This window comes from Heterodontus francisci, unplaced genomic scaffold (assembly GCF_036365525.1).
Source record: "Heterodontus francisci isolate sHetFra1 unplaced genomic scaffold, sHetFra1.hap1 HAP1_SCAFFOLD_64, whole genome shotgun sequence".
Classification (NCBI taxonomy): Eukaryota; Metazoa; Chordata; class Chondrichthyes; order Heterodontiformes; family Heterodontidae; genus Heterodontus; species Heterodontus francisci.
The window spans coordinates 5,638,730-5,710,818 of NW_027140221.1; positions in this window are offsets into that span (position 1 = coordinate 5,638,730).

The window sequence follows — 72,089 nt, forward strand, 5'->3', positions numbered from 1 at the left end:
GAGGTCTGCACGAATGTCCTACAGGAAGTGAGTCCTCTGCTGTATGTGACTGTGCAGCCTCGCAGCCAATCTGTCAATGGAGGAGGCCATTCGTGCACCATCAGAGGCAATGTCGAGCTCAATACTTGGGTAGACGCATCTATAATTGAAACTTGGTTGTGTATAACCGCTGTCATTCCTGCCAAATGTGACGATACTTCTCGCTGCAGCTCCAGAAATGTTCTTGTATATGCCAATACGAGAGGCATATCATGAGCCCAGGGCTCAGCATGAACCTGCCCACACCAACCCGCCCCCACCCCCCCACCGACCCCAACCCAACTCTCCGTGACGTTCCTCCGGCTGTGAGAGCCCTGGGCTGCCACAGACTCCATCAGCTGCACAATCCCTTATGTGCTGCGATCCCCAGCTTCTCTGTCCACATCTACAAAGTGTGTTAAACACACTGACGTGTATCTGTCTGCGCTGGTGGAGGGTGGCGAAGTATGTGGTGACGCTGGGTCCGCTAAGGCTCACTCCTCCCCCCTCGGAAGTGGCAGGAAATGTTGTGAATTCTGGAGCTCTCTGTTGGGTCTCACCTTAACCTGCATGGTGGAACAAAACATCTAAGAGTCAGGGGCATGCCCTCACTCTGTAGCAAGCGCCTCAATGATGCAGACCTGTGAGTACATCGCATGCCTCAAGAGCAGCCTGACCGATCGGGGCTGCTGTTGTTTCGCGCACCATTGAGAATGTACTTACTCACTTGGGAAGGTTCTCGCTCTCCCGATCTGCAAAGCTAAGCCCATAATTGGGCTGGAAAGCTCCATGGCTTCCATTTCCATTGGCATGAGCAGCTGAAGTAAGGGGACCCCAGCTCCTGTCATTGCAAGCTTCTTATGATTATTTGCCATCTTGCCTTGCAGACAGTGGGAAAGGGAGCTGCTGGACCCCGAGCAACATTGCAACACATTTGCTGCAGGCAAAATATTTGCCAGCATTGGGGGCATACAGATGGGTCCTGCATCCGGGCCTCTCCCAAGCAACTTGCAGTGTTGCACTAAAGCAGGGTGATTCATTCACTTCCCTCCATGGCAGAATGCTGACTTTCATGCTGCATTCCATGGCCTTTTGCCAAGGTCTATATTTGGGGGGTGGGGCCTCCTTGATAATTCTTCTCTCAAAGCACCCTCCTACATCTCCAGAGGCCGAACGCGTTAAATAATACCAACTTCCGCAGCCCTGATAAACTCAATGAGTTGCTTGAGGGACTGTCCACATGTCCACTGAGTAACACTGTGGCTGCTGACCTCCTCAGCTCTCACCAGTCATGCCTGTTTGGATTGAGTGGCAGGGATGCACCTTTTGTCACTCGGAAAAAGGTTGGCTCTCGCACCCCAGAGAACCTGAAGGAGCACCTGGAGCAAGTTATCAGTGAAGTGTGTGGCTGCATGCGGTCCCCCATTAACCATTCATTGAGAATTGTTGCTGTCTCCACCTCTTCCAGGCCTTGCTAGTGCAGATTGCACTGCAGACCGGGAAGCCCTTTATTAGTATAATAAAAGCAAATACTTCAGATGCTGGAAATCTGAAATAAAAACCAGAAATGCTGGAAATAATCAGCAGGTCTGGCAGCATCTATGCAGAGAGAAGCAGAGTTATCTTTTCAGATCAGAAACCCTTCTTCAGAACTGGCAAATATTAGAAATGGAAAGGTTTTTAAGCAAGTAACGCGGGGGTGGGGCAAGAGATAATAAAGCTAAAGGCGTTGATAGGACACGGTCACAGAGAATAATTGACCAGAGGGTCATGGAACAAAGGCGAACGGTATGTTCATGGTGTGCTGAAAGAGAAAGCGTTAGTACAGATCAGCTGTGAATGACTGCAAAGCATAGCGCATATGAAGTAAAAACATAAAAAATAAAATTGAAAAAACAAAACAGTGGGTAAGCACAGTGGAAACAAACTAAACAAACCGAAAAACCTAAAATAAAATAACCAAATAAAAAGAAAGAAGAAATAAAAAAAAACTAAGCTTAAAAAGGGGGACCCGTCATGCTATGAAATTACTGAACTCAATGTTCAGTCCGGCAGGCGGCTTTGTGTGCCAAATCGCTAAATGAGATGTTGTTCCTCGGGCTTGCGTTGATGTTCACTGGAACACTGCAGAAGCCCAGGACAGAGATGTGAGCATGTGAGCAGGGGAGTGTGTTGAAACTGCCAGCGACCGGAAGTTCGGGGTCATGCTTTTGGACTGAGTGGAGGTGTTCCGCAAAGCAGTCACCCAATCTGCGTTTGGTCTCCCCAATGTGAGCAGCGAATACAGTATACTAAATTGAAAAATGTCCAAGTAAATCGCTGCTTCACCTGAAATGATTATTTGGGGCCGTAGATAATGAGGAGAGAGTAGGTAAATGGGCAGGTATTACACCTCCTGCGATTGCAGGGAAAGGTGCTATGGGAAGGAGATGAGGAGGTGGGGATAATGGAAGAGTGGCGCGGGTGTCGCAGAGGGAAGGATCCCTTTGAAATGCTGACAGGAGAAGACAAGGGAAGAGGCGTTTCGTTGTGACATCACGCTGGATGTGGCGGAGGTGGGGTAGGATGATCCTTTGGATCTGGAGGCTGTTGGGGTGGAAAGTGAGGACAAGGGGAACCCTGTCGCGGTTGTGGGATGGAGGGGAAGGGGTGAGGGTAGAGGTGCGGGAAATGGGCCGGTTGAGGGCCCTGTCAACCACAGTGGTGGAGGGTGGGGATCCTCAGTTGAAGAAAAATGAAGACATATCGGAAGCACTGTCGTGGAAGGTAGCATCATCAGAGCAGATGCGTCGGAGTTGGAGAAACTGGGAGAATGGAATGGAGTCCTTACAGGAGGCAGGGTGTGAAGAAGTATAGTTCAGATAGCTGTGGGAGTTGGTGGGCTTATAATGAATATTCGTAGTCTGCCAAACCCGAGAGATGGAGACAGAGAAGTGGAGGAAGGGAAGGGTAGGTGTCGGAAATGTACCATGTGAAGGAAAGAGAAGGGTGGAAAGAAGAAACAAAGTTCATAACGTTTATAGTTCCTGGAAGGACCAGCAAACGGCAACGACACGGTCATGAATATACCAGAAAAAGAGTTGGGGGAGGGGGCCTGAGTAGGACTGGAACAAGGAATGTTCAGCATATCCCACAAAAAGACAGGCATGACTGGGACCATTGCGGGTACCCATAGCAACACCTTTTACTTGGAGGACGTAAGTGGAGTTGAAGGAGATGTTGTTCAATGTGACAACATATTCAGCCAGGCGGAGGAGGGTGGTAGTGGATGGGCACTGGTTGGGCCTCTGTTTTAAAAAGAAGCGGAGAGCCTTCAACCCGCCCTGGTGGGAGATGGAGGTGTAGAGAAATTGGACGTCCATTGTGAAGAAGAGGCGGTTAGGGCCAGGAAACTGGAAATTGTAAAAATGACGTAGGGCGTCAGAAGAGTCACGGATGTAGGTGGGAAGAGACTGGACCAGGGGCGAAAGGATAGAGTCAAGAAAGGAAGAAATAAGTTCAGTGGGGTAGGAACAGGCTGAAACAATGGGTCTGCCGGGACAGTCCTTTTTGTGGATTTTGGGAAGGAGATAGAAGCGAGCTGTCTGGGGTTGCAGGACTATGATACTGGAAGCTAAGAGGGAAGATCTCCTGATAGATGAGATCAGTGACAGTTCTGTGTAGAGTGGCTTGATGTTCGGTGGTGGGGTCATGGTCCAGGGAGTGGTAGGAAGAAGTGTCTGAGAGTTGGCGCTGAGTCCCTGCAAGGTAAAGGTCGGTGGTCCAGACAACAACAGCACCACACTTATCTGTAGGTTTGAAGACAATGTCGGGGTTAGACCTGAGAGAATGGAGTGCGGCAAGTTCAGAGGGAGGCAGGTTAGAGTGAGTGAGGGGGGCAGAGAAATTGAGACACCAATGTCTCGCCGACATCAATGGAAAGATCAAGAGCGATTAAGAGGCCAGAGAAAGGGCTGGGGGGTGGTGGGATGCTGGAGGCGGGCGAATGGTTCTGAAGATCTGGACGAGGACCCCTGATCAAAGAAGTGAGCCTGGCTGCGAAGGCGACGGAAGAAGAGCTCATCGTCATGCGGAGCACGGACTTCATTGAGGTGGGGGCGTAATGTTATAAAACGGAGTCCTATGCTGAGTTCAGAACGTTCAGCATCAGAGAGGGGAAGGTCAGAAGGTATAGTGAATACACGGAAAGGGGTCAGATCAGAGGGTGTAGGGTCAGAAAGAAGTGAAGGGGAAGAAGGATCTGGAGGGGCAATAGTCCCCATCAGCTGCTGGAGCATGCGTTCCTTAACACCTGAAAGGAAGACAAAAAGTTTTTGTTAATGCGTCGGATGAGACGAAGGAAGAAAGGAAACTGCGGAGTAGAACAGCTTTGCGATAAGGTGAGGTGGTGCTTCTGGAGAGAGAGGTGCAGTGTACATATAGTGATGCATAGCACTGAGTGTGGATCTCAGGATGTGGCGAAAACAACAGTCCGAAGAACATTGTATTTCTCGGAGATACATGCAATCCTGGGTGGATTCAAAACACGAAGAATGAAACTTCAGTTGGAATCCACGTGGAATAAGTCCGAGACGGAGATAGTCACTGAGGAAGGAGATGTGGCTATCAACCACCAGGAGGGAATAGAAAGCAATGAAGTTCAACAAGGTTAAAGAGACAAATGAAAATTCTGTCAGAGAGAAGACCAGAACTTCTTCAAGGTAGACATTCCTGGAAGAGAAGTGGCAGTGAATTAAACAGTAAAATAAAAGCAAAACATTGCAAATGCTGGAAACCTGAAATAAAAACAAGAAATGCTGGAAATACTCCGCAGATCTGGCAACATCTGGACAGAGAGAAGCAGACTTAACGTTCCAGGTCTGAGTCCCTTCTTCACAACTGGAAAATATTAGAAATGTAAAATCCCTTTAATAGTGGCTGATTTAATTGATGGTCTGTATTAGACTGATTGGCTATATTAATTTGAGAGGCTGTGTTCGGTAGAGGGTCTATAGTAATGTGAAGTAATGTATTACCTTGAGATGCCACATACATTTGAGGGGCTGTATCAGTTTGGGAGGCAGATTTAGTTGAAGATGCTGTTTTAATATGAGGCAATGTGCTAGTTTAAGCGGATGTATCAGTTTGAGGGCCTTCATGAGCTTGAGGGTTAGCATTTGTTTGAGGGATTGTATGACTTTGAGGGACTGCATTAGTCTGAGGGTATGTATTAGTTTGTGGGTCTGTGTGAGTTTGAGGTGTGTTATTTTGCGAGATGTTACTTGAACGGACTGCATTATTTTGAGGGGCTGCATTAGTTTGAGTCAGTTTTAGTTGATGGTGCTAGATTAATGTTGAAGTAATGTATTAGTTTGAGGGACTATATGAGTTTGAATGGCTGTAATAGATTGTGGATCTGCATGTGTTTGGAGGTGGTATTTTTTTGAGGGACTGTATTAGTTACAGGTGCGGTACTTGTTTGAGAGGTTGCATCAGTTTGAGGTGCTGTATTAGCATGAGATACAGCATTAGTATGAGGGATTGCATTACGTTGAGGGGCAAAATAATTTTGAGATGCTGAATTAGTTGAAGGGATTGTATTCATTTGAGGAGATGTATTAATTTGAGAGGCTGTATTATTTTGGGGGTCTATGTTAGTTTGAGGGGCTGCATTATTTTGGGGGTCTATGTTAGTTTGAGGCGCTGCATTATTTTGCGCCTCTGTGTTAGTTTGAGGGGCTGCATTATTTTGAGGCTCTGTGTTAGCTGGACAAAGAACAAAGAACAAAGAAAATCACAGCACAGGAACAGGCCGATCCAAATCCTCTATCTAAACCTGTCGCCTATTTTCTAAGGGTCAGTATCTCTTTACTTCCTGCCCATTCATGTATCTGTCTAGATACATCTTAAAAAACGCTATCGTGCCCGCGTCTACCACCTCCGCTGGCAATGCGTTCCAGGCACCCACCACCCTCTGTGTTAAGAACTTTCCACGCATATCCCCCCTAAACTTTTCTCCTTTCACTTTGAACTCGTGTCCCCTAGTAATTGAATCCCCCACTCTGGGAAAAATCCACTTGCTATCCACCCTGTCTATACCTCTCATGATTTTGTACACCTCAATCAGGTCCCCCCTCAACCTCCCTCTTTCTTATGAAAATAATCCTAATCTACTCAACCTCTCTTCATAGCGAGCGCCCTCCATACCAGGCAACATCCTGGTGAACCTCCTCTGCACCCTCTCCAAAGCATCCACACCCTTTTGGTAATGTGGCGACCAGAACTGTACGCAGTATTCCAAATGTGGCCGAACCAAAGTCCTATACAACTGTAACATGACCTGCCAACTCTTGTACTCAATACCCCGTCCGATGAAGGAAAGCATGCTGTATGCCTTCTTGACCACTCTATTGACTTGCGTTGCCACCTTCAGGGAACAATGGACCTGAACACCCAAATCTCTCTGTCCATCAATTTTCCCCAGGACTTTTCCATTTACTGTATAGTTCACTCTTGAATCGGATCTTCCAAAATGCATCACCTGGCATTTGCCCTGATTGAACTCCATCTGCCATTTCTCTGCCAACTCTCCAGTCTATCTATATTCTGCTGTATTCTCTGACAGTCCCCTTCAGTATCTGCTACTCCACCAATCTTAGTGTCGTCTGCAAACTTGCTAATCAGACCACCTATACTTTCCTCCAAATCATTTATGTATATTACAAACAACAGTGGTCGGTCTGTCTTACTTTGAGGCTCTGTATAAGTTTCAGGCTCTGTGTTAGTTTGACTGTATGTATTATTTTGTGGGACTGTATGCGTTGGAGAGTCTTTAGCAGATTGAGGGCCTGTATTGGTTTGAGGGTGTGTATTAGTTTTAGGATCTGTAACAGACGGAGGGCATGTATTAACTTGAAGGGCTGTATTAGTCAGAGGGCTGTATCCGTTGAAGGGGCTGCATTCGTTTGAGGATCTCTATTTGTTTGAGGGGCTGTATTAGTTTGACCAACTGTGCTAGTACGAGATACTGCATGAGTTAGAGGCGCTGAACTGGTTGGAGGGACTGTACTTGTATGAAGGACTGTATTAGATTGAGGGGATGTATTAGATGGAGGGTCTGCATTGGTTTGAGTGTCTGTATCAGTTTGAGGGGCTGTGTTAGTTTGCCATGCTGTCTAGATTAGAGGGGCTGTAAGTCTTGAGAGAATGTTAGTTTGAGGTGAGATGTTCGTTTGAGGGACTGGATTAATTTGAGGTCCACTATTAGTTGGAGGGACTGTGTTAGTTTCAGGTGCTGGATTGGTTTGAGGAGCTGTATTAGTTTGAGGTGTTGTATTAATTTGGGGTGCTGTATTATTGTGATGTGCAGTATTACTTTGAGGGATTGCATTAACTTGAGAGAATGTATTCGTTTGAGCTGCTGTATTACATTGAGGTTCGACATTAAGTTTAATCTGTAACCCATTGAAATAAATTGCACATTTGTAACTGAATTGCGGCATATAACGAGGGCAGCTACATCCCAGAGTACAGTGCTGCAGTTAAATGGACAGGATTAATAATGAACAGGAGAATAAATTCACAGTTGACAGTTAAATTGAAAAGTCTACTCAATATACATGGGAAATGTTACAATAAGTTTCTTCTGTGTTAAATTACACCAGATAAATAAAACACTGGGTATAAAGTTATAATTAATTGTGTATAGTGCCCTTGAAACCTAATACACAGGTTAGACTTCCAAAACTATTTGTTAACAAAGTTACATCTAATTCTTGCACTAGATGTGATAATGAATATCTATGGGAATACATGTATAGTTAATTACAAAATTGGACATAATAATAAATGCGTAGGTATATAATGCTACAGTTAATTGTTATGTTTGACATGACAAACATTACACAGCGGAATTAACTTGCAGAAAATTGATACATTGCACCTGATAAATATTGCATTCAGTTAAAAAGGTATATGTCATTGCAAAAGAATGATAACTAAAACACTGGCTTTCAATGTGCAACTTTGGGCTTGCTAAACACTACACAGTGGAACGTATTAGCAGTTAATTGATAAATTGTACAATACACATGGAATAAAGTTAGTATCAGTTGTTAAATTGAGTGTGAGAAGCAGTTGGGCTTAATGTTAAAGTCAATTTATAAATAAATACGATCAGAACACTTGCAATTAAAATGAATGAACTTTTGAAATGACCTTGATAATGTACACATTGTAAAACATACTGTGTATTGATAAATTGTTTTGTCAACCAAAACAACATTTATAACATTGTCGTCAGTTTTTATATTTGGCTTTATACCAATACACATGGGAATAAACTCATCCAAAATTAGTAAAGTGGTGATATTAGCCTAAACACCGAGGAAAGCATTTAAAATCATATTTACATTGCTCATGACAACCATCACACAATTAAGTTTTAGCTCATTGTCGAATTAGATAATATAGCCAATGTACAGGGGAATGCAAGTACAGTTAATAGTTCAATGAGGAATGATAACCAATAGACATTCAGGTTGCACTTAATTGCGAAATGGGACGTGAAAGCAAATACAAAGAGGTTAAAAGGTGTAGTTAATTGTGAAACTGAACATGTTATCCAAGACATAGACGAACAAAGCTGCAGCTATTTGTTAAATTGGTCATGATATCGGATACACTGGGAAAAAAGTTATGATTAAATATAACCTTGAACATAACAATCAATGGGCAGTGAAATAAGGTTGCACGTAAATGACCAACTGCATCTTCTAAATGATGTAATCGTTACAAAGTTATATTTAATTGTTATTGTTGCTTTGATAACTAATGAAAACATGTTTAATATTACAGCTATTTGATAAATTGTACATGCTTTCCAATGCACAGGGGAACAGAGCTAAAGTTAATGTTTTTTTTAAATTGCAGATGCTAAATAATGCACACGGTGTAAAGTGACATCTCAGTGTTTCTATTGCTTTTGATAACTACTACACAAGATTTATATTTTTGGGAAATTATTGTGTCGGCTTCTTCACAATGCACATTGGTATAAACTAACTTTTAATTGCTAAATTGGATTTCATAACAGCACATAGAGTATAAGGTTACAGTTAATATTTACCTTGGTCATGACAACCGTCACAATGGGAATCAAAATATGCTAAATTAACGAAAATGACAACTAATAAATAGTGTGATTAATTAACACTAGATTAATAGATTGTATACCATAACCAATGCACAGAAAAATAAAGTTGCTGTTGATTATTAAGCTGAGTTTGACATCCAATAAAGTACAGAATAATGATATCCTCAATTGTTAAATTGAATTGTACAAATATACTGGCTAATAAACGTGCTGAATATTTACGTTCAACTTGATAATCTGCATATGGAAATACTGTTATAGTTGATTTCTGTTTGGAAAGCGAATGCAGAAGTTTTACAGCTGCAGTTAATTCTTACATTGGGCTTCATACCAAAACATATTCTTCACATTGTATTGTTAAATTTGTGTTGCTAACAAATGCAGAGGGGAATAAATTCACAATTAATTGTTGCATCGATCAAATCAGCTATTACACAATTCAATGAAGTTACAGCCAATTGTTAAATTAGTCAATACAGCCAAAGTACAGGGAAATACAGATACAGTCAATTGTTAAAATGCACATTATAGATAATACACATGTTATGAAGTTACAGTTAACTTTCAATTGGGGCTTGATAACACTACGCAGAAGAAAAATGTTTCCATTAATTGTTCAATTGAATGCAACAGAAGGACTGGCAAATCAAATCATTTATTTGCTAAATTGTTCTCGATAATGAGTGCACAGCGTACAATGCCATACTGCGCTGCTAAATTAGAAATAATAATGAATACACAGCGGAAAATGTTATGGTTAATTGCCAAATTTGGCGCCATACCCAATACACAGCGAACAAAGTCTCCTGTATTCTCTCTCCGCCTGAACCCTCCTTCTGGCGGATTACCCTCCCTCCCACTTGTCACTGAGTACATCGGCGTGACATTGACCATCTCAATTTCACTGCTCCCTTCACTTGCTGTCACTGAACTCCCTCTGAAATTGCAGCGCTCCATTCCACATATCCTGCCCAAACATCGTCATCAAACCCACCGATGTTGTCTGGCGTACTGACCTCTACCTTGCAGAGGCCTAATTCCAACTCTCTGACTTCCTCCTATCTCCCCTGGGACAACACCCCATTACCACACATCATCCATTGTTTTCGGGACTGCCATTGACCTCATCTCCTGAGGCTATCCTCCTTCCATGGCGTCCAAACTCAGCTGTGCAACCCGTACAGCCTGGTTCTAACTTCTTCACAAAGTCCACCACCACGACCTGCTGGTAGACATGTTTCACTCTATTCCTTTGTACTGAACTGATTTCTTCCAATCTCGCCTACATTTATAATCCCTTTGCCCAGTACCTTGGCATCTACATAATTGACTCTTCTGATGGTCTCCATCACATCAACAATATCCAGTTTCCTGGCCCTCACCATGTCCTATTCACCATGGACATCAAATCACTTAACACCTCCATCCCCCAACATGATGTTCTGCTCTCTGCTAGTTCCTAGAATGGAGGCCAGACTAGACCTCCATCACCAGCCTACTTTTCCTGGTTGAACCTGTTGTCAAATTGAATAACTTCTCCTTCAACTCCACTCACTCCTCCTCATAGAAGGTGCTGCTATCAGTGCCCACCTGGGTCCAAGCTATGTTTGCCTTTCAGTAGTCTAGGCAGAACATTCCTTATTCCAGTCCTACACAGTCCCTCTTCCTCACCTCTTCTTCCAGCACATTGATGTCTGCATTGGTGACGCTGCCTGCTCTCAATCTGAACTGTAAAATGCCATGACTTTTTTCCCCAATTAACACCTTTCCCCACCTTCACATGGTCCATCTCTGACCCTTCCCTCCTCGGCTTCTCTGGATCCATTTTAAGGGATAGAATATCGACCAATATTCACTATAGGTTCAAGGACTCCCACTTCTACATGGACTATACATCTGCACACCCCACCTCCTGCAAGGACTCCAACTCATTCTCCCAGTTTCTCTGTCTCCATCGCATCCGTGCAGGCAATGTAACCTCCCATACTAGCGCTTCTAATATGTCTTCCTTTTTCCTAAACCGAGCATGCCCGTCCACCATATCCAATCTATTTCAGGCACGTCTGCTTTCACCCCTCCCCCCCCCCCCCTCAGAGCCATGATCGGGTTCCTATTGTCCTCAGCTTTACACCGCCAGACTCTGTATTCAATAGATAGCCCTTCTCCACATCCGCCATCTCTAGCATGATGCCGCCACCAAAGGTATCTTCCTCTCCTCTTCTTTCACATTGTGAAATAACTGCTCCCTCTGTGACACCCTGGTCTACTCCTCAGTCATGCCCAACTCCTTCCCCCTTAACCTTCACACCCTTCCAGACAAACGGAGGAGATACAACACCTACCGTTTTCCCGCCTCCATTCCCACCATTTAGGGCCTCAAAACGCCTTCCATGTGAAACACAAATTTACTTGTACTTCTTTCAGTTCAGTATAGAGTAATTATTGCTCATCATGTGCTCTCCTCGTCATTCTGGAGACTAAACACAGACTGGGTGTTCACCTTGATGAAACCATATGTTTAGTCTGCAAGAGTGCCACCAGGTTTCCTATTGCATGACGTTTGAAATCTCCACCTTACTCCCAGTCAGACATTTCTGTCTTCAGCGTGCTACTGTGTTCCAATGAAGCTCAACGTAAGCTCAAACAGCAGCACCTCATCTTGCAAATGAGCACGTTACAGCCTTCTGGATTCAATATTCAGTTCGAATAGCTTAGATCAAAACCTCTGCTCCCCTTGTATTTTTATTCCATGTTTTATTTTTGCTGGTTCATTGATTCTTTTTTTATATATTGGCCGTGATAATGAATACAAGGCATTCGCATGTACCGTTAACTGAAAAATTGGGATTGATAACCAATATACAGGGGAATATTACAGTTAATTGATCAATTGGAGTGAATAACCAATATGTTGCTGAAATAAAACTGGTGAATAAAGTCGTAGATAATTGTTAAAAATGGGCTCAATGATCATTAATTTAAATGACCTTTCAATTGAATATGATGTGCTGAATTTTAGGCCCACGGCAGGGGTCCCAGCGTTGTCTCGAAAAAGCGGGCAGAATCCCGCTTTGGCCAATTGGAGATGCCCCGGTGCAATGGCATGTTCCTAACTCAGTTACCAGTCCGGTTCCTGGATCCCTGTCCCTTTGAAGACTGGGATCCTGCCTTGAAGAGTTACCAGCCGATCACAGGGCATGCTGCTTAGTAGTGTTGACAACCCCATCGCAAGCAGTGAGCACTGCCGGTACTACAGACGCCAGGCACCCAGGCCCAGAGCTAAGGTAAGTGAAGGAGTGTCGCCGGGTCCAATATGGTTGGACTCAGCAATGGGAGGACGTAGGGTGGGCATTGACTACAGGGTGAGGGGGTACAGCGAAGTGCTTCGTTTGGTGCCATGAACATTCCATGGGCCACAAATTGCTCAAGGAGGAGGCCATCCAAAGCCCGCAGGGAGACCACCTCGTTTTCCTGGTGAGCTCCCCTTGTGACAGTGGCCCTCCCTGCTGCTGGTCAGTTCCCTGTGGCCTCTGGACTGGAAGGCTGTAGTCAGCCGATCCTTCCTCCCAAAACAATAAGTTGCAATAGGGAGGTTAGGGGCCTAACCTCCCCATCCGCCTCCACCCCCTTCCCACCCCACCAACCTCCCTTCGAAATTCTATAAGCCCATCCACCTCTAAACCAATCTCAGGGGCCCCAAAAAATTCAGCGCCATATGTACGCTATATAATGCAATTAGTTAACGGCGAACTTGCTCTTGATGATGTGTTCATGGGCTACAATATTACAGATAGCTGTTAAATCTGAATTAATAATGACTGCACAAGGAAATAATTGTTACATTTTATATTACATTCAATACACTGACTGCAAAGATACAGTTGGTTGTTACATCTGTCTTCTTCACCATTACAGAGTGGAACAATTCTAAAATTAATTTTTTAATTGAACCTGTTATCCAATGAACGAGGAATAAAGTTACAGTTAAGTCTTCTCTTCCACGTCATAAATATAGCAGAGGATGGTGATATATTTTATTGTTATATTGATCATGGTAAATAATAAATGGAGCTGATTTTTCTTGCCAGACTGCTGGGAACGCAGCGTGCAAAAAAAAGGCCGCCCTCGCACGGGACACGCGCCGCCATGCTGCTGTAATCTTCAGCACGGAAGCTCATTTAAACATGCAGGACAGGCCCCACCCCCCCCGCGCCTTCACCACGCGAGGCGAGGCTACCCAACATGCACAGAGAATGCAGAGTTCCACTTTACCCCGAAAAACACAAGCATATTACCCTCATATGCCCACAACTGAACAACTTGCAGAGGACACCCCCTCCCCTCCCACTACACTACGAATGCAACGTTCACCCCAATCCACCTGCCATCATACAAAAAATCCTAAATTCCCCCTTTCCCCACGTTGGTGTCACCAGCTTTCCCGGCATGGGAATGTAAAGGTGCGTGAGTGCCACCCATCACATGGAAGATCCCGAATAGCCGGTAAGATCGTGAACGATTGCATTGGAAGTTATTTAAATATTTGAAGTCAGGTCCCATTGCTGAGATTTGGGGGTGATGCCACAGAACCCTGCCAGTGCCGGGAAGATCGGGTCCAACATTCCTGTTGTCGGCCTGGAAGGTGTGCACAGCCTTTACAATCTTCTGTGCACCCCCGCCACCCAACCGCCAACACCCTCCCCCCCCCCCCACACGCCCCCCTACCCCGGAACGGAACCCGCCATTGACAGTTGAATACGATTCAACCCAAGGTGCTGAAATTAGAATTAGAATTAGAACATTCCAGCGCAATACAGGCCCTTCGGCCCTCGATGTTGCGCCGACCTGTGAAACCATCTGACCAACACTATTCCATTTTCATCCATATGTCTATCCAATGACCACTTAAATGCCCTTAAAGTTGGCGAGACTACTACTGTTGCAGGCAGGGCGTTCCACGCCCCGACTACTCTCTGCGTAAAGAAAAGACCTCTGACATCTGTCCTATATCTTTCACTCCTCAACTTAAAGCTATGTCCCCTCGTGTTTGCCATCATCATCCGAGGAAAAAGACTCTCGCTATCCACCCTATCAAACCCTCTGATTATCTTGCATGTCTCTATTAAGTCACCTCTCCTCCTCCTTCTCTCTAACGAAAACAACCCCAAGTCCCTCAGCCTTTCATCGTAAGACCTTCCCTCCATACCAGGCAACATCCTAGTAAATCTCCTCTGCACCCTTTCCAAAGCTTCCACATCCTTCCTATAATGCGGTGACCAGAACTGCATGCAATACTCAAGGTGCGGCCTCACCAGAGTTTTGTACAGCTGCAGCATGACCTCGTGGCTCCGAAACTCGATCCCCCAACTAATAAAAGCTAACACACCATATGCCTTCTTAACAGCCCTATTAACCTGGGTAGCAACTTTCAGGGATTTATGTACCTGGACACCAAGATCTCTCTGCTCATCTACACTACCAAGAATCTTCCCATTAGCCCAGAACTCTGCATTCCTGTTACTCCTTCCAAAGTGAATCACATCACACTTCTCCGCATTAAACTCCATTTGCCATCTCGCAGTCCAGCTCTGCAGCCTATCTATGTCCCTCTGTACCCAACAACACCCTTCGACACTATCCACAACTCCACCGACCTTCGTGTCATCCGCAAATTTACTAACCCACACTTCTACACCCTCATCCAGGTCATTTGGGGCAGTGGCCCCAAAACAGATCCTTGCGGTCCACCACTAGTAACTAAACTCCAGGATGAACATTTGCCATCGACCACCACCCTCTGTCTTCTTTCAGCTAGCCAATCTCAGATCCAAAGATCTAAATCACCTTCAACCCCATACTTCCGTATTTTCTGCAATAGCCTACCGTGGGGAACCTTATCAAACGCCTTACTGAAATCCATATACACCACATCCACGGCTTTAGCCTCATCCACCTGTTTGGTCACCTTCTCGAAAAACTCCATGAGGTTTGTGAGGCACGACCTACCTTTCACAAAACCGTGCTGACTATCGCAAATGAACTTATTCTTTTCAAGATGATTATAAATCCTATCTCTTATAACCTTTTCCAACATTTTACCCACAACCGAAGTAAGGCTCACAGGTCTATAATTACCAGGGCTGTCTCTACTCCCCTTGTTGAACAAGCGGACAACATTTGCTATCCTCCAGTCTTCCGGCACTACTCCTGTCGACAATGACGACATAAAGATCAACAACAACGGCTCTGCAATCTCCTCCCTGGCTTCCCAGAGAATCCTCGGATAAATCCCATCTGGCCCAGGGGACTTATCTATTTTCACACTTTCCAAAATTGCTAACACCTCCTCCTTGTGAATCTCAATCCCATCTAGCCCAGTCGGCTGTATCTCAGTAATCTCCTCGACAACATTTTCTTTCTCTACTGTAAATACTGACGAAAAATATTCATTTAACGCTTCCCCTATCTCCTCTGATTCCACACACAACTTCCCACTACTATCCTTGATTGGCCCTGTTCTAACTCAAGTCATTCTTTTATCCCTGATATACCTATAGAAAGCCTTAGGGTTTTCTTTGATCCTATCCGCCAATGACTTCTCGTGTCCTCTCCTTGCTCTTATTAGCCCTCCCTTTAGATCCTTCCTGGCTAGCTTGTAACTCTCAAGCGCCCTAACTGAGCCTTCACGTCTCATCCTAACATAAGCCGCCTTCTTCCTCTTGACAAGCCCTTCAACTTCTTTAGTAAACCACGGCTCCCTCGCTCGACAACTTTTCCCTGCCTGCCAGGTACATACTTATCAAGGACACGCATTAGCTGCTCCTTGAATAAGCTCCACATTTCGTTTGTGCCCATCCCCTGCAGTTTCCTTCCCCATCCTGCACATCCTAAATATTGCTTAATCGCGTCATAATTTCCTTTCCCGCAGCTATAATTCTTTCCCTGCGGTATATACCTGTCCCTGCCCATCGCTAAGGTAAACCTAACTGAATTGTGATCACTATCGCCCAAGTGCTCACCTACATCTACATTGAACACCTGGCCGGGTTCATTACACAGTATCAAATCCAATGTGGCATCGCCCCTGGTTGGCCTGTCTACATACTGTATCAGAAAACCCTCCTGCACACACTGGACAAAAACAGACCCATCTAAAGTACTCGAACTATAGTATTTCCAGTCAATATTTGGAAAGTTAAAGTCCCCCATAACCACTACCCTGTTACTCTCGCTCCTGTCGAGAATCATCTTCGCTATCCTTTCCTCTACATCTCTGGAACTATTCGGAGGTCTATAGAAACTCCCAACAGGGTGACCTCTCCTCTCCTGTTTCTAACCTCGGCTCATACTACCTCAGTAGACGAGTCCTCAAACGTCCTTTCTGCCGCTGTAATACTTTCCTTGATTAACAATGCCACCCCCCGCCCCCTCTTTTACCCTCTTCTCTGTTCTTACTGAAACATCTAAATCCCGGAACCTGCAACATCCATTCCTGCCCCTGCTCTACCCATGTCTCCGAAATGGCCACAACATCGAGATCCCAGGTACCAACCCATGCTGCAAGCTCACCCATAGTGAAATTCATAGTTAATTGTTATGTTAGGATTTATAACAATAGACAGGGAATATATTTGCAGTTAATAAGTATATTGGACTTGATAACCAATTCACAGTGGAACAACATTACTGTGAATTCTAAAATTGGGCATCGTAAGCTGGTCACATTGGAATAAAGTTACAGTTAATTGCTACAATGGACATGAGAACTAAGGCAAAATAAATAAATAAATAAAGACGCAGTTCACTGGTAATTTAGCTCTGATACATAATGTACTGCGTAAAATATTGCTTTCAATTGCCATGTTGACCTTGATAACCAATGCACAGCATTTAAATTTAAAATTTATTGCTCTATATTGAGCTTGAAATCAGTGGAATAAATATATGTTATTGTTAAATTAGACAAGCCAGCAAATCCACTGTGAATAAAGTTACAGTTAATTAATGAATTGGGATTGGTAGCCAATACACAGATGAATAATGTTTCTGTAAATGATTAAATTGCACCTGAGAAATAGTGCACTAGCTTTAACTTCGCATTTATTTATTTAGTTTCCTGTCGGCCTTATGAGCTAGTTCACAGTGCTTAAATTAACATTATTCAATATATTGGATATGACAATGCACAGGGAAATAAAGTTACAGATATTCTTCACATTTTAAATGATAAACGATGTGCTGGGGAATACTCTTGCTGCCCATTTTTCAATTGGAAATCACAAACAATCCAGACGGGAATAAAGTTACAGTAAATTACTAAAATTGAGCTTGATAATGAATACAAAGTGGAATAAAGTTGCGGTTAGCTTTTAAAGAGGACATGAGAGTTAATGCACAGGGGAATTGTTAATTGGTAAATTGGGATTGTTAACAAATACAAAGGATAATGCAGTGGCAATGAACTACCAAAATTGACAAAATAACCAATAGACAAATGAATATAGTTAAAACTACGTGTTGCCTTGCACTTGACAATCAATGCACCCGTTAAATAGGTGCATTTAATTCTTAGATTGGCCTTGGTAGCAAATACACCTTGTTTAAATTTACAGTTAATTACTATACTTTGCTTGCAAACAATACAGCGGAATAAAGTTAAAGTTTTTTTTTTAATTGAATATGGGCTAATTAAGTTGCAGTTAATTGTTCAATTCGACCTGACAGTTAATACAATTGGCCATCAAGTTCCAAACAATTGGAAAATTGAGCTTTATAATGAATAGGGAAAAGAAGCTACTGCGGTCTGTTACATGAACATGATTACCAATGTATGGGGGGAATTAAGCTGCCGTTAATTGTTAAATTGGAGATGATAACCAATGCGCAGGTCGCAGGTAATGTCGCAGTTACTTGTTAAGATCAGCATGGTAAACAGTACACGGTACTAATTTATAGGTAAGAGTTACATTGGACGTGATATTCAATACACATTGGAACAAAGATCGAATGAAAAGTTGTATTGCAACTGACAGACATTGCTTTTGGCAAACTGTGGCATTCATTTGCAATTTTGGACTTACGAACATCTGCAAAGCTCTTCCATTTACAGCTATTTGTTATATTTTGTTTGATAATTTAGAATGGAATAAAGTTTCAGTATTTTTTTAATGAACCTGAGAAGGAAAACACAATGGAAATGATTTGTGGTTAATTGCTACCTTGCACCTGATAAATAATGCGCAATATAACAAGATGCATTTAATTGTAAGTTTTATCTTGGTAGCTTATACACAGTGGTTTAAGTAACAATTAAATTTAATTTTTGAATTCATAACGATGCACAGGAGTATAAAGTTACCGCATTTTCTTTAATTTGACATGATATCCAATTGTACTGACGAAAACATTTAAAACAGAGATAATAACCAATACACTATCAAATTAACTGATTAAGTAATAAACAATGTACCCGGCAAAAACAAATGCGGTTAATTGTTATATTGACATTGATAGATAATCCGGGGGGGGGGGGGTAACTTTACAGTTAATTGCTCCATTTCAACAAATAACAATACACAAGGGAGTATCTGCAGATTTATTTTTAAAATTTGACTTAATAAGCAATGCATGAGTAAATAAAATTGCGCTTGATTGCCAACTTGTTTCGAATAACCAATTCAGATGTGAATGAAGTTACAGTTAATTAGCAAATTACCTATAAGAAATATACACTACTCATGAAGTAAAACATCATTGTGTTATTGGACTGGCTGATTAAATATGTGGTTTTAGACTACAGTAAATTGTTATATTGGGCTTGATAATCAATAAACATGGAATTAAATGTAGTTCACAAATTGAGCATGATGAACAATACATAGGTCCGGAACTTAACAGTTGACAGTCACTTGGACATGATAAATAACGCATTGGGGAATAGAGCTACAGTTAATTGTTAAATTTCACTTAAAAACAATATACAGGTGAATGGCATTGCAGTTGATTGTTGAGACAAACACGATCACCAATATGGAGAGGAATAATATTCAAGTTAAGTATTGAATTGGATATGATACCTAACTCAATGGGTAATAAAGGTACATTAAAATGAAAACTTGCACATGGTACATATTTCATGATGGGAAATGTTGAATTTATTTGCTATATTGGCTTTTATCGCTAATGCAAAGGCTTTACACTTCGTTATATTTGTTATCTTGAACTTTGATAACAATACGCTGGGGAATTAAGTAAGAGCTAATTGTTACATTGGTGATGATAAGCAACACATTGGGAAATTATTATGCAGCTAATTGCTTAATTAATGATGATAACTAATATACAGGAGAATAAAGATCAGTAAGTTGTTAATTTTCACCTGATAAATAAAGCAGAATACAGGGAGTACATGAAATTGATTTTGACATTGACAGCTTATGCACTGGTTTTACGCCTACACTTTTTGCGAATATATAGGCCAAAATACCGGGAAATAATGTTGAACACAATTGCAGACATCAGAACCAAGGTACAGAAGAAGAAAGTTACAATTAACTGTGAAATTGAGCCTGGCAAATAAAACACGTGGCATAGGCTTACACTTAATTTTTATATTTGCCTTGATAACTAAAACAATGTATTAAAATTTAACGTCATTGTTTTATTGGGTTTGATAACAATGCATAGAGAAATAAACGCACATGTAATTGCTGAATTGGACTTCACAATACACATGGGAATATTGTTAGAGTTATGTGTTAAGTTGGCCATAAGAAACAAATTCACGGGGGAATGAAATTACAATTAAACAATGGATTGAGCTTGATAGTCAATGCACAGCGGAATACATTTACAATTATTTGCTAATTGGATATGATAAACAGTACACAGGAGAATGACATAACTGCTGATTGTGAAGCTGTGTTTCGTAAAGAATACACTCAGTATTAAATTTACAATCAATTATTCAATTCAATGTGACAAATACACAGAATATTAACGGTCTTGATTCTATAATATTAATTTGCACACAGTATTGACGTCTCTGTAAATAGTTAAATAGGTTTGATAACTAGAAGTTATATTATTATAGTTCATTCTCATAATGGGCTTTACAAAAATACACAGGGGGATAAATTTAACATGAATTGGAGATGAGATCAATGGGAATGATGTTACAGTTAATAGTTAAATAGGACATGAAGAACAATACAGATGGCAATAATGTTACAGATATTTATAAAATAGGACATGGTAATCAATACACAGGGGAATAATGTCACAGTTAATTAGAAAACAAGACATGTTATTACACAGGGAAATAATATTTTTGTTAATTATAAAACAGGAATTGATGGTCATTGCACAGGGGAGTAATGTTACAGTTAAGTATAGCACAGGGCTTCGCAATCAATGCACAAGAAATGATGCTCCGCTTAGTTATATAATAGGACATGAAAATCTATGCACAGGGGAATGATGTTACACTTAGTTATAAAACAGGACATGATAATCACTAAACAGGGGAAGAATGTTCATCTTAATCATAAAACAGGACATGATAATAAGTACACATGGGAATAATGTTACTATTAATTATAAATCAGGACATGGAAATGAATACACAGTGGAAAACTGGTCCTGTTAATTATAACACAGTACATGGCAATCAATGCAAGGGAAGTGAATAATGTTACTGTCAATTGTAAAACAAGGCATGATCATTAAAAGGGAATAAAAGTGCTGGTAATTATAAAACAGGTCATGGTAATTAGGTCACAGGGGAATAATGTTATAGTGAACTGCAAAACAAAGCATGGCAATCAATGCACAGGGCAATAATGTTAATGTTAATTACAAACCAAGGCATGACGAACAATACACAAGGAAATAATATTACTTGCAATTAGAAAACTATACATGTTATTCGATGCACGGGGGAATAATGACACTGTTAATTATGAAACAGGACATGATAAAAACAGGGGACTGATATGGCTGATAATTATAAAACAGAACATGATAATCAATACACAGGGGAATAATGTTACTTTTGTTTCTAAAACAGGACATGACAATATGTACAGAGGGCAATAATGTACAGAGGATAATTATAAAAAGTACATGGCAATCAATTCACAGGAGATTGATGCTGCTCTTAATTATAAAACAGGATATGGCAATCAATACTCAGGGGACTAAAGTGCCTGTTAATTATAATACAGGACATGGCAATCAATACACAGGGCAAGAATATTACTGTTAATTATAAAACATGATAAGCAATACACAGAGGAATATTGTTACTGTTAATTATAAATCAGGATATGAATATGAATACACAGTGGAAAAATGGTACTGTTAATTATAAAACAGGTAATAACAATCAATGCGGGGGTCGGGGGGGATGGATAATGTTTCTGTCAATTTTCAAACAGGATATGATCATTAAAAGGGAATAAAGATGCTGGTAATTATAAAACAGGACATGGTAATCAGATCACAGGGGAATAATGTTACTGTTAATTATAAATCAGCGCATGATAATCAATACACAGAAGAATAATGATACTTTTAATTATAAATCAGGGCATGATAACCAATACACAGGGGAATAATGTTCCTGTTCATTATAAAACAGGACATGATAATCAATACACAGGGGAATAATGTTACTGTTAATTATAAAACAGGAAATGATAATCAATACATTGGGGAATAATGTTGCAGTTAATTATAAAACAGGACATGATAATCAATACACAGGGGAATACTTTTACTGCTAATTATAAACAGGAAATGAGAATCAATACATAGGGGAATAATGTTACTGTTGGTTATAAAGTAGGATGTGATACTCAAGGCACAGAGCAATAATGTTACATTTAATTATTAAACAGAACTTGCTAATCAATGCACGGGCGAATAATGTTACTGTGAGTTACAAAACAGGACATGACAATCAATAGTTTGGGAAATAATGTCACTGTTAATTTTAAAACAGGACAGGATAATCATTACCCAGGCAATTAATGTTACAGTTCGGTATAACACAGGCCATGGCAATCAATGCACAGAGGATGATGCTCCTCTTAGTTATAAAACAGGACATGAGAATCTGTACACAGGGAATGATGTTACTCTTAATCATAAAACAGGACATGATAATCAGCACACAACGGAATAATGCTCTGTTAATTATAAAACAGAACATGAAAATGCATACGCAGTGGAAAAATGGTACTGTTAATTATAAAACAGGAAATGGCAATCATTGCACAGAGGAATAATATTGCTGTTAATTGTAAAACAGGACATGATCATTACAAGGGAATAAAATTGCTGATAATTATAAGACAGGACATGGCAATTAGATCACAGGGGAATAATGTTACAGTAAATTGTAAAACAAAACATGGCAATCAATGCACAGGGTAATAATGTTAATGTTAATTACAAAACAGGGCATGACGATCAATACACAGGGAAATAATATTACTGGTAATTATAAAATTGTACATGTTATTCAACGCACGGGGGAATAATGATACTGTTAATTATAAAACAGGACATGATAAAAATAGGGGATTGATATTGCTGATAATTATAAACCAGGACTTGATAATCAATGCACAGGGGAGTAATGCTGCTGTTAATTATAAAACAGGCCATGACAATGGATACACAGTGGAAAAATGGTACTGAAAGTTATAAAGTATTGCATGGCAATCAATGCACCGGGGACTAATATATTCATGTCAATTATAAAACAGGAAATCAAAATTAAAAGGCATAAAATTGCTGGTAATTATAAAACAGGACATGGTAATGAGTGCCCAGGAGAATAATATTTCAGTGAATTATAAAACAAGACAGGGCATTCACTCCACAGGGCAATAATGTTACTGTTACTTAAAAAGCTGGACATGACGATCAATACATAGGGAAATAATTTAACTGGTAATTATAAAATTGTACATATGAATCAATGCACGGGGTAATAATGATACTGTTAATTATGAAACAGGACAAGACATAAACAGGGGACAAATATTGTTGATAATTATAAAACAGAACTTGGCAATCAATGCACAGGGGAAAAATGTTGCTGTTAATTATAAAAAAAAGGACATGACAATCAACACAAAGGGGAATAACTTTACTGTTAATTATAAAACAGAACATGATAATCAATACACAGGGCAATAATGTTACTGTTAATTATAAAACAGGACATGGCAACCAAATCACGGGAGATTAATGCTGCTCTTAATTATAAAACAGGACCTTGCAATCAAATTCTCAGAGGAATAAAGTACCTATTAATTATAGTCCAGGACATGGCAATCAATACACAGGGCAAGAATAATACTGTTAATTATAGAACACGACATGATAAACAATATATAGGGGAGTAATGTGACTGTTAATTATAAAACAGGACACGGTAGTCAATACGCAGGGGAATAATGTGTCTGTTAATTATTAACAGGACAGCATAATCTATACAAAGGGCAATAATGGTACTGTTAATTGAAAAAACATGGCATGATAATCAATAAACAGCGGAATACTTTTATGCTTAGTTATAAAATAGGACATGATAATTAATGGACAGGGGGACAATGTTGCCAATAATTATAAAACACGACATGGAATTCAATGTAGGGCGATTAATGGCACTGTTAATTACAGAACAGGACATGGCCATCAATACACAGGGGGATAAGGCTACAGGTAATTATAAAACAGCACATGATAATCAATAGGCAGGGGAATAATGTTGCGGTTAATTATAAAGTAGGATGTGATACTCAAGGCACAGGGGAATAATGTTACAGTTAATTATTAAACATGTTTTGGAAATCAATGCACGGGGGAATAATGTTACTGTTAGTTACAAAACAGGACATGACAATCAATAGTTTGGGGAATAATGTCACTGTTAATTTTAAAACAGGACAGGATAATCATTACCCAGGCAATTAATGTTACAGTTAGGTATAACACAGGCCATGGCAATCAATGCACAGAGGATGATGCTCCTCTTAGTTATAAAACAGGACATGAGAATCTGTACACAGGGAATGATGTTACTCTTAATCATAAAACAGGACATGATAATCAGCACACAACGGAATAATGCTCTGTTAATTATAAAACAGAACATGAAAATGAATACGCAGTGGAAAAATGGTACTGTTAATTATAAAACAGGAAATGGCAATCAATGCACAGAGGAATAATATTGCTGTTAATTGTAAAACAGGACATGATCATTACAAGTGAATAAAATTGCTGATAATTATAAGACAGGACATGGCAATTAGATCACAGGGGAATAATGTTACAGTAAATTGTAAAACAAAACATGGCAATCAATGCACAGGGTAATAATGTTAATGTTAATTACAAAACAGGGCATGACGAACAATACACAGGGAAATAATATTACTGGTAATTATAAAATTGTACATGTTATTCAACGCACGGGGGAATAATGATACTGTTAATTATAAAACAGGACATGATAAAAATAGGGGATTGATATTGCTGATAATTATAAACCAGGACTTGATAATCAATGCACAGGGGAGTAATGCTGCTGTTAATTATAAAACAGGCCATGACAATGGATACACAGTGGAAAAATGGTACTGAAAGTTATAAAGTATTGCATGGCAATCAATGCACCGGGGACTAATATATTCATGTCAATTATAAAACAGGAAATCAAAATTAAAAGGCATAAAATTGCTGGTAATTATAAAACAGGACATGGTAATGAGTGCCCAGGAGAATAATATTTCAGTGAATTATAAAACAAGACAGGGCATTCACTCCACAGGGCAATAATGTTACTGTTACTTAAATAGCTGGACATGACGATCAATACATAGGGAAATAATTTAACTGGTAATTATAAAATTGTACATATGAATCAATGCACGGGGTAATAATGATACTGTTAATTATGAAACAGGACAAGACATAAACAGGGGACAAATATTGTTGATAATTATAAAACAGAACTTGGCAATCAATGCACAGGGGAAAAATGTTGCTGTTAATTATAAAAAAAGGACATGACAATCAACACAAAGGGGAATAACTTTACTGTTAATTATAAAACAGAACATGATAATCAATACACAGGGCAATAATGTTACTGTTAATTATAAAACAGGACATGGCAACCAAATCACGGGAGATTAATGCTGCTCTTAATTATAAAACAGGACCTTGCAATCAAATTCTCAGAGGAATAAAGTACCTATTAATTATAGTCCAGGACATGGCAATCAATACACAGGGCAAGAATAATACTGTTAATTATAGAACACGACATGATAAACAATATATAGGGGAGTAATGTGACTGTTAATTATAAAACAGGACACGGTAGTCAATACGCAGGGGAATAATGTGTCTGTTAATTATTAACAGGACAGCATAATCTATACAAAGGGCAATAATGGTACTGTTAATTGAAAAAACATGGCATGATAATCAATAAACAGCGGAATACTTTTATGCTTAGTTATAAAATAGGACATGATAATTAATGGACAGGGGGACAATGTTGCCAATAATTATAAAACACGACATGGAATTCAATGTAGGGCGATTAATGGCACTGTTAATTACAGAACAGGACATGGCCATCAATACACAGGGGGATAAGGCTACAGGTAATTATAAAACAGCACATGATAATCAATAGGCAGGGGAATAATGTTGCGGTTAATTATAAAGTAGGATGTGATACTCAAGGCACAGGGGAATAATGTTACAGTTAATTATTAAACATGTTTTGGCAATCAATGCACGGGGGAATAATGTTACTGTTAGTTACAAAACAGGACATGACAATCAATAGTTTGGGGAATAATGTCACTGTTAATTTTAAAACAGGACAGGATAATCATTACCCAGGCAATTAATGTTACAGTTAGGTATAACACAGGCCATGGCAATCAATGCACAGAGGATGATGCTCCTCTTAGTTATAAAACAGGACATGAGAATCTGTACACAGGGAATGATGTTACTCTTAATCATAAAACAGGACATGATAATCAGCACACAACGGAATAATGCTCTGTTAATTATAAAACAGAACATGAAAATGCATACGCAGTGGAAAAATGGTACTGTTAATTATAAAACAGGAAATGGCAATCAATGCACAGAGGAATAATATTGCTGTTAATTGTAAAACAGGACATGATCATTACAAGGGAATAAAATTGCTGATAATTATAAGACAGGACATGGCAATTAGATCACAGGGGAATAATGTTACAGTAAATTGTAAAACAAAACATGGCAATCAATGCACAGGGTAATAATGTTAATGTTAATTACAAAACAGGGCATGACGAACAATACACAGGGACATAATATTACTGGTAATTATAAAATTGTACATGTTATTCAACGCACGGGGGAATAATGATACTGTTAATTATAAAACAGGACATGATAAAAATAGGGGATTGATATTGCTGATAATTATAAACCAGGACTTGATAATCAATGCACAGGGGAGTAATGCTGCTGTTAATTATAAAACAGGCCATGACAATGGATACACAGTGGAAAAATGGTACTGAAAGTTATAAAGTATTGCATGGCAATCAATGCACCGGGGACTAATATATTCATGTCAATTATAAAACAGGAAATCAAAATTAAAAGGCATAAAATTGCTGGTAATTATAAAACAGGACATGGTAATGAGTGCCCAGGAGAATAATATTTCAGTGAATTATAAAACAAGACAGGGCATTCACTCCACAGGGCAATAATGTTACTGTTACTTAAAAAGCTGGACATGACGATCAATACATAGGGAAATAATTTAACTGGTAATTATAAAATTGTACATATGAATCAATGCACGGGGTAATAATGATACTGTTAATTATGAAACAGGACAAGACATAAACAGGGGACAAATATTGTTGATAATTATAAAACAGAACTTGGCAATCAATGCACAGGGGAAAAATGTTGCTGTTAATTATAAAAAAAGGACATGACAATCAACACAAAGGGGAATAACTTTACTGTTAATTATAAAACAGAACATGATAATCAATACACAGGGCAATAATGTTACTGTTAATTATAAAACAGGACATGGCAACCAAATCACGGGAGATTAATGCTGCTCTTAATTATAAAACAGGACCTTGCAATCAAATTCTCAGAGGAATAAAGTACCTATTAATTATAGTCCAGGACATGGCAATCAATACACAGGGCAAGAATAATACTGTTAATTATAGAACACGACATGATAAACAATATATAGGGGAGTAATGTGACTGTTAATTATAAAACAGGACACGGTAGTCAATACGCAGGGGAATAATGTGTCTGTTAATTATTAACAGGACAGCATAATCTATACAAAGGGCAATAATGGTACTGTTAATTGAAAAAACATGGCATGATAATCAATAAACAGCGGAATACTTTTATGCTTAGTTATAAAATAGGACATGATAATTAATGGACAGGGGGACAATGTTGCCAATAATTATAAAACACGACATGGAATTCAATGTAGGGCGATTAATGGCACTGTTAATTACAGAACAGGACATGGCCATCAATACACAGGGGGATAAGGCTACAGGTAATTATAAAACAGCACATGATAATCAATAGGCAGGGGAATAATGTTGCGGTTAATTATAAAGTAGGATGTGATACTCAAGGCACAGGGGAATAATGTTACAGTTAATTATTAAACATGTTTTGGCAATCAATGCACGGGGGAATAATGTTACTGTTAGTTACAAAACAGGACATGACAATCAATAGTTTGGGGAATAATGTCACTGTTAATTTTAAAACAGGACAGGATAATCATTACCCAGGCAATTAATGTTACAGTTAGGTATAACACAGGCCATGGCAATCAATGCACAGAGGATGATGCTCCTCTTAGTTATAAAACAGGACATGAGAATCTGTACACAGGGAATGATGTTACTCTTAATCATAAAACAGGACATGATAATCAGCACACAACGGAATAATGCTCTGTTAATTATAAAACAGAACATGAAAATGAATACGCAGTGGAAAAATGGTACTGTTAATTATAAAACAGGAAATGGCAATCAATGCACAGTGGAAAAATATTGCTGTTAATTGTAAAACAGGACATGATCATTAAAAGCGATTAAAATTGCTGGTAATCATAAAACAGGACATGATAATATGTGCACAGGGGAATAATGTTACTGATAATCATAAAAAGTACATGGTAATCAATTCACGAGATATTAATGCTACGCTTAATTATAAAACAGGACCTGGCAATCAATACTCGGGGGGAATAAAGTGCCTTCAATTATGGTACAGGACATGGCAATCAAAACACAGGGCAAGAATGTTACTGTTAATTATAAAACACGACATGATAAGCAATACACAGAGGGATATTGTTACTGTTAATTATAAATCAGGAAATGATAATCGACACACAGGGGAATAATGTTACAGTCAATTTTAAAACAGGAAAGGATAATCATTGCACAGGCAACTAATGTTACAGTTGATTATAACACAGGACATGGCAATCAATGCACAGCTGATGCTGTTACTCTTAGTTACAAAACAGGACATGAAAATCAGTATACAGGGGAAGAATGTTCCTCTTAATCATGAAACAGGACATGATAATCAGTACGCATGGGAATAATGTTACTGTTAATTATAAAAGAGGACATGAAAATGAATACACAGTTGAAAAATGGTACGGTTAATTATAAAACAGGAAGAGGCAATCAACGCACAAAGGAATTATATTGCTGTCAGTTGTAAAACAGGACATGGTCATTAAAAGGGAATAAAATTGCTGGTAATTATAAAACAGAACATGATAATTAGATCACAGGGGAATACTGTTACAGTGAACTGTAAAACAAAATATTCCAATCAATGCACAGGGCAATAATGTTACCGTTAATTACAAGCCAGGGCATGACGAACAATAAAAAGGGAAGGAACCGTACTGGTAATTATAAAATTGTACATGTTATTCAATGCACGGGGGAATAATGATACTGTTAATTATAAAACAGGACATGATAAAAACAGGGGACTGATATTGCTGATAATTATAAACCAGGGCTTGAAAATCAATGCACAGGGGAATCATGCTGCTGTTAATTATAAAACAGGGCATGACAATGGATACACAGTGGAAAAATGGTCCTGTCAATTACAAAACAGAGCATGGCAATCAATGCATCGGGGACTAATGTATTAATGTCAATTATAAAACAGGACATTAGAATTAAAAAGCATAAAATTGCTGGTAATTATAAAACAGGACATGGTAATCAATGCCCAGGAGAATAATGTTTCAGTGAATTATAAAACAGGACAGGGCATTCAATCCACAGGGCAATAAAGTTACTGTTACTTAAAAAGCTGGACATGACGATCAATACACAGGGAAATAATGTAACTGGTAATTATAAAACTGAACCTGTTAATCAATGCACGGGGTAATAATGACACTGTTAATTATGAAACAGGACATGATATGAACAGGGGTCAAATATTGCTGATAATTATAAAACAGGACGTGGGAATCAATGCACGGGTGAAAAATGTTGCTGCTAATTACAAAACAGGGCACGATGATCAATACAGAGGGAATTAATGTTACTGGTAATTATAAAACTATACATGTCAATCAGTGCACGAGGGAAGAAAAATACTATTAATTACAAAACAGGTCGTGAGAACAGAGGGGACTAATGCTGCTGATAATTATAAAACAGGACTTGATAATGAATTCCAGCGGAATAATGCTACTGCTATTTATAAAACATGGCATGAAAATGGATACACAGTGGTAAAATACTGGAGTCAGTGGGAATCAGGGGAAAACACTCTCCTAGCGCAAAGGACGATGGCTGTGGTTGTTGGAGGTCAATCATCTGAGCTCCAGGGCATCACTGCAGGAGTTCCTCAGGGTAGTGCCCTCGGCCCAACCATATTCAGTTGCTTCATTAATGACCTTCCATCAATCATAAGGTCAGAAGTGGGGATGTTCGCTGATGATTGCACAATGTTCATCACCATTCGCGACTCCTCAAATACTGAATTCGTCCGTGTAGGAATGCAGCAATACCTGGACATTATCCAGGCTTGGGCTGATAAGTGGCAAGTAACATTTGTGCCACACAAGTGCCGGGCAATGACCATATCCAACAACAGAGAATCTAACCATCTCCCTTGACATTCGACGGCATGACCATCGCTGAATCATTCACTATCAACATCCTCGGGGCTACCATTGACCAGAAACTGAACTGGAGTAGCCAAAAAAAACCGTGGCGACAAGAGCAGGTCAGAGGCTCGGAATCCTGAGGCGAGTAACTCACCTCCTGACTCCCCAAACCCTGTCCACCATCTACAAGGCACAATTCAGGAGTGTGATGGAATACTCGCCATTTGCCTGGATGGGTGGAGCTCCAACAACACTCAGGTAACTTGACACCAGCCAGAACAAAGCAGCCCCCTTGATTGGCACACCATCCAGAAACAGTCACTCCCTCCACCACCGACGCACAGTGGCAGCAGTGTGTACCTAGCATGCAGGTAATTATGAAGCAGGACATGGTAATCAGTGCCCAGGAGAATAATGTTTCAGTGAATTATAAAAGAATACAGGGCAATCACTTCATAGGACAATAAAGTTATTGTTATTTAAAAAGCTGGACATGACGATCAATACACAGGGAATAATGTAACTCGTAATTATAAAAGTGTACATATTAATCTATACACGGGGGAATAATGATACTGTTAATTATAAAACAGGACATGATAATCAGTGCACAGGAGATTAATGCTGCTCTTAATTGTAAAGTACGACCTGGCAATCAATACTTAGGGGAATTAAGAAGCTGGTAATTAGAGTACAGGAGAAGGCAATCAATGCACAGTGCAGGAATTTTACTATTAATTATACAACACGATATGATAGTCAATACTCAGGTGAATAATGGCACTGTTAATAATGGAAAAAGCACATGATAATTAATACTCAGGGGCATAATGTTACTCTTCATTATAAAACAGTACGTGGCAATCAGTGCACAGGGCAATAATGTTACTGTTAATTATAAAGCAGGACATGACAATCAATAAAAAGGGGAATATGGTTACAGTTAGTTAGAAAACAACATGATGATCAGTACACAGTGGAATCATAGTGATATCAATTATAAAAGAGGACATGACATTCAACCCACAGGCGGATACGATTACACTTAATAGGCAGGGGATAAATGATACTGCTAATTATAAAAAAGTACATGAAAATCAATACACAGGCGAATGATGGAACTCTTTGTTATATAACAGGCATGATAATGAATACAAAGGGGAAAACGGTACTGTTAATTATAGAAGAGTACATGATAATCAATGCACAGGGGAATGATGTAACACTTAGTTATAAAATAGGGCATGATAGTCAATCCCCAGGGGAATAATGTTACTGTTAATTATAAAACAGGACATGATAATCAAAACACAGGAGAATTATGTCACTGTTAATTATAGAACAGGACATGATAATCAAAACACAGGACAACAATGTTACTGTAAGTTACAATACACACATGATAATCAAAACACAGGAGAATAACGTCACTGTTAATTATAAAACAGTACATGGCAATCAGTGCACGAGGGATTAATGTTGCTGTTAATTATAAAACAGGACATGATAAGCAATACAGGGGGAATAATATTGATGTTAAATATACAACTGGGCATGACAATCAATACACAGGGGAATAAGGTAACTGTCAATTATAAAACAGCACATTATAATCAGTATGCAAGAGAATAAGGTTACTGCCAACTAGAAAAAAGGAAAGGATTATCAATATAAAGTGGAACAATATCACTGTTCATTATGAAACAGGACCTGATAATGAATACAGAGGGGAACAAAGGTTGCTGATAATTATAAGACAGGACATGATAATTATTGCACAGGCGATTAATGTTACTGTTAATTCTAAAACAGGCAAGGCCATCAATGCACAGGGGAACAATGTTACCCTTCGTTATAAAATAGGGCATGATAATCAGTGGACTGAGTAATAATGTTGCTGTTAATAATAAAACAGGACATTACAATGGATACACAGGGGAATAATGTTACTGTTAATGATAAAGAATTACATGGCAACCAATGCACGGCGGTTAATGCCACTGTTAAATATAGAACAGGACATGATGATCAATACACAGGGGTAAAAACGGCACTGTTAATTATAAAACAGTACATGGCAAACAATGCGTGGGGAAATAATGATGATGTAAATTATAAAACAGAACATTGTAATCAGTATACAGGGGAATGATGTTACTGATAATGATAAAACCGTGCATGGCGAACAATGCACGGGGTTTTATGGTTACTGTTAGTTATCAACGAGCAAATGATAATCAGTATCAGGGGAATGATGTTAATGTCAATGATAAACCAGGAAAACAATCAACACACAGGGATTAAATTTAGTGTTAATTATAAAACAGGACATGATAATCAGTACAGAGGGCAATGACGTCACTATTAATTCTAAAACAAGGCATGGCAGTCAAGACACACGGAAATACTGTTACTTTTAATTGTAATGCAGTGCATGACAATCACTTCACAGGGGCATAATTTCACTGTTAGTTATAAACCAGGGCATGATAATAAATGCACAGGGGAATAATGTTACTCTTAGTTATAAACCAGGGCATGATAATCAATGCACAGGGGAATAATGTCACTGGTAATTATAAAACATTCCGTGATAATCAATTCACAGGGAATAATGATGCTGTTAATTATAAAACAGGACATCATAATCAATACAGGGGAATAAAACGAGGCGTGGCAGTCAATGCACAGGGGAATGATAGCAAAAACATGAAGGCAAGTTATTATCTGAATGGTTATAATTTGAGATCGGGCAGTATACAGCGAGACCTGGGTGTTTTCGTACTTCAGTCGCTGAAAGTAAGCATGCAGGTGCAACAGGCGGTAAAAAAGGCAAATGGCATGTTGGCCTTCATAGCGAAATGATTAGAGTACAGGAGCAGGGATGTCTTCCTGAAATTATACAAGGCCTTGGTGAGGCCACACCTGGAATATTGTGTGCAGTTTTGTTCTCCTTCTCTGAGGAAGGATGTTCTTGCTCTAGATGGAGTGCAGCAAAGGTTAACCAAACTGACCTATGAGGAGAGATTGAGTCAGATAGGATTATATTTGCTGGAGTTAAGAAGAGTGAGGGGCTATTTCATAGAAACTTATAAAATTCTAACATGTCTTGACAGGGTAGATGCAGGAAGGATGATCCCGATGGTGCGGGAGTCTAGAAGCTGGTATCATAGTCGAAGGATACGGGGTAAACTTTTTAGGACTGAGATGAGCAGAACTTTTTTCACCCAGAGAGTGGTGAGCCTGTGGCATTCGCTACCACAGAGAGCAGTTGGCGCCAAAACATAGTACGTTTGCAAGAAAGAGTTAGATATAGCTCTTGGTTCTAAAGGGATAAAAGGGTATGGGGAGAAAGCAGGAACAGGTGACTGAATTGGAAGATCAGTCATGATCATAATGCATGGCGGAGCAGGCTCGAAGGCTCGAATGGCCTACACCTGCGCCTATTTTCTATGTTTATGTTTCTATGAATAATGTTACTGTTCATTAAAAAACAGGACCTGATAAGTAATACACAGGGGAACAAAGTTGGCTGATAATAAAAAGACAGGACACGATAATCATTGTACAGGCGATTAATGTTACTGTTAATTATAAAATACGCAAGGCAATCAATACAGAGTGGAATAACTTTACTCTCAGTTCTAAAACAGGGCATGATAAGAAAAAGGCAGGGGAATGATGTTACTGTTTTTTAAAAAAATAGGACAAGGCAATTAAAGGGATTAAAGGTATTGTTAATTACAAAATAGGACATGATAATCAATGCACAGATCAATACTGTTACACTTAGTTATAAAATACGACATGATAATGAATTAGATTAGAGATACAGCACTGAAACAGGCCCTTCAGCCCACCGAGTCTGTGCCGAACATCAACCACCCATTTATACTAATCCTACACTAATACACAGGGGAATAATATTACTCATAGTTATAAAACAGGACAAGGCAATTAACACACAGGGTATTAAACTTATTGCTAATTATAAAACTGAACATGATAATCAAAACACTGGGGAACAATTTTACTCTTCATTATGAAACAGGACATGATAGTCAGTTCACAGAGGAATAAAGTTACTGTTACTTATAAAACAAGACATGGCAGTCAATGCACAGGGGAATACTGTTAGTGTTAATTACAATACAGGGCATGATAATAAATACACAGGGAAAGAAAGTTACGGTTAATTATGAACAGGGCATGATACTCCAGGCACAGGGGAATAATGTTACTGTTAATTAAAAAACAGGGTATGATCATCACTACATAGGGGAACAATGTTACTCACAGTAATAAAACAGGGCATGGCAACCAATGCACGGCGGATAATGTTACTATTAATTATAAAACTGCACATGACATTAAATGGAATGGGAATACTGTTACTGTTAATTATAAAGCATTACATGACAATCAATACACAGGAGAATAATGTTACTGTTAATTATAAAACAGGACACAGCAATCAACACGCAGGCATATAAGTTTACTGTAAATTATAAAACAGGAACTGATAATCAGTGCACAGGGGAATAATGTTACTGTTAATTATAAAACAGGGCATTATAATCAGTGGACAGAGATATAATGTTCCTGATAATAATAAAACAGGGGATGACAATGAATGCGTTGGGGAATAATGTTACTGTTAATGATAAAGCAGTACGTGGCAAACAATGCACGGCGGTGAATGTTACTCTTAATTATAAAACAGGACATGATCATCAATACACAGGCGAACGATGGTGCTGTTAATTATAAAACAGTACATGGCAATCAATGCACGGGGGAATTTTGATGCTGTTAATAATAAAACAGGACATGACAATCAATACAGAGGGAAATAATGCTACGCTTAATGGTAAACCAGGACAAGGCAATAAACAGACAGGAATTAAATGTATTTTTAATAATAAAATGGGACATGATAATTAATATGCAGGGGAATAATGTTACTCTTAATTATAAAACAGGACAAGGAAATTAGTGCACAGGGGAATAATATTTACACTTAATTATAAAACAAGGCATGGCAGCCAATGCACAGGGGAATAGTGTTACTGTTAATTACAATAGAGGGCATGATAATCAATGCATAGGTCAATAAGGTCGCTGTTAAATATTAAACAGGACATGATAATCAATACACAGGGGAATAATGTTACTGTGAATAATAAAGCAGGATATGGCAACCAATGCACGGCGGACAATGTTACTGTTAATTATAAAACTGTACATGGCCATAAATGGACGGGGATTCGTGTTACTGTTAATTATAACAAGATGCACTGCAGCAACGCACCAAGGCTCCTTCGACAGCATCTTCCAAACCCGTGACCTCTACCTCCTCGAAGGACAAGAGCAGCAGATGCATGGGAACATCACCACCTGGAAGTTTCCGTCCAAATCACACACCATCCTGAATTGGAACTATATCGCCGTTCCTTCACTGTCACTGGGTCAAAATCCTGGAACTCCCTTCCTAACAGCACTGTGGGCGTACCTACCTCACATGGACTGCAGCGGTTCAAGAAGGCAGCTCACCACCACCTTCTCTCGGGCAGTTAGACATGGGCAGCAAAGGTTGCCAAAGTCAGTGAGGCCCACATCCCATAAATGAATTAAAAAACAACGACGCTATTCCCCTGTGTATAGATTATCATGACCTCGTTTTTAATTAACAGTAACATTATTTCCCTGTGCATTGATTATCATGCCCTGTTTTATATTTAACCTTAACATTATTCCCATGTGTACTGATTATCATGCCCTGTATTGTTGTTAACAGTAACAGCATTCCCATATGCATTGATGGCCATACCCTGTTTTATAATTATCCGTAACATTATTTCCCTGTGCATTGATTATCATGCCCTGTATTGCTGTTAACAGTAACAGTATTCCTCTGTGCATTGTTTGCCATGCCTTGTTTTATAATTATCAGTAACATTATTCCCCTGTGCACTGATTATTATGACATGTTTTATGATTAACAGCAATATGATTCACTTTTAATTATGATGTCCTGTTTTATAATTGGCAGTAACATTATTCCCCCTTGGATCGTTTGCCATATTCTGTTCTTTAATTAGTAGGACCAATTTTCCCTGTGTATTGATTATCCCTTCCTGTTTCCAAATCGACAGTTATATTATTCTCCAGGCATTGATTGCCATGTACACTTCTATAATTAGCTGCAACATTATTCCCCTGCACAGTGATTATCATGCTCTGTTTTATAATCAACAGTAACCTTATTCCCCTGTGCATTGATTATCATGTCCTGTTTTATATTGAACAGTAACATTATTCCCTTGTGTATGATTGTCATGTAATGTTTTATAATTAGGTACACACTGCTGCCACTGTGCGTCGGTGGTGGAGGGAGTGACTGTTTCTGGATGGTGTGCCAATCAAGCGGGCTGCTTTGTTCTGGATGGTGTCAAGTTACCTGAGTGTTGTTGGAGCTCCACCCATCCAGGCAAATGGCGAGTATTCCATCACACTCCTGACTTGTGCCTTGTCGATGGTGGACAGGATTTGGGGAGTCAGGAGGTGAGTTACTAGCTTCAGGATTCCTAGCCTCTGACCTGCTCCTGTCGCCACGGTATTGTTTGGCTCCTCCAGTTCAGATTCCGGTCAATGGTAGCCCCGAGGATGTTGATAAGAGTGATTCAGCGATGGTCATGCCATTGAATGTCAAGGGAGATGGTTAGATTCTCTGTTGTTGGAGATGGTCATTGCCTGGCACTTGTGTGGCGCAAATGTTACTTGCCACTTATCAGCCCAAGCCTGGATATTGTCCAGGTATTGCTGCATTCCGACATGGACGAATTCAGTATTTGAGGTGTCGCGAATGGTGCTGAACATTGTACAATCATCAGCAAACATCCCCACTTCTGACCTTATGATTGAAGGAAGGTCATTGATGAAGCAGCTGAAGATGGTTGGGCCGAGGACACTACCCTGAGGAACTCCTGCAGTGATGCCCTGGAGCTCAGCTGATTGACCTCCAACAACCACAGCCATCGTCTTTTGCGCTAGGTATGACTCCAGCCAGCAGAGTGTTTTCCCCCTGATTCCCACTGACTCCAGTTTTGCTAGGGATATTTGATGCCATATTCGGTCAAATGCTGCATTGATGTCAAGGGCAGTCACTCTCATCTCACCTCTTGAGTTCAGCTCTTTTGTCCATGTTTGAACCAAGGCTGCAATGAGGTCAGAGTTGAGTGGCCCTGGCGGTACCCAAACTGAGCACCACTGAGTACGTTATTAATAAGCAAGTGCCGCTTGATGGCACTGTTGATGACACCTTCCATTACTTTACACATGATTGAGAGTGGACTGACGGGCCGGTAATTGGCCGGTTGGACTTGTCTTGCTGTTTGTGTACAGGACATACCTGGGCAATTTTCCACATTGCCGGGTACTTGCCAGTGTTGTAGCTACACTGGAACAACTTGGCTGCGGGTGCAGCAATTTCTGGAGCACAGGTCTTCAGCACTATTGCCGGAATATTGCCAGGACCTATAACCTTTGCAGTGTCCAGTGCCTTCTGTCATTTCTTGATATCACGTGGAGTGAATCGAAATGGCTGAAGTCTAGCATCTGTAATGTTGGGGACTTCAGGCTGAAGATTGTTGCAAATGCTTCTGCCTTATCTTTCACACTGATGTGCTGTGTTCCCCCATCATTTAGGATGGGGATATTTGTGGAGCCACCTCCTCCAGTTAGTTGTTTAATTGCCTACCACCATTCACGACTGGATGTGGCAGGATTGCAGAGTATAGATTGGCTTAGCTCTGTTTTTTGCATGCTGATTATGCAGTTTGGCATGCAAATAGTCCCGAGCTTTAGCTTCACCAGGGTGACACCTCATTTTGAGGCATGCCTGGTGCTGCTACTGGCATGCCCTCCAGCACTCTTCATTGAGCCAGTGTTGGTCTCCTGGCTTGATGGTAATTGTAGAGTTTGAGGGGGGGGGAGGGGGTGTTGGGTGGCGAATGCCCTGCCATGAAGTTACAGACTGTGTTTGAGTACAATTCTGCTGCTGCCGATGGGCCACAGCGCCTCATGGATGCCTGTTTGAAATCTATCCCATTTAGCACAGTGATAGTGCGACACAAAACGATGGACAGTATCCTCAATGTGAAGGCGGGACTTCGTCTCCACAAGGGCTGTGCGGTGGTCACTCTTACCCAAAAATTCATAGCCAGCAGCCTCTGCCGCAGGCAGATTGGTGAGGACAAGGTGAAGTATGTTTTTAGCTTGTGTTGGTTCCCTCACCACCTGCCGTAGACACAGTCTAGCAGCTATGTCCTTGAGAACTCGGCCATCTCGGTCAGTAGTGGTGCCATCGAGCCACTCTTCATGTTTGACATTGAAGTCCCCCACCCAGAGCACATTTTGTGCCCTTGCCACCCTCAGTGCTTCCTCCAAGTGATGTTCAACATGGAGGAGTACTGACTCATCAGTTGAGGGAGGGCGGTAGGTACTAATCAGTGGGAGGTTACCCTGCCCATGTTTGACCTGATGCCATGAGAGTTGTGAGGAATCCCAGGGCAACTCCCTCCCTACTGTAGACCACTTTTCCACCACCTCTATTGGGTCTGTCCTGCTGTTGGGACAGGAATTACCCAGGGATCATGATTGCAGTGTCTGGGACATCGTAAGGTATGATTCCGTGAGTCTGACTATGTCAGGCTGTTGCTTGACTAATCTGTCTGACAGCTCTCCCAACTTTGGCACAAGCCCCCAGATGTTAGTAAGGAAGACTTTTCAGAGTCGGCAGGAGTGGGTTTGCCTCTGTCGTTTCCGGTGCCTAGGTCGATGCCGGGTGGTCCGTCCGGTTTCATTCATTTCATTAACTTTGTAGCGGTTAGGTACAATTGAGCGGCTTGTGAGGCCGTTTCAGAGGGCATGTAAGAGTTAACCAAATTACTGTTGGTCTGGATTCACATGTCGGCCAGACTCGGTAAGGACAGCAGTTTTCCGTCGCTCAAGGACATTAGTGAACCAGATGGATTTTTACAACAATCGACAATGGTTTCATGGCCATCATTAGACTAACTTTTAAATTAATTATGAAACAGGACATGGCAATCTATACGCAGCGGAATGATGTTACTGTAAATTATAAAACAGGACATGATAATCCATACACAGCGGAATAATGTTACTGCGAATTATGCAACAGGACATGGCAATCAACACACCGGGGGAGAGGTTTACTGTCAATTATAAAACACGACCTGATAATTAGTGCATGGGGAATAATGTTACTGCTAATTATAAAATGGACATGATAATCAATGTAAAGGGCAATAATGTAATTTTTGGTTGCAAAACAGGACATGATGTTCGATACACAGGGGCAAAATGTTACTGTTAATTATAAAGCAGTACATGTTCGGTTAATTATAAAACAGGACCCGATAATCTGTTCGCAAGGAAATAATGTTACTGTTCATTGTAAACCAGGACAAGACAATCAACACACAAGGATTAAATGTGCTGTTAATGATAAAATAGGACATGATAATCAATGCACAGCGGAATAATGTTATTCTTACTTATAAAACCGGACAAGGAAATTACAGCACAGGGACATAATGTTACTGTTAATTTAAAAAAAGGACATGATAATCAATGCAAAGGTGAATAATGTTCCTCTTCGTTATAAAACAGGACATGACAATCAATACACTTGGGAATAATGCTACTGTTAATTATAAACTACACATGGCAATCAATGGACGGGGCATTAATGTTTCTGTTCATTATAAAACAGGAATCGACAATCATTAAACAGGGGAATAATATTGTTGTCCATTATAAAACACGACATGATAATCAGTGAACAGGGAAATAATGTTACTGTTAATTATGAAAAATTGACATGGCAATCAATACACAGGGGAATAATATTGATGTCCATTACAAAACATGACGTGACAGTAAATACTCAGGGGAATAAGGTTACTGTTAATTATAAAACAGGATGCGATGATCAATACACAGGGGACAATGTTACTGTTAATTATAAAATAGGGCATGATAATCAATGCACAGGGGAATAATGTTGCTGGTAATTATAAAAGTGTACTTGTTAATCAATGCACGGGGGAATAATGGTCCTGTTAATTCTAAAACAGGACATGATATAAACAGGGGACTAATATTTCTGTTAATTAGAAAACAAGAAATGATACCAAATGCACAGGGGAATAATTTTACTCTTAATTATAGAACAGGACATGATCATCAATACCCAGAGTATAAATGTCACTATTCATTACAAAATAATACATGATAATCAATAAGTGAAGGAAATATTGCTACAGTTAATTATAAAATGGGACATGGTAATCAATGCACAGGAGAATAATGTTACTGTCAATTATAAAACTGTACATGACAATCAATGGACTGCGGAGTCATGTTACTGTTAATCATAAAACAGGACACGCGTATCAATATATAGGTAAATAACATTGATGTCCGTTATAAAAGAGGACATGTCAATCAATACATAGGGGAATAATGTTGCAGTTAATCATAAAACAGGCCATGATAATAAATGCACAGGGGAACATTGTTACTGTTAAGTATAAAACAGTATATGGCCATCACTGCATAGAGGATTAATGTTACCATTAATTATAAACAGGACATGACAATCAATACACAGGGGAATAATGTTACTGTTAATTATAAAACAGCACATGATAATCAGTATGCAGGAAAATAAGGTTACTGCTAACTATGAAAAAGAAAAGGATAATCATTATATAGGGGAACAATATCACTATTCATGACAAAAAGGGATCTGAGAATCAATACAGAGGGGAAGAAAGGTTACTGATAATTGTAAGACAGGACTTGATAATCATTGCACAGGCGATTAATGTTACAGATAATTAAAGAACAGACAAGGCACTCAATTCGCAGGGGAATAATGTTACTGTTAATGATAAAGTAGGGCATGGCAACCAATGCACGGCGGATAATGTTACTGTTAATTATAAAACTACCCATGGCAATAAATGGACGGGGATTAATGTTACTGTTAATTATAAAGCAGAACATGACAATCAATACACAAGGGAATAATGTTACTGTTAATTATAAAACAGGGCATACACAGGAGAATAAGGTTTCTGTTATTCATAAAGCAGGGCACGATAATAAATGCGCAGGGGAATAATGTTACCGCTCATTATAGAAGTGCCTGGTGAATAATGTTACTATCAATTATAAAAGAGTACATGATAATAAAAAAGGAATAACCTTGCTGTTAATTATAAAACAGGGCATGATAATCACTGCACAGTGGAATACTGTTACTGTTAACCACAATACAGTGTATAATAATCAATACACGGGGCAATAAAGTTATGGTTAATTATAAAACAGCACATCATAATCAATACACTGGGGTATAATGTTACTGTTATTTATAAAACAGGGCGTGATAATCAGTACACAGGGGAGCAATGCTACTCTTCGTAATAACACAGGGCATGATAATCAATACACAGGGCAATATTGTTAATGTTAATTATAAAACAGGACCCGATAATCAGTGCACAGGGGGAGAATGTTACCGTGACTTATAAAACAGAACATGATAATCGATACACAGGGGATGATAATTAATGCACAGACAGATAATGTTAATTATAAAGCAGGGCATTATAAAAGCAGGGGGAAAATATTGCAATTAATTATAAAACAGGACATGATAATCAAGAACACTGGAGAATAATGTTACTGATAATTATAAAACAGTGCATGGCATTCAGTGCACGGGAGATTAATGTTACTGTTAATTATAAGACAGGAGATGACAATCATTTTGCAGAGGAATAATGTTATGTTTAATTATAAAACATTGCATGATAATCAAGACACATGGGGAATAATGTTACTGTTAATTATAAAACAGGACATAATAATCAATACACAGGGGAATATTGTAACTGTTACTTAAAAAAACAGGGCATGATAACCAATGCACTGGGGCATAATGTTACTGTTAACTATAAAACAGGGCAAGACAATCAACGCACAGGGATTAAATGTATTTTAAAGTATAAAATAGGACATGATAATAAATACACAGAGGAATTAAGTTAGTCTTAATTATAAAACAGGACAAGGGAATTAGTGCACAGGCGAATCATGTTGCTGTTAATTATAAAACGAGGCATGGCAGCCAATGCATAGGGGAATACTGTTACTGTTAATTGCAATGGAGGGCGTCATAATCAATGCACAGGTGAATAATGTTACTCTTAGTTATAAACCAGGGCATGATAATCAGTGCACAGGTGAATAATGTCACTGTTAATTATAAAACTGGACATGGCCATCAATACAATGGGGAACAATGTTACCGTCAATTATAAAAGAGGACATGATAATTAAAAGGGAGTAATATTGCTGTTAATGATAAAACAGGGCATGATAGTCAGTGCACAGGAGAATAATGTTACTCTTAGTTATAAAACAGGACATGATAATCAATACACGGGGAATAATGTTACTCGTAGTTATAAAACAGGATATGATAATCAATACCCAGGGTATTAATTTTACTGTTAATTCTAAAACTGTACATGGCAATCAATACACGGGGAAATAAGGTTACAGTTAATTTAAAACAAGACGTGGCAATCGATGCACAGGTGAATAATGTTACTGTTAATTATAAAACGGTACTTGTTAATCAGCGCACGGAGGAATAATGTTGCTGTTAATTATAAAACACGACATGATAAAAAACAGGGGACTAATATTGCTGTTCATTATAAAACAGGACAGGATCATATATACACAGGGGAACATTGTTCCTGTTGATTTTAAAACCGTATGTGGCAATTAGTGCACGGGGAATTAATGATACCGTTAATCATAAAACATGACATGACAACCAATGCACAGGGGAATAATGTTACCGTTAATTATAAAACAAGACATGCCAATCAATATACAAGGGATGAATGCTACTGTTAATTACAAAGCAGAGCATGATAATCAGCATGCAGGGGAACAAGTTTACTGCTAACGATAAAGCAGGAAAGGATAATAATTATACAGGGGAACAATGTCACTGTTCATGACAAAAATGGAACTGATAATCAATACAGAGGGGAAGAAAGGTTTCTGATAATGATAAGACAGGACTTGATAATCATTGCACAGGCGATTAATGTTACAGATAATTAAGGAACAGGCAAGGCAGTCAATACGCAGAGGAATAATGTTACTGTTAATGATAAAGCAGGACATGGCAACCAATGCACAGTGGATAATGTTATTGTTAATTATAAAACTGGCTGTTCTGCGCTCATGACTATTGCCAACACCAATGCAGTTGTATTCAGCTGGCCTCTGACACCGGAAACATCAAAGGAATGTACGATGGCATTAAGAGTGCTTTTGGGCCAAACATCAAGAAGATGGCCCCCCTCAAATCTAAATCAGGGGACACAATCACTGACCAACGCAAGTTAATGGACCGCTGGGTGGAGCACTACCTAGAACTGTACTCCAGGAAAAATGTTGTCACTGAGACCATCCACAATGCAGCCCAGTCTCTGCCAGTCATGGATGAGCTGGATGTACAGCCAACAAAATCGGAACTCAGTGATGTCATTGATTCTCTAGCCAGCGGAAAAGCCCCTGGAAAGGACGGCATTACCCCTGAAATAATCAAGAGTGCTACACTCTCAGCACTCGACGAACTGCTTTGCCTGTGCTGGGACGAGGGAGCAGTACCACAGGAAATGCATGTTGCCAATATCATCACCCACTATAAGAACAAGGGTAAGCTCAATGACTGTAACAACTACCGGAGAATCGCCCTGCTCAGCATAGTGGAGAAAGTCATTCCTCGAGTCGCTTTAAACAGGCTCCAGAAGCTGGTGAAGCGTGTCTACCCTGAGGCACAGTGTGGCTTTCGAGCAGAGAGATCCACCATTGACATGCTGTTCTCCCTTCGTCATCTACGGGAAAAATGCCGTGAACAACAGATGCCCCTCTATTTTGCTTTCATTGATCTCACCAAAGCCTTTAACCTCGTCAGCAGACGTGGTTTCTTCAGACTACTAGAAAAGATCGTATGAGGATGCCTGCAATGAATTTGGCCTAATCATCAGACTCAAGGAAACGGACATCATGGGACAGGACGTCAGAAACGCTCCATCCATAAATATCGGTGACTACGCTCTGGAAGTGGTTCAAGAGTTCACCTACCTGGGCTCAACTATCACCAGTAACCTGTCTCTCGATGCAGAAATCAACAAGTGTATGGGAAAGGCTTCCACTGCTATGTCCAGACTGGCCAAGAGAGTGTGGGAACATGGCGCACAGAAACGGAACACAAAACCTTGAGTGTATCAAGCCTGTGTCCTCAGTACCTTGCACTATGGCAGCGAGGCCTGGACAACGTATGTCAGCCAAGAGCGGCGTCTCAATTCATTCCATCTTCGCTGCCTCCAGAGAATACTTGGCATCAGGGGGCAGGGCCGTATCTCCAACATAGAAGTCCTCGAGGCGACAAATATCCACAGCTGATACACCCTACTGAGCCAACAGCGCTTGAGATGGCTTGGCCATGTGAGCCGCATGGCAGATGGCAGGATCCCCAAGGAGACATTGTGTAGCGAGCTCGGCACTGGTATCAGCCCCACAAGCCATCCATATCTCCGGTTTAAAGAAGTCTGCAAACGCGACATGAAGTCCTGTGACATTGATCACAAGTCGTGGGAGTCAGTTGCTAGTGATCAGTTGCCAGAGCTGGCGGGCAGCCAGAAAGACGGGTCTAAAGTGTGGCGAGTATACGAGACTAAGCAGTTGGCAGGAATAAAGACAGAGCGCAAGGGGAGAGCCAACTGCGCAACAGCCTCAACAACCAATTTTACTTGCAGCACCTGTGGAAGAGTCTGTCACTCTAGTATTGGCCTTTATAGCCACTCCAGGCGCTGCTACACAAACCATTGACCATCTCCAGGCGCTTACACATTGTCTCTCGAGACAAGGAGGCCAAAGAAGAAGAATGATTAAACTGTACATGGCAATAAATGGACGGGCGATTAATGTTACTGTTAATTATAAAACAGAGCATGATGATCACTATGCAGGGAAATAATGTCACCACTAATTATAGAAGTGTACATGGCAATCAATGCCTGGGGAATAATATTACTGTCAATTTTAAAACAGGAAGGGATAATCAATACAGAGGGGGAAAATGGTACTGTTAATTATAAAACAGTATATGGCAAACAATGCAAGGGGGAATAATGTTACTTTCAATTATAAAACAGGACATGATAATCAATACACAGCAAAAGAATATTAATGTTCATTATGAAACAGGACATGATAATTAATACACAGGGGAATATGGTTACTGTTAATTATAAAACAGAGCATGATGAGCACTGTGCAGGGGGATAATGTTAACGCTAATTATACAAGTGGACTTGGCAATGAATGAAGAGGGAATAATATTACTGTCAATTTTAAAACAGAAAGGGATAATCAAAACACAGGGGAAAATGGCACTGTTAATTATAAAACAGTATATGGCAAACAATCCAAGGGCTATAATGTTACTTTTAATTAGAAAATAGGACATTTTAATTAAAAGGGAAGAACATTGCTGTTAATGAAAATTCAGGGCATGATAATCAGTGCACAGGGGAATAATGTTACTGTTCAAGACAAAACAGCACTTGGTAATCAATACAAAGGGAACTTCTGGAACTGTTAATTATAAAACAAGACATGATAATCAATGTACAGGCGAATAATGTTATCGTGAATTATAAAACAGGAGATGATAATCCAGAAGCTGGCCGAGCGCGTCTACCCTGAGGCACAGTGTGGCTTTCGTGCAGAGAGATCGACTATTGACATGCTGTTCTCCCTTCGTCAGATACAGGAGAAATGCCGTGAACAACAGATGCCCCTCTACATTGCTTTCATTGATCTCACCAAAGCCTTTGACCTCGTCAGCAGACGTGGTCTCTTCAGACTACTAGAAAAGATCAGATGTCCACCAAAGCTACTAAGTATCATCACCTCATTCCATGACAATATGAAAGGCACAATTCAACATGGTGGCTCCTCATCAGAGCCCTTTCCTATCCTGAGTGGTGTGAAACAGGGCTGTGTTCTCGCACCCACACTTTTTGGGATTTTCTTCTCCCTGCTGCTTTCACATGCGTTCAAATCCTCTGAAGAAGGAATTTTCCTCCACACAAGATCAGGGGGCAGGTTGTTCAACCTTGCCCGTCTAAGAGCGAAGTCCAAAGTACGGAAAGTCCTCATCAGAGAACTCCTCTTTGCTGACGATGCTGCTTTAACATCTCACACTGAAGAATGCCTGCAGAGTCTCATCGACAGGTTTGCGTCTGCCTGCAATGAATTTGGCCTAACCATCAGCCTCAAGAAAACGAACATCATGGGGCAGGATGTCAGAAATGCTCCATCCATCAATATTGGCGACCACGCTCTGGAAGTGGTTCAAGAGTTCACCTACCTAGGCTCAACTATCACCAGTAACCTGTCTCTAGATGCAGAAATCAACAAGCGCATGGGTAAGGCTTCCACTGCTATGTTCAGACTGGCCAAGAGAGTGTGGGAAAATGGCGCACTGACAGGGAACACAAAAGTCCGAGTGTATCAGGCCTGTGTCCTCAGTACCTTGCTCTACGGCAGCGAGGCCTGGACAACGTATGCCAGCCAAGAGCGACGTCTCAATTCATTCCATCTTCGCTGCCTTCGGAGAATACTTGGCATGAGGTGGCAGGACTATATCTCCAACACAGAAGTCCTTGAAGCGGCCAACATCCCCAGCTTATACACACTACTGAGTCAGCGGCGCTTGAGATGGCTTGGCCATGTGAGCCGCATGGAAGATGGCAGGATCCCCAAAGACACATTGGACAGCGAGCTCGCCACTGGTATCAGACCCACCGGCCGTCCATGTCTCCGTTATAAAGACGTCTGCAAACGCGACATGAAATCGTGTGACATTGATCACAAGTCGTGGGAGTCAGTTGCCAGCATTCGCCAGAGCTGGCGGGCAGCCATAAAGACAGGGCTAAATTGCGGCGAGTCGAAGAGACTTAGTAGTTGGCAGGAAAAAAGACAGAGGCGCAAGGGGAGAGCCAACTGTGCAACAGCCCCAACAAACAAATTTCTCTGCAGCACCTGTGGAAGAGCCTGTCACTCCAGAATTGGCCTTTATAGCCACTCCAGGCGCTGCTTCACAAACCACTGACCACCTCCAGGCGCGTATCCATTGTCTCTCGAGATAAGGAGGCCCAAAAGAAAGATGATAATCTCTACACGGTCGAATAATGATATTATTACTGTTGGTCACAAAACATGTTATGAAAATCAACACACAGGCGAATAATATTACTGTTAGTTATATAACAGGACATGGCAATCAACACAGAGGGAAATAGTGTTACAGATAATTATAAAACAGGACATCATAATCAATACGCAGGTGAATTATGTTGCTGTTAATGATAAAACAGGATATGGGCAATCAGTACACTGGAAATTACATTACTGTCAATTGTAAATCAGTGCATGATAAACAATAGGCAGAAGAATAATGTGACAGTAAATTATTAAAAACAGGACGTGACATTCAGTACACAGGGTAATAATGTTGCTGTTAATTATAAGCCATGGCATGATAATCAATACACCAAGAATTATATTATTGTTAATTATAAAAGCAGAGAAGAAAAAACAGACAGGGGAATAATGTTCCGGCTAATTGCAAAGCAGGGCATGATAATCAATGCACAGGGGGATAATGTTACTGTTAATTATAAAACAGGACATGGCAATCAGTACACAGGGTGATAATGCAGCTCTTAAGTTATCAAACAGGACATGATAATCAATACATAGGGGAATACTGTTACAGTTAGTTACAAAACAGTACTTGCCAATCAATGCAAGAAGGAATAATGTCACTGTCAATTATAAAATGGACATGATAATAAACAGGGGAATAATATTGCTGTTAATTATTAAACAGCGCATGATTATCAATACACAGGGGAATAATGTTACTGCTATTATGAAAGCAGTACATAATAATCAGTGCACGATGGAATAATGTTACAGTTAATTATAAAAAGGAGAGGGCAATCAATACACAGGGAAATTATCTTACTGTTAATTATAAAAAGGACAGGGCAATCAATACACAGGGAAATAATGTTACTGTTATTTATAAAAAAGGACAGGGCAATCAATACACAGGGAAATAATGTTACTTTTATTTATAAAAAAGGACAGGGCAATCAATAGACAGGGAAATAATGTTACTGTTATTTATAAAAAAGGACAGGGCAATCAATACACAGGGAAATAATGTTACTGTTATTTATAAAAAAGGAAAGGGCAATCAATACACAGGGAAATAATGTTACTGTTATTTATAAGAAAGGACAGAGCAATCAAATCACAGGGAAATAATGTTACTGTTATTTATAAAAAAGGACAGGGCAATCAATACACAGGGAAATAATGTTACTGTTATTTATAAGAAAGGACAGAGCAATCAAATCACAGGGAAATAATGTTGCTGTTAATCATAAAAAGGACAGGGCAATCAATACACAGGGAATTAATATTCCGGTTATTTATAGAAAAGGACAGGGCAATCAAAACATAGGGAAATAATGTTACTGTTAATTATAAAAAGGACAGGGCAATCAATAAACAGGGAAATAATGTTACTGTTATTTATAAAAAAGAACAGGGAAATCTATACACAGGGAAATAATGTTACTGTTAATTCTAAAAAAGGACAGGGCAATCAATACACAGGGAAATAAAGTTACTGTTAATTATAAAAAGGATAGGGCAATCAATACACAGGGAAATAACGTTACTGTTAATTATAAAAAGGACAGGGCAATCAATACACAGGGAAATAATGTTACTGTTGATTATAAAAAGGACAGGGCAATCAATATACCGGGAAAAAATGTTACTGTTATTTATAAAAAGGACAGAGCAATAAATACACAGGGAAATAATGTTACTGTTATTTATAAAAAGGACAGGGCAATCAATACACAGGGAATTAATATTACTGTTATTTATAAAAAAAAGGACAGGGCAATCACTACATAGGGAAATAATGTTACTGTGAATTATAAAAAGGGCAGGGAAATCAATACACAGGGAAATAATGTTACTGTTATTTTAAAAAAAAAGGACAGGGCAATCAATACACAGGGAAATAATGTTACTGTTAATTATAAAAAGGACAGGTAAATCAATACACAGGGAAATAATGTTACTGTTATTTATAAAAAGGACAGGGCAATCAATAGGCAGGGAAATAATGTTACTGTTAATTATAAAAAGGACAGGGCAATCAATACACAGGGAAATAATGTTACTGTTAATTATAAAAATGACAGGGCAATCAATACACAGGGAAATAATGTTACTGTTAATTATACAAAGGACAGGGCAATCAATACACAGGGAAATAAAGTTACTGTTATTTATAAAAAGGACAGGGCAATCAATACATAGGAAATAATGATAATGTTAATAATAAAAAGGACAGGGCAATCAATATACAGGGAAATAATGTTACTGCTATTTATAAAAATGACAGGTAAATCAATACACAGGGAAATAATGTTACTGTTATTTATAAAAAGGACAGGGCAATCAATATACAGGGAAATAATGTTACTGTTAATTATAAAAAGGACAGGGCAATCAATACACAGGCAAATAATGTTACTGTTATTTATAAATAAGGACAGGGCAATCAATACACAGGGATATCATGTTACTGTTAATTATAAAAAGGACAGGGCAATCAATACACAGGGAAATAATGTTACTGTTATTTAAAACAAAGGACAGGGCAATCTATACACAGGGAAATAATGTTACTGTTATTTATAAAATGGACAGGGCAATCTATACATAGGGAAATAATGTTACTGTTATTTAGAAAAAAGGGCAGGGTAATCAATACACAGGTAAATAATGTTACTGTTAACTATAAAAAGGACAGGGCAATCGAGACACAGGGAAATAATGTTACTGTTATTTATAAAAAGGACAGGGCAATCAATACATAGGGAAATAATGATAATGTTAATTATAAAAAGGACAGGGCAATCTATATACAGGGAAATAATGTAACTGTAACTGATAAAAAGGACAGGGCAATAAATATACAGGGAAATAATGTTACTGTTATTTATAAATAAGGACAGGGCAATCAATACACTGGGAAATAATGTTACTGTTACTTATAAAAAGGACAGGGCAATCTATGCGCAGTGAAATAATGTTACTGTTATTAAAAACAAAGGACAGGGCGATCAATACACAGGGAAATAATGTTACTGTTATTTATAAAATGGACAGGGCAATCTATACACAGGGAAATAATGTTACTGTTATTTATAAAAAAGGACAGGGCAATCTATACACAGGTAAATAATGTTACTGTTAATTATAAAAAGGACAGGGCAATCTATACGCAGGGAAATAATGTTACTGTTATTTATAAAAAAGGACAGGGCAATCTGTACACAGGGAAATAATGTTACTGTTATTTATAAAACGGAAAGGGCAATCAATATAAAGGAAAATAATGTTACTGTTATTTATAAAAAAGGACAGGGCAAACAATACACAGGTAAATAATGTTACTGTTAATTATAAAAAGGACAGGGCAATCTATACGCAGGGAAATAATGTTACTGTTATTTATAAAAAAGGACAGGGCAATCTGTACACAGGGAAATAATGTTACTGTTATTTATAAAACGGAAAGGGCAATCAATATAAAGGAAAATAATGTTACTGTTATTTATAAAAAAGGACAGGGCAAACAATACACAGGGAAATAATGTTACTGTTATTTATAAAAAGGACAGGGCAATCTATACACAGGGAAATAATGCTACTGTTAATTATAAAAAGGACAGGCAATCAATACACAGGGAAATAATGTTACTGTCATCCATAAAAAAGGACAGGGCATTCAATATGCAGGGAAATAATGTTACTGTTATTTATAAAAAAGGACAGGGCAATCAATTGACAGGGAAATAATGTTACTGTTAATTATAAAACGGACAGGGCAATCAATACACAGGGAAATAATGTTACTGTTAATTATAAAAATGACAGGGCAATCAATACACAGGGAAATAATGTTACTGTTAATTATACAAATGACAGGGCAATCAATACACAGGGAAATAAAGTTACTGTTATTTATAAAAAGGACAGGGCAATCAATACATAGGAAAGAATGATAATGTTAATAATAAAAAGGACAGGGCAATCAATATACAGGGAAATAATGTTACTGCTATTTATAAAAATGACAGGTAAATCAATACACAGGGAAATAATGTTACTGTTATTTATAAAAAGGACAGGGCAATCAATATGCAGGGAAATAATGTTACTGTTAATTATAAAAAGGACAGGGCAATCAATACACAGGCAAATAATGTTACTGTTATTTATAAATAAGGACAGGGCAATCAATACACAGGGATATAATGTAACTGTTAATTATAAAAAGGACAGGGCAATCAATACACAGGGAAATAATGTTACTGTTATTTATAAAATGGACAGGGCAATCTATACACAGGGAAATAATGTTACTGTTATTTAGAAAAAAGGGCAGGGTAATCAATACACAGGTAAATAATGTTACTGTTAATTATAAAAAGGACAGGGCAATCGAGACACAGGGAAATAATGTTACTGTTATTTATAAAAAGGACAGGGCAATCAATACATAGGGAAATAATGATAATGTTAATTATAAAAAGGACAGGGCAATCTATATACAGGGAAATAATGTAACTGTAACTGATAAAAAGGACAGGGCAATAAATATACAGGGAAATAATGTTACTGTTATTTATAAATAAGGACAGGGCAATCAATACACAGGGAAATAATGTTACTGTTATTTATAAAAAGGACAGGGCAATCTATGCGCAGTGAAATAATGTTACTGTTATTAAAAACAAAGGACAGGGCGATCAATACACAGGGAAATAATGTTACTGTTATTTATAAAATGGACAGGGCAATCTATACACAGGGAAATAATGTTACTGTTATTTATAAAAAAGGACAGGGCAATCAATACACAGGGAAATCCTGTTACTGTTAATTATGAAAAGGACAGGGCAATCTATGCGCAGGGAAATAATGTTACTGTTATTTATAAAAAAGGACAGGGCAATCTATACACAGGTAAATAATGTTACTGTCAATTATAAAAAGGACAGGGCAATCTATACGCAGGGAAATAATGTTACTGTTATTTATAAAAAAGGACAGGGCAATCTGTACACAGGGAAATAATGTTACTGTTATTTATAAAAAGGAAAGGGCAATCAATATAAAGGAAAATAATGTTACTGTTATTTATAAAAAAGGACAGGGCAATCAATACACAGGGAAATAATGTTACTGTTATTTATAAAAAAGACAGGGCAATCTATACACAGGGAAATAATGCTACTGTTAATTATAAAAAGGACAGGCAATCAATACACAGGGAAATAATGTTACTGTCATCCATAAAAAAGGACAGGGCATTCAATATGCAGGGAAATAATGTTACTGTTATTTATAAAAAAGGACAGGGCAATCAATTGACAGGGAAATAATGTTACTGTTAATTATAAAACAGACAGGGCAATCTATACACAGGGAAATAATGTTACTGTTATTTTTAAAAAGGACAGGGCAATCAATACACAGGGAAATAATGTTACTGTTAATTATAAAAAGGACAGTGCAATCAATACACAGGGAAATAATGTTACTGATAATTATAAAAAGGACAGGGCAATCAATACACAGGGAAATAATGTTACTGTTATTTATAAAAAAGGACAGGGCAATCAATACACAGGGAAATAATGTTACTGTTATTTATAAAAAAGGACAGGGCAATCAATACACAGGGAAATAATGTTACTGTTAATTATAAAAACGACAGTGCAATCAATACACAGGGAAATAATGTTACTGTTATTTATAAAACGGACAGGGCAATCAATACAGAGAGAATAATGTTATTGTTATTTATAAAAAGGACAGGGCAAGCAATATACAGGGAAATAATGTTACTGTTATTTATAAAAAAGGACAGGGCAATCAATACACAGGGAAATAATGTTACTGTTATTTATAAAAAGGAAAGGGCAATCAATATAAAGGGAAATCATGTTACTGTTATTTATAAAAAAGGACAGGGCAATCAATACACAGGGAAATAATGTTACTGTTATTTATAAAAAGGACAGGGCAATCTATGCACAGGGAAATAATGTTACTGTCATCCATAAAAAAGGACAGGGCATTCAATATGCAGGGAAATAATGTTACTGTTATTTATAAAAAAGGACAGGGCAATCAATTGACAGGGAAATAATGTTACTGTTAATTATAAAACGGACAGGGCAATCAATACACAGGGAAATAATGTTACTGTTAATTATAAAAATGACAGGGCAATCAATACACAGGGAAATAATGTTACTGTTAATTATACAAATGACAGGGCAATCAATACACAGGGAAATAAAGTTACTGTTATTTATAAAAAGGACAGGGCAATCAATACATAGGAAAGAATGATAATGTTAATAATAAAAAGGACAGGGCAATCAATATACAGGGAAATAATGTTACTGCTATTTATAAAAATGACAGGTAAATCAATACACAGGGAAATAATGTTACTGTTATTTATAAAAAGGACAGGGCAATCAATATGCAGGGAAATAATGTTACTGTTAATTATAAAAAGGACAGGGCAATCAATACACAGGCAAATAATGTTACTGTTATTTATAAATAAGGACAGGGCAATCAATACACAGGGATATAATGTAACTGTTAATTATAAAAAGGACAGGGCAATCAATACACAGGGAAATAATGTTACTGTTCTTTATAAAATGGACAGGGCAATCTATACACAGGGAAATAATGTTACTGTTATTTAGAAAAAAGGGCAGGGTAATCAATACACAGGTAAATAATATTACTGTTAATTATAAAAAGGACAGGGCAATCGAGACACAGGGAAATAATGTTACTGTTATTTATAAAAAGGACAGGGCAATCAATACATAGGGAAATAATGATAATGTTAATTATAAAAAGGACAGGGCAATCTATATACAGGGAAATAATGTAACTGTAACTGATAAAAAGGACAGGGCAATAAATATACAGGGAAATAATGTTACTGTTATTTATAAATAAGGACAGGGCAATCAATACACAGGGAAATAATGTTACTGTTATTTATAAAAAGGACAGGGCAATCTATGCGCAGTGAAATAATGTTACTGTTATTAAAAACAAAGGACAGGGCGATCAATACACAGGGAAATAATGTTACTGTTATTTATAAAATGGACAGGGCAATCTATACACAGGGAAATAATGTTACTGTTATTTATAAAAAAGGACAGGGCAATCAATACACAGGGAAATCCTGTTACTGTTAATTATGAAAAGGACAGGGCAATCTATGCGCAGGGAAATAATGTTACTGTTATTTATAAAAAAGGACAGGGCAATCTATACACAGGTAAATAATGTTACTGTCAATTATAAAAAGGACAGGGCAATCTATACGCAGGGAAATAATGTTACTGTTATTTATAAAAAAGGACAGGGCAATCTGTACACAGGGAAATAATGTTACTGTTATTTATAAAAAGGAAAGGGCAATCAATATAAAGGAAAATAATGTTACTGTTATTTATAAAAAAGGACAGGGCAATCAATACACAGGGAAATAATGTTACTGTTATTTATAAAAAAGACAGGGCAATCTATACACAGGGAAATAATGCTACTGTTAATTATAAAAAGGACAGGCAATCAATACACAGGGAAATAATGTTACTGTCATCCATAAAAAAGGACAGGGCATTCAATATGCAGGGAAATAATGTTACTGTTATTTATAAAAAAGGACAGGGCAATCAATTGACAGGGAAATAATGTTACTGTTAATTATAAAACAGACAGGGCAATCTATACACAGGGAAATAATGTTACTGTTATTTTTAAAAAGGACAGGGCAATCAATACACAGGGAAATAATGTTACTGTTAATTATAAAAAGGACAGTGCAATCAATACACAGGGAAATAATGTTACTGATAATTATAAAAAGGACAGGGCAATCAATACACAGGGAAATAATGTTACTGTTATTTATAAAAAAGGACAGGGCAATCAATACACAGGGAAATAATGTTACTGTTATTTATAAAAAAGGACAGGGCAATCAATACACAGGGAAATAATGTTACTGTTAATTATAAAAACGACAGTGCAATCAATACACAGGGAAATAATGTTACTGTTATTTATAAAACGGACAGGGCAATCAATACAGAGAGAATAATGTTATTGTTATTTATAAAAAGGACAGGGCAAGCAATATACAGGGAAATAATGTTACTGTTATTTATAAAAAAGGACAGGGCAATCAATACACAGGGAAATAATGTTACTGTTATTTATAAAAAGGAAAGGGCAATCAATATAAAGGGAAATCATGTTACTGTTATTTATAAAAAAGGACAGGGCAATCAATACACAGGGAAATAATGTTACTGTTATTTATAAAAAGGACAGGGCAATCTATGCACAGGGAAATAATGTTACTGTTAATTCTCAAAAAGGACAGGGCAATCAATACACAGGGAATTAATGTTACTGTTATTTATAAAAAAGGACAGGGCAATCAATACACAGGGAAATAATGTTACTGTTATTTATAAAAAAGGACAGGGCAATCAATACACAGGGAAATAATGTTACTGTTATTTATAAAAAGGAAAGGGCAATCAATATAAAGGGAAATAATGTTACTGTTATTTATAAAAAAGGACAGGTCAATCAATACACAGGGAAATAATGTTACTGTTATTTATAAAAAGGACCGGGCAATCTATGCACAGGGAAATCATGTTACTGTTAATTATAAAAAGGACAGGGCAAGCTATACACAGGAAAATAATGTTACTGTTATTTATAAAAAGGACATGGCAATCAAGACACAGGGAAATAATGTAACTGTTATTTATAAAAAGGACAGGGCAATCAATACACAGGGAAATAATGTTACTGTTATTTATAAAAACGGACAGGGCAATCAATACACAGAGAATAATGTTACTGTTATTTATAAAAAGGACAGGGCAATCAAAATCCAGGGAAATAATGTTACTGTTATTTATAAAAAAGGACAGGGCAATCAATACACAGGGAAATAATGTTACTGTTATTTATAAAAGGGACAGGGCAATCTATACACAGGGAAATAATGTTACTGTTATTTATAAAAAGGACAGGGCAATCAATACACAGGGAAATAATGTTACTGTTAATTATAAAAAGGACAGTGCAATCAATACACAGGGAAATAATGTTACTGATAATTATAAAAAGGACATTGCAATCAATACACAGGGAAATAATGTTACTGTTATTTATAAAAAAGGACAGGGCAATCAATACACAGGGAAATAATGTTACTGTTAATTATAAAAACGACAGTGCAATCAAGACACAGGGAAATAATGTTACTGTTATTTATAAAACGGACAGGGCAATCAATACAGAGAGAATAATGTCACTGTTATTTATAAAAAAGGACAGGGCAATCAATACACAGGGAAATAATGTTACTGTTAATTATAAAAACGACAGTGCAATCAATACACAGGGAAATAATGTTACTGTTATTTATAAAACGGACAGGGCAATCAATACAGAGAGAATAATGTTACTGTTATTTATAAAAAGGAAAGGGCAATCAATAAACAGGGAAATAATGTTACTGTTATTTATAAAAAGGAAAGGGCAATCAATATAAAGGGAAATCATGTTACTGTTATTTATAAAAAAGGACAGGGCAATCAATACACAGGGAAATAATGTTACTGTTATTTATAAAAGGGACAGGGCAATCTATACACAGAGAAATAATGTTACTGTTATTTATAAAAAGGACAGGGCAATCAATGCACAGGGAAATAATGTTACTGTTAATTATAAAAAGGACAGTGCAATCAATACACAGGGAAATAATGTTACTGATAATTATAAAAAGGACAGGGCAATCAATACACAGGGAAATAATGTTACTGTTATTTATAAAAAAGGACAGGGCAATCAATACACAAGGAAATAATGTTACTGTTAATTATAAATAGGACAGTGCAATCAATACACAGGGAGATAATGTTACTGCTATTTATAAAAAAGGACAGGGCAATCAATACACAGGGAAATAATGTTACTGTTAATTATAAAAAGGACAGTGCAATCAATACACAGAGAATAATGTTACTGTTATTTATAAAAAGGACAGGGCAATCAATGTACAGGGAAATAATGTTACTGTTATTTATAAAAAGGAAAGGGCAATCAAAAGAAAGGGAAATATTGATACTCTTATTTATAAAAAAGGACAGGGCAAACAATACACAGGAAAATAATGTTACTGTTATTTATAAAAAGGACAGGGCAATCTATGCACAGGGAAATAATGTTACTGTTAATTATAAAAAAGGAAAGGACAATCTATACACAGGGAAATAATGTTACTGTTAATTATAAAAAAGGACAGGGCAATCAATACACAGGGAAATAATGTTACTGTTATTTATAAAAAATGACAGGACAATCAATAGAAAGGGAAATAATGTTACTGTTATTTATGAAAAGGACAGGGCAATCAATACACAGAGAATAATGTTACTGTCATTTATCAATACGGACAGGGCAATCAATACACAGGGAAATAATGTTATTGTCATCTATAAAAAGGACAGGGCATTCAATATGCAGGGAAATAATGTTACTGTTATTTATAAAACGGACAGGGCAATCAACACAAAGAATAATGTTGCTGTTATTTATGAAAAGGACAGGGCAATCAATATACAGGGAAATAATGTCACTGTTATCTATAAAAAAGGACAGGACAATCAATACACAGGGAAATACTGTTACTGTTAATTCTAAAAAGGACATGGCAATCAATACACAAGGGAATAATCTTACTGTTATTTATAAAAAGAACAGGGCAATCAATACACAGGGAAATAATGTTACTGTTATTTATGAAACGGACAGGGCAATCAATACACAGAGAATAATGTTACTGTCATTTATAAAAACGGACAGGGCAATCAATACAGAGGGAAATAATGTTACTGTCATCAATAAAAAGTACAGGGCATTCAATATGCAGGGAAATAATGTTACTGTTATTTATAAAAAAGGACAGGGCAATCAATAGACAGGGAAATTATGTTACTGTTAATTATAAAAGGGACAGGGCAATCTATACACAGGGAAATAATGTTACTGTTATTTATAAAAAGGACAGGGCAATCAATACAGGGAAATAATGTTACTGTTATTTATAAAAAAGGACAGGGCAATCAATATGCAGGGAAATAATGTTACTGTTATTTATAAAAAAGGACAGGGCAATCAATAGACAGGGAAATAATGTTACTGTTAATTATAAAAGGGACAGGGCAGTCTATACACAGGGAAATAATGTTACTGTTATTTATAAAAAGGACAGGGCAATCAATACAGGGAAATAATGTTACTGTTTATTTCAAAAAGGACAGGGCAATCAATATACAGGGAAACAATGTTACTGTTATTTATAAAAAAAGGACAGGGCAATCAATACACAGGGAAATAATGTTACTGTTAATTATAAAAACGACAGTGCAATCAATACACAGGGAAATAATGTTACTGTTATTTATAAAACGGACAGGGCAATCAATACACAGAGAATAATGTTACTGTTATTTAAAAAAAGGACATGGCAATTAATATACAGGAAAATAATGTTACTGTTATTTATAAAAAAGGACAGGGCAATCAATACACAGGGAAATAATGTTACTGTTATTTATAAAAAGGAAAGGGCAATCAATATAAAGGGAAATAATGTTACCGTTATTTATAAAAAAGGACAGGGCAATCAATACACAGGGAAATAATGTTACTGTTATTTATAAAAAGGACAGGGCAATCTATGCACAGGGAAAAAATGTTACTGTTAATTATAAAAAAGGACAGGGCAATCAATACACATGGAAATAATGTTACTGTTATTTATAAAACGGACAGGGCAATCAATGCACATGAATAATGTTACTGTTATTTATAAAAAAGGACAGGGCAATCAATACAGGGAAATAATGTTACTGTTAATTATAAAAAGGACAGGGCAATCAATATACAGGGAAATAATGTTACTGTTATTTATAAAAAAGGACAGGGCAATCAATACACAAGGAAACAATGTTACTGTTAATTATAAAATAGGACAGTGCAATCAATACACAGGGAAATAATGTTACTGCTATTTATAAAAAAGGACAGGGCAATCAATACACAGGGAAACAATGTTACTATTATTTATAAAAAGGACAGGGCAATCAATGTACAGGGAAATAATGTTACTGTTATTTATAATAAAGGACAGGGCAATCAATACACAGGGAAATAATGTTACTGTTATTTATAAAAAGGAAAGGGCAATCAATATAAAGGGAAATATTGATACTGTTATTTATAAAAAAGGACAGGGCAAACAATACACAGGGAAATAATGTTACTGTTATTTATAAAAAGGACAGGGCAATCTATGCACAGGGAAATAATGTTACTGTTAATTATAAAAAAGGAAAGGGCAATCTATACACAGGGAAATAATGTTACTGTTAATTATAAAAAAGGACAGGGCAATCAGTACACAGGGAAATAATGTTACTGTTATTTATAAAAAAGGACAGGGCAATCAATATACAGAGAAACAATGTTACTGTTATTTATAAAAAAAGGACAGGGCAATCAATACACAGGGAAATAATGTTACTGTTAATTATAAAAAGGACAGTGCAATCAATACACAGGGAAATAATGTTACTGTTATTTATAAAACGGACAGGGCAATCAATACACAGAGAATAATGTTACTGTTATTTAAAAAAAGGACATGGCAATTAATATACAGGGAAATAATGTTACTGTTATTTATAAAAAAGGACAGGGCAATCAATACACAGGGAAATAATGTTACTGTTATTTATAAAAAGGAAAGGGCAATCAATATAAAGGGAAATAATGTTACTGTTATTTATAAAAAAGGACAGGGCAGTCAATACACAGGGAAATAATGTTACTGTTATTTATAAAAAGGACAGGGCAATCTATGCACAGGGAAAAAATGTTACTGTTAATTATAAAAAAGGACAGGGCAATCAATACACATGGAAATAATGTTACTGTTATTTATAAAACGGACAGGGCAATCAATACACAGAGAATAATGTTACTGTTATTTATAAAAAAGGACAGGGCAATCAATACAGGGAAATAATGTTACTGTTAATTATAAAAAAGGACAGTGCAATCAATACACTGGGAAATAATGTTACTGTTAATTATAAAAAGGACAGGGCAATCAATATACAGGGAAATAATGTTACTGTTATTTATAAAAAAGGACAGGGCAATCAATACACAAGGAAACAATGTTACTGTTAATTATAAATAGGACAGTGCAATCAATACACAGGGAAATAATGTTACTGCTATTTATAAAAAAGGACAGGGCAATCAATACACAGGGAAATAATGTTACTGTTAATTATAAAAAGGACAGTGCAATCAATACACAGAGAATAATGTTACTGTTATTTATAAAAAGGACAGGGCAATCAATGTACAGGGAAATAATGTTACTGTTATTTATAATAAAGGACAGGGCAATCAATACACAGGGAAATAATGTTACTGTTATTTATAAAAAGGAAAGGGCAATCAATATAAAGGGAAATATTGATACTGTTATTTATAAAAAAGGACAGGGCAAACAATACACAGGGAAATAATGTTACTGTTATTTATAAAAAGGACAGGGCAATCTATGCACAGGGAAATAATGTTACTGTTAATTATAAAAAAGGAAAGGGCAATCGAGACACAGGGAAATAATGTTACTGTTAATTATAAAAAGGACAGGGCAATCAATACAGGGAAATAATGTTACTGTTATTTATAAAAAAGGACAGGGCAATCAATATACAGGGAAACAATGTTACTGTTATTTATAAAAAAAGGACAGGGCAATCAATACACAGGGAAATAATGTTACTGTTAATTATAAAAAGGACAGTGCAATCAATACACAGGGAAATAATGTTACTGTTATTTATAAAACGGACAGGGCAATCAATAAACAGAGAATAATGTTACTGTTATTTAAAAAAAGGACATGGCAATTAATATACAGGGAAATAATGTTACTGTTATTTATAAAAAAGGACAGGGCAATCAATACACAGGGAAACAATGTTACTGTTAATTATAAATAGGACAGTGCAATCAATACACAGGGAAATAATGTTACTGCTATTTATAAAAAAGGACAGGGCAATCAATACACAGGGAAATAATGTTACTGTTAATTATAAAAAGGACAGTGCAATCAATACACAGAGAATAATGTTACTGTTATTTATAAAAAGGACAGGGCAATCAATGTACAGGGAAATAATGTTACTGTTATTTATAAAAAAGGACAGGGCAAACAATACACAGGGAAATAATGTTACTGTTATTTATAAAAAGGACAGGGCAATCTATGCACTGGGAAATAATGTTACTGTTAATTATAAAAAAGGAAAGGGCAATCGAGACACAGGGAAATAATGTTACTGTTAATTATAAAAAAGGACAGGGCAATCAATACACAGGGAAATAATGTTACTGTTATTTTTAAAAAGGAAAGGGCAATCAATAGAAAGGGAAATAATGTTCCTGTTATTTATAAAAAAGGACAGGGCAATCAGTACACAGGGAAATAATGTTACTGTTATTTATAAAAAGGACAGGGCAATCTATGCACAGGGAAATAATGTTACTGTTAATTATAAAAAGGACAGGGCAATCTATACATAGGAAAATAATGTTACTGTTATTTATAAAAAGGACAGGGCAATCAAGACACAGTGAAATAATGTAACTGTTATTTATAAAAAGGACAGGGCAATCAATACACAGGGAAATAATGTTACTGTTATTTATAAAAAGGACAGGGCAATCAATATACAGGGAAACAATGTTACTGTTATTTATAAAAAAAGGACAGGGCAATCAATACACAGGGAAATAATGTTACTGTTATTTATGAAAAGGAAAAGGCAATCAATATAAAGGAAAATAATGTTACTGTTATTTATAAAAAAGGACAGGGCAATCAATATACAGGGAAACAATGTTACTGTTATTTATAAAAAAAAGGACAGGGCAATCAATACACAGGGAAATAATGTTACTGTTATTTATGAAAAGGAAAAGGCAATCAATATAAAGGAAAATAATGTTACTGTTATTTATAAAAAAGGACAGGGCAATCAATGCACAGGGAAATAATGTTACTGTTAATTATAAAAAGGACAGGGCAATCTATTCACAGGGAAATAATTTTACTGTTAATTATAAAAAGGACATGCAATCAATATACAGGGAAATAATGTTACTGTTTTTTTATAAAAAAAGACAGGGCATTCAATGCATAGGGAAATAATTTTACTGTTATTTATTTAAAGGACAGGGCAATCAATACATAGGGAAATAATGTTACTGTTATTTATATAAAGGACAGGGCAATCTATACACAGGGAAATTATGTTACTGTTAATTATAAAAAGGACAGGTCAAGCAATATTCAGGGAAATAATGTAACTGTTATTTATAAAAAGGACAGGGCAATCAATATACAGGGAAATAATGTGACTGTTAATTATAAAAAGGACAGGGCAATCAATACACAGGGAAATAATGTTACTGTTATTTATAAAAAGGACAGGGCAATCAATACACAGGGAAATAATGTTACTGTTAATTATAAAAAGGACAGCGAAATCTATACACAGGGATATAATGTTCCTGTTATTTATAAAAAGACCAGGCCAATCTATACACAGGGGAATAGTGTTGCAGAAAACTATTGAAAAAGGTCATCGTAATCAATACGCAGGTGAATAATGTCACTGTCAGTTATGAAACTGGACATGATAATACTCAGTGTATCATTAATGTTTCGAGATGCAGCACTGAAAGAGACCCTTCGACCCACCGAGTCTGTGCTGACCAACAACCACCCATTTATACTAACCCAACAGTAATCCCATATTCCCTGTCACCTCCCTCCACTGGGGGCAATTTTCATTGGTCAATTTCCTTATCAACGTGCAAGTCTTTGGCTGTGGGAGAAAGCAGGAGCACCAGGTGCAAACCCGCACGGTTACAGGGAGAACCTGCAAACTTTTCATCGGCAATATCAAGAATCGAACCCGGGTCCTTCAAGCTGTGAGGCTGCAGTGCTAACCACTGCACCACTGTGTTAATTATGAAACATGACATGGGCAACCATAAACAGGGAAATTTTGTTACTGTTAATTATAAAACAGGGCACGATAAACAATGGGCAGGGAATAATGTTATTGTTAATCTTTTGATGGCCATGACAATCAATACAAAGGAAAATAATGTCACTGTTAATTGTAAAACAGGAGATGGCAATCAGGACACAGAGGAATAGAGTTACAGTTAATTACAAAACAGGGCATCATAATCAATTCTCAGGGGAATAATGTTACCCGTAATTATAAAACAGGTCATGATAATACACAGTGGAATAATATTTTTGTTAGTTATAAAACAGGACATGAAAACATTAGACAGGGGAATAATGTTCCGGTTAACTGTGAAACAGGACATGACATTTAGCACACAGGGGAATAATGCCTTGTTGAAGTATAAACTATGGCAAGATGCTCAATACACAGGCGAATAATGTTACTGTAAGACAGGACATAATAATCAATACACGGGGAAATAATATTACTGCTCAATATGAAGCAGAACATGATAATTAAGACACAGTTGAATAATGCTATGGTGAATTACAAAACAGGACAAGATAATCAATACACAGGCGAATAATGTTACTGTTAATTCTCAAACAGTACTTGGCAATCACTGCAAGAAGGAATAATGTTACTGTTAATTATAAAACAGGACATGCCAATCAATACACAGTGGAATAATGCTACGGTGGATTATAAAACAGGAAAGAAGAAGCTATACACAGGGGAAAAATGTTAGTGTTAAATATAAACAGGACATGATATTTCATACACAGGAGAATAATGTACACTTTATTATAAAACAGTACATGGCAATCAATGCACAGGGGAAAATTGTTTCTAGTAATTATAAAACAGGACATTATCATCAACACACAGGGGAATAAGGCTACTGTTAATTATAGTACAGTGCATGATAATCAATGTACAGGGGAAAATGTTACAGTTAATTGTGAAATAGGACATGGTAATCAATACACATGGGGATAATGTGACTGTGAATCATAAAGGGTGACATGTTAATCAGTGTACAGGAGAATAATGTTACTGTTAATCATCAAACAGCACTTGGCAATAAATGCAAGAACGAATAATTTTACTGTCAATTATAAAACAGTACATGATAATAAACAGGGAAATAATATTGTTGTTAATTATAAAACAGAACATGATGATCAGTACACAGGGGAATGGTTTTACTGTTAATATAAAGCAGGACATGATAGTAAATACACAGTGTATTGCTACGGTGGGTTATAAAACAGGACAATATAGTCAATACGCAGGTGAATAATGTTTCAGTTAATTGTAAAACAGGGGATTATAATCAATGCGCAGGGGAATAATGTCACTGTTAATTATGAAGCAGGAAACGATAATCAATACACAGTGGCATCTTCTTCCTGTTAATTATAAACCATGGAATGATAATCAATAGACAGGGGAATAATTCTATTATTGATTGAAAACAGGATATCATAATAAATCCGCAGGGGATTAATGTTACTGCTAGTTATCAAACAGACATGGATTTTGAGCATCCTTTAAGGACTACTGACAGTGCTTTTAATGGTTCACTCTGTAAAGGCAATAAGACTTATACTTCATAACCTCTTTGCAACTTATGGCATCTTAACATTCTTGCCTGCTCATTTTTTCATAGTGGTTTGGGATGCTTCAAGGTGCTACTGGGCCACATTTGAGCGTTCCTGAGCTTTTTTCCCGAACACCTATACATAGTCTAGTACAAAACATTCCTGCATCTGTTCCAAAAACCTTTATTTGATTAGTATTAGAGGATGCCTTATCTCATGTCCACAAACTAATTCGAAAGGAAAAACAAACAAAAAAAAAAACTCCTTATACATCAAGTGAGGAAGGTAAATCTATTGTTTTACTTCTGGATACAGAAGTCACCCAAACTATTTTGCAGGGGAATGGAATGACTTTTCCACCAGGCAGCGCATTGAAAGCTAGATTTTTAGGGAATGGTTTCAGGGGGAGTATATACCCATACCATTGTATCGGGTGCACCTGGAGTGTGAACTGATGTCTGGAAGGGTCATCATAACAGTTGTCCATAATTTACCTGTGGATCCATTTGACCTACTTCTGGGGAATGATTTTGCCAGAGCAATGGTAGTAGCTTCTCCAGTAGTTACAGAAGGAGCAAGTGAAGTCAAAGAGACAGAGCAGTTGCAGGAACTGTTTACAGGAATTGTTCCTTCATGTGTAATGACCCGAGCAATGGATAAACAATTTCCTTTGTTGGAGGCAAAATTGTCACCACAGACAGGTGTTCAGCTATATGAAAATTTCTTTGTGGATTTGGTTCATCCGATGCCACTGTTCAGTATGTCTTCTCTGATCAAGTGTCAGCAAGCCAATCTAAAGTTATGTAAAGTGGCAAATTGGCTCCAACTGAAGCTGAAGTAAAGGGATTTCTGGAAGGCTACTATATTAAACATGGGATTCTAATGAGGATGTGGAGACATCCTCACAGGCCTGCGCATGAAGAAGTTTGTTCACCAGATAACGGTTCTACCCAAGTATCGCTGGGAAATATTAAATATATCCCATGACATTCCTATGGCGGTACATGTGGGGATCCAGATGACTGAATCACGAATAGGTCTTTGCAAGGACCTGTTTTATCATATTGAAATCGGCCTTCCCTAACTTCAGTACCTTTACTTCCGGTCCCTCTTTGTCTTTTTCCAAACTACCTTAAATCTTTCGGAGTTCTTGTCACTATCCCAGAAATGCTGACCTACTCACACTTCTACCACATGTCCGGCTTCAATCCTTAGGATTAGGTCCAATGCCGCCCCTTCTCTTGTAGGACTTTCTCCGTGCTGGCTCAAAACGCTCTTCTGTCTGCACTGCAAGTTTTCTGCCCCCTTTAAGCCTTTTGTACTAAGACTACCCCAGTTCCACCGATATGGCATCATTTCAGGAACCGTCTAAGATATTATCCGTCCTTACAGCAGTAACTGTCTCCTTGATCAACTGTGCAATGGCACCTCCTCTTTTACACCCTCCCCTGTCATGGTTGAAGATTCGAAACCCTTCAATACTGAGCTGCCAGTCCTTCCCTTCCCTCAACCGTGTCTCTGTGATAGCAATAATATATTCTCAACTGTTAATCAACGCTCTCAGTTCATCTGCCTTAGTCGCAGGAATCCTGGTGGTAAAATAGATGCAATCCAGTATTCGCTTATGTCTTAACAGTTCGATATTAGCTCTGCCTTCCAGACTAAATTAGTTTCACATCAATATTTGACTGTGCATCACAGCCTACTGTACATCCGCTCTGTATCCCATCACCTTCCCAAATTAGTTTAACTCCACCCCCCACTCCCCACCCCCACCCCACCCAACAGCACCAACAATCCTCACAGCAAGGATATTGGTCCCGTTCCAGTTCAGTTGCAACCTGTCCAACCTGCACAGGTCCCAGAAACAGACCCAGTGATCCCAGGAAGAGGAAGCCCTCCCTCCTGCACCATCTGTTAAGCCACGCAATCATCTGTTGTACACTGCTATTCCTGTACTCACTAGCACGTGGCACCAGGAGTAATGCAGAGATTGCAACCTTTGAGGTCCTGCTTTTTAATCTGCTACCTAGCTCACTATATTCTTGTTGCAGAACCTCATCCCTCTTTCTCCTTATGTCGTTGGTACCAATGTGAACCACGAGCTCTGACTGTTCACCATCCCACTTCAGAATATCCTGCAGCTGCTCCGTGGCATCCTTGACCCTAGCACCAGGGAGGCAACATACCATCCTGGAGTCAAGTTTGCGGCCGCAGAAACGCCTGTCTGAACCACTTACGATAGATTCCCCTATCACTATAGCTCTCCTGTACCTTTTCATCCCCTCCTGTGCAGCTGAGCCACCCGTTATGCCACAGACGTGGCTCTTGCTGCATTCACCTGAGTAACTATTTCCCCCAATAGTATCCAAAGTGGAAAATCTATTAGATAGGGAGATGGACTCAGGGGACGTCTGCACTGCCTACCTAGTTCTTCTACTCTACCTGGCGGTCACCCATTCCCTTCCTGCCACAGCAGTCTTTACCTGCGTTGTTACCACCTCCCTGTACCTGCTTTCCACGACTATCTCAGCCTTGCGGATGCTTCACAGTGTCCTAAGCCGCCGCTCCAGATCCGAAACGCAGATTGAGAGTAACTGCAGCTGGAGACACTTCCTGCACACGTGTTCGCCCTGTACACTGGAAGTGTCCCTGACTTTCCACATTGCACAAGAGGAGCACTCCACGCTGACGAGTTGCCCTGTCATGACTTACCCTTGAATGTACTCCCTTAAATCACCCAAAACATGAGATTTTTTTTGCATACCTACTGCATGTAAAAAGAAAGTACACCTTTCTCTTTACATTGGTTACTTACCCAGCTATTTAGAGTTATTCCTCAACAGCAGTTACTCATTAACCAATCAGCTTACAACTATCCCGTGATGTCAATATTGACTTTTTTTTTGCGTTGCTGTATGGTTTTCGAGAATTGTATTACTTTGAAGGGCTGTATTAGATTGAGTGTCGAAAATAGTTTGTGGGTCCGCATTAGATTGAGAGCATGTATTAGTTTGAGGGCATGTTTTAGTTTGATGGGCTGTATTAGTTTGGGGTCTGTATTGGTTTGAGGTACTGTATTAGTGCAGGGGGTTGTGGTATTTGAAGCTGCTGTGTTAATTAGGGCGGCACAGTGGCGCAGTGGTTCGCACCGCAGCCTCACAGCTCCAGCGACCCGGGTTCAATTCCAGGTACTGCCTGTGTGGAGTTTTCAAGTTTTCCCTGTGCCTGCGTGGGTTTCCTCCGGGTGCTCCGGTTTCCTCCCACATGCCAAAGACTTGCAGGTTGATAGATAAATTGGCCATTAGCAATTGCTCCTAGCATAGGTAGATGGTAGGGAAATATAGGGACAGGTGGGGATGTTTGGTAGGAATATGGGATTAGTGTCGGCTGAGAATAAATGGGTGGTTGATGGTCGGCACAGACACGGTGGGCCGAAGGGCCTGTTTCAGTGCTGTATCTCTAAACTAAACTAATTTGATGTGTTGTATTAGCTTGAGGTACTGCATTCGTTTGAGCGCCTGTATTCATTTGAGGGACTGTTTCCAATTCCACCAGCCTTTTAGCAGCAAGTTCCAGGTCATTACCATTACGCTGCACAAAACCGTGTTACCTCATAGTCGTCCTGTCTCTTTTGCCAAAGCGTTCAATCTGTCTCCCCCAGTCCTACACCATTTGTTAATTGAAACTGTTTTTCCTGTCAAACTTATCTAAGCCTGTTCTAATTTTGTCCACTTCTATTAAAACACTCCTCAATCTCCTGTATTATAAGAAGAACAAACCGAGACTTTCTAACATAAGCTTATAACTAAAATTGGGAACTTGTTCGGCCTATGTTCCAGGAAGAAGCAGGTTGAAATTCAAGCCATCCTGGTGCAGATCGAGGTGTAGAGAGATTGGACGTCCATTGTGAAAAGATTGCGTTTCGGAACAGGAAACTGGAAATTGTCCAAATGGTGTCAGTCATCAGAAGTGTCACGGATGTAGGTGCGAAGAGACAGGTCAAGCGGGGAACGATAGGATCAAGATAGCAAAAATAGGCTCAGTGGGCAGGAGCAGGTTAGAACGATGGGTCATGTTTATGTATTTTAGAAAGGAGGCAGAAGTGGGCTCTCCAGGGTTGCGGGACTATGAGGTTGGAAGCTGTATAGGGAAGATCTCCAGAGCAGATGAGGTCAGTGACAGTTCTGTGTGGTAGGGTCAGGGTCTAGGGTTTTCTCGGAAGAATGCATCTGGGAGTTGGCGCTCAGCCTCTGCAAGGTAGAGGTCGGCACGTCAGGCAACAACAGCATCACCTTTGTCTGGTTTGATCACAATGTTGGGGTTAGACCTGAAAGAAAGGAGTGCAGCAATTTCAGAAGGAGACAGGTTAGAGTAAGTGAGTGGAAAAGAGAAATTGAGATGGCCAATGTCGCGTGGAAAAAATTCAATGAAAAGATCCATTGTGGGTAAGAGGCCAATGGGAGGGGTCCAGGTGGCGGGAGAATACTGGAGGCGGGGGACAGGGTTTGCCTTTCGGGGAGGACTCCTGGTCAAAGAAGTGACTGTCGAGGCGAAGGCATTGGAAGAAGTGCTCAACGTCATGAGGAGCACGAAATTCATTCAGGCGGGGCATAAGGGGATAAAACTGAGTCTGTTGCAGAGTACAGATCTTTCAGCATCAGAGACGGGAAGGTCAGCGGGTATAGTGAATACACGGCAAGGGTGCAAATCAGAAGTGAAGGGATCAGAGGGAAGTGATGGGGAAGAAGGATCTGGAGGGGCATTAGTCCCCATCATCTGCTGGATCTTGCAATCCTTAGCACCTCAAAGAAATATGCTTTTTGTACCTCTCTATAAATATGCCCTATCACCTTCAAAGATCGATGCACATTCACCCCTAGCTCCCGCTTTTCCTGCAGCCTGTTTAGAACTACATCATTAAGTATATGTTATCTCTCCATTTTTCATGTATCAACATGCATCACCTGCCACTTGTCAGCATTAAGTTCCATCTGCCACCTCTCTGCCCATTTTTCTCGTTTATGTATGCCCTGTTTCAGGCTGTTCATTTCATCCTACTGCTTGCCCGTCTCCAAGCTTAGCATCGTCAGAAGATTTTGAGATGTACTCTGTGTTCCAAGATCGAAGTAATTTTTATATCACAGACAAAAAAAAATAACTGGTGCCAGCGCTGACCCTCGGTGAACATCACTGTCTACCACCTTCCTGCCCAACAGCGACACTTTACTAAGTCTCGCCGTTTTCTCTTTTTAAGCCGTTTCTTTTTGTTTAATATCTTACTGGATACTGATCATCCTGTTTCATAAGCCTTATATTTAAACATGACTTTTAACTGTTGCCACATCAAATGTTTTCTTTTCATCAAAAAAACAACAACCAGCGCATTCCCTTCATCAACCTTCACTGTTATGTCATGGACACTTTCAATTAGATGATTCAATTATGATCAGCCTTGATGAAAACCATGCTGGCTATCCTTAAATAACTGAAACTTGTCAGTTGATATTTTCCCAGAGGACTATTTCTAAAACCTTACCGACCACTGTTGTTCTACTAACTGGCTTTTACTTTCTAGGACTGCCATTAGTCACTTTCTTGAATAAGGGACTTACATTTAGTACTTTACAATCTTCCGTCATCACACTTGTATCCAGCAATGACTGGAAGAGTATAACAACCTCGTCCGCTATCTCCGTCCCTATCATTTTTAATAACCAGGGATGCAAGCCATCCAGACGAAATGCCTTATGTACTATAAGCCAGCCTTTTTAGCACCTTTCCCGACCAGTTTTTGTGCCTGTCTCCACAATGTCTACTCACTCCACTTTCACTGATATTTTGTCAGCCTCCATTCCTCTGGTGAATACTGATAAAATGTAGTCATTAAGTGTTTGAGCTTTATCCTGCACCTCTAAGTATGTATTACCCTCTGTGTACCTAACAGGCTCCACTTCAACAACTCAACACTTTTACAACTCACTTAATAGTTACATGCCAGTGTAAGATCTTTGAGTTCCCATTTATTTTGGCTGCCATTCCATTTTCATATTCTCTCTTTACCAGTCTTATTTTCCTCCCCACTTCTCATCTCAACTTACCTTGAATGGCCTGGTTCTCATTTGAGTTAACCTGACATGCATCACGTGCCATGTTTTTTGATTGTTTCATCATCTATATCTCCTTCATCAACCGAGGAGACATGTTCTTGATTCCGCTACCTTTCACCCTTAGTGGGATATTCCGAACATGCAACTGAAGCAACGCTTCCTTCAATGTAACCTATTGTTCTGATGCAGATCTTCCTGCCAAACTTTGTTTCCATTCTTCCCAGCTGGATCCCTTCTCATTTGTTGAAATTGGTCCCCTTCCAATCAAGGCTCTTTACATTATTTTGTTCTTTGCTTTTCCGCATTACGAGTCGAAAATCTACAATATGATGATCACTGTTGCCCAAGTATTTCTACATAGACGCCGGGTCCACTTGGGCCAGCTCATTT